Raw genomic sequence first — 72089 nt, 5'->3', positions numbered from 1 at the left:
AGTTGCCCGTGGCTAAAACATGGCGATCTTAGATCAACACCACAAAACTTTAAAGACTGTCCCTGTGATTTATTAATGGTAATTGGAAAAGCTAGCCGGACTGGAAACTGTAATCTTTTAAAGTTGAAGGGAAGATCAGTTGGGATTAGAGGTATCCGTGGAATAAAAATTATTGCACCTTTTCCTTTTCCAGTTAAAATGACTGCCTGGATTATATTTTTCATTAATTTTGTCACACACAATCGTGCCCCATTGCAGAGTTTTGGTGGATCTAAATTACGCAATAAAATGATTGGAGATCCTACTTTAAGTATAAGGTTGTGGCAATCCAGCTGGATCAAGTGAATTTAGGAATTCCGTTGGATAATTGACGGCTTCGTCAGCATCCACGACGGTATCAACCGATTTATATTCAATCACGTCTCCTGGCAGCATGGCTAGTATCTCCTTGTTAATTTCATTAACATCATCGTTCTTAGGAGCAAGAATGGCTCTTTCTCGCAACCATTCTAAATTTTTATAATTTTGATTAACGTTAGGATAGACTGCTTGTATCATATCGCGGACAGTTTTCACCGATAGACATAAATCTGATGACAATTTTATCATACCAGATGCTTCAATAACTAATCTATCTTCTCCAATCTCCAAAAGTTTATTTGCAAAATTTTGAGCATTCCCATCTCTTAAGAGGATTCGCATGTTTTGTTTAAGGCTAATTTCTTGGACATGATTCCATAGAACAGAATGTTTTAAACAGGCATAAATTTCATCGGCTGGAGTCGATTTTGGAATGACAGGCAGAGTTTGACGGAAGTCTCCACACAGGAGTACCAGAGCTCCTCAGATTAAACGGCAGTTTCCTCTAAGATCTTGAAGTGTTGCGTTGAGGGCCTCAAGAGATTTTTTATGAGCCATCGTACACTCATCCCATACATTCTATAAGAACTTGTGCCTGGCCGCTCGTTTTATTTATATGACATGTGGGATTTTCTTGTCGGGAAATATTAAGTGGCAACTTAAGGGCAGAGTGGGCTGTTCTTCCTCCTTCCATTAATGTCGCTGCAATACCTGAAGATGCAACGGCTAGACCAATTTCTCCATGAACCCTGATTTCAGCGAGAACTAAATTAATTAAAAAAGTTTTTCCCGTGCCACCAGCAGCATCAAGAAAAATGATACCTCCCTCTTGTTTATCTACTTGATCCATTATTGTTTTGTACGCGAATTTCTGATCTTCATTAAGAAGTGGCTTTTTATCCGCGATGTATGCTTCTAAGTCTAAGACATTGTAGCTAGTTTCACGTATATAATCTGGATAAAATACACCAAGTTGATCTTGTACAGGTGCAAAAAGACCGAGTTCTACTAAAGTCTTGTTAACCATGGTGATACACTTTTCCTCCAAAATAATCAAAGTTTTATTAAAAATGTCGGAGTTAAACGTAATATCCAATGTAGGATTTTCACTTCAAACTTTAGCCAGTATATCCTCACTCATTGATTCTTTATATTTTTCCCATAATATATTGAAATGTAATGAAATAATTGACTTTGTAATTCCACACACTTTATTTAAAAACACACGACCCAGGTTTCGACGTTGAACGTCATCATCAGGTGGTCCTCGTCTTTTTTTTTGCCAAAACGTTCCCTCTTGACGCTTGGCTTGCAGCTGCCCGATGAATTAATCATTCAGCTGCTGTGTTTGCGGCTTCTTAGCCCGTCGATGAAGGAAGGTCCAATCAACTCCTTTTCCTTTTCAATGGTGGTTGGTCGTCGTCCCGTCCCGTTGCTGCTCTTGGGCGTTTGTGCCTTTCCCAGGAGACAGGTTTTAAGCCGCCGATCGACCGTAAGTGCTCTTCTTTTTTGCCTTCAAGCTCCTCGTAAAAGGCCGTCGCGCGAGTCTTGATGACATCTCCAATGGGCGCAGTTTCAGTTAAGGCGTGGAGAATTTCTGCGGCATAGTTCCAGCCAAGCCCAAGTACACTGTTGAGTGCCCCTCTTTCCGTTACCTCCAAGTGGTGGAAGGCCGTCTGAGTCATTCTGCCACTCCATGCCGGTGAAGCGTACATCAAGATTGGGCGAATTGCCGCCACGTACAGATACGTCTTTGTCTTGATAGAGAGGGACGGTGAACGCAGCAGCGGCGAGAGTTGTAGTCGTCTTCCTCTTGCCTTCCTGGTGGCAGCGAGGGCGTGACTTTTGAATGTCAGTCTTTTATCCAGTATCACGCCTAGATAGGTCACCTCTTCCTTCCATGGCGCCTCCTCGGTGCCCACGAGGATTTCTCCTGGTTCTCGCAGTCCTCCAGGTGAAAAAAGAATCGTCTGTGTCTTTGCGCTGTTGACGCTGATTCGCCACAGGGCGTACCACTCCAGCAGTTTGTCTACTGCTCGCTGTAGGTATGTTGCCGCCATGTGTGCTCTCCGCGAAGTGGTCACTATTGCTGCGTCATCCGCATACAGGGCAACCATGGTATGTCGTCCAAGGTCTACCGGGAGGTCCGCCGTATATAGATTAAAAAGTATCGGTCCGAGCACCGATCCTTGCGGCACGCCTGCGTGGACCTGTTTCGGCTGTGACAGCGCGCGTCCCCAGGCGACACGGAAAGTCCTTCCTGTCAGGTATGATGTTAGCAAGCGGCGCTGCCAATTTGGAAACCGCTGTATTGTAAGTTTTCGCCTGAGACCAGCGTGCCATACCCGGTCGAAGGCTTTCCTGATGTCAAAGAACGCCGCCGTTGAGCAGCATCGCCGATTGAATCCGGCCGTCACCTGTTCCACGAGACGGACGAGCTGGTGTGTGGTGGAGTGTTCCTCTCGAAAACCGTACTGTGATGCCGGCAAGATTGAGTAGGCCGCGATGTGCTTCAGGAGATGTGGCAGCAGTACCCTCTCAAGCAGCTTTCCCAGGGTCGCTAGCAGGGCGATCGGGCGGTAGTTCTCTACGTTCCTAGCGGACTTCGGCGGCTTCGGCAATAGGATGACTTTTGCCGATTTCCAGATGGCCGGAAAATGTCCCATGGAGAAGCAGGCCGTAAAGAGCGTAATCAGGTGAGTTGCGAGCGAGACAGGCATCTGTCTAAGGGCCTCGTTCGGGATGTTGTCCTCTCCTGGTGCTTTCTTGCAGCGTAGTCGTCCAAGGGCTGCTCTCAGGTCGTTTTCGGTAACCTTCGTTACCGTCATGGTGCCCTCCTCCGTTGTTTCATCCTCTTCAGGAAAGTCGCTAGGATCATCCGGTACCAGTGGATCCGGAGTCGACGTGAAAGTGGCCTCCAGCGTAGTTGCTGCAAATTCAGCCTTTTCGTCTTCCGTGATAAGAGGGCCACCAGGTGAGTCGATCGGTGGGTCGATCCGAATGCTGTGGCGAAGAGAAGCTGCCATTCTCCAGATGCTCCCATCTTCGGTTCGGAGGGAAGCAACCTTCCTTTCCCACGTCGTCTGCCTGTGGTCCTGGATGAGCTGCCTCACTTCGGCTCGTTTTCTTCTAAACCGTGCCCCATCCGCGGGACATTTGGTTCTTTGAAATCGTCGTCGAAGCCGATTTCTTTCGCGGATGCGGCGAAGGATGGAATGAGGCAGCGTCAGATGTCCAGAAGGGCGGATCAGTTTTATTGGCACGGTGTTCTGTAATGCTTGGTCCACGCCAGCGGTTATGACAGAAGCATATTCGTCCAGCATAGCTTGTGACGTCAGTGATGGCGGCTGTTCCGGTAAAATGTCGGACAGGATCTGCCTGTACCCTGTCCAGTCTGTTTTATCCAGGCATCGCACCGGCCGTGGGGGAAGGACCGCCGTGCCCCCTCCTCTTGTTTGCCGGTCATCCCGGTAAACTGCATAGCCTGGAACGCCGTATGAAGTTCCAGGACGGAGATGAGTCTCTTGCAGACAGACGATTGAGATTCTTGCCTTCCGTAGAAAGGCAAGCAATTCAGGGGTCTTTCGCTTCAATGCGCCGCCGACATTCCATGTGGCTAGGATGATAGATTTATTTAATTCTCGCCTATGGTCCATTTTGGTTTGGGAAAATAGTGGTAAGGGCGACAGTTAAAGCTTGCAGCTGTTGTTGCAATAGCGCAGCAGAGGACGTCAATGCTTCCAGGATGGAAGAGAGGGATGTAGCCAAAGTTGGAGTCGGCATCTGCGAGTCTGCAGCCCGCCTCTTCTGGAGAAGAGGAATTTTTATTTCTTCTGCTGTCTCCCTGGCGACCGGAGCCGGCGTCGAGAGTGGAGGAAAGTCAAGATGCTTGCACATGGTCAGACGTTGGGTTGCGTTGGTTGGGTCTCCCGGCTTCGACGCGTTGAAGGTACCAAGCGTCTTCTGTTGAGGAGAAGGCAGCTCTGTTTCAGCGGCGGTGTTCTTCGCCCCCTGGGTTGGTGCGCCTTTCCTCCGGAGGCTAGCCATCTTCATCTCCTTCTGTTTGGCGTAGACAGGGCAGGTCCTGAAAAATGCAGGATGGTTTCCTCCGCAGTTACAGCAACAAGTCTTCTTCCTTTCCGTATCCGGACATTCGGACATTGGATGCCTTCATGTGCACCAGCACACTTGTAGCATCGCGGGGCTGCCGTGCAGTTGGAAGATGCGTGTCCGAATCGGGTGCACCGGTAACACATTTGTGGCTCCCTGTGCTGATATTTTGCCACCCTGACACGGGAATTGCCGATGTATCTTATGGCAAGCATTTCTTTTGTTTGCCATTCAGGGTTTTCCTTGACAACGACAAGGAAGAAGGTTCCCTGCCGCACCAGATGCACTCGTTCCACCGGAATCCCCATGGCGTCCATATCTTCTTTCAGTAGCTCAACTGGGTAGGTGCACGGAAGTCCACGAACCGCGTAGAAATTGGCTCGTAGGGATTTCGGGCCCCAGGTCGAGAATTGTGCATTTGACTGCACCAACAGCTGCTTTATGGCCGCATAATCAGCCGCAGTCTTTAGTTGAAGTCTCGTCGAGTCGGTTGTATGGATTGCAGTAAAGGACTTGTCCGTTGCCTTGGATCGGACAAGTTTCAGCAAGGCCGCGTGGTCTACTACATCGTATATGATGAGTGCCGGGGGGCGTGGTTCCTTTTTTCGGCTTGCCGGGGATCCAGATGGTGCAGATGAATTTTCAGCCTCCATCGCCACGGGAGCAGAAGAGTTGTCCGTGTCCGGATCCGTGACGAGCGGTGAGAATTTATTACTCGTACTTACCGGGCGCTTATTAGTTGCTTCTTCAATGGAAAGGAATGGTGCGCTACGCTTCCCGGCTCCTCTGGGATCCTTGACGTGTCGCCAGTCGTCGTTGAATTTCGCGGCAGGGGCAGACGGCCCGTTCTGATGCATGGAAACGTCCATATTTAGAGCGCCGGCAGTATGAACAGGGTTTGAAGAAGTATTTTCCAGCTGCTGGTCGAGAGGAGTCCTTATAGTGTCCGCTGGCAGCGGCACGATGTCCATATTGGGCGCCACCGGCGCCTTGCTTCGCTGTCCCTCGATTATTTAATGATGTCAGCAACCAGGGTTAGAAGTATCCAGTAGAATATTCCAAGGGAGGCGTACGTCGAAATTTCTGTAGGTATATCCAGGTCTGATGGTCTATCCTCCGTCTCCAACGTTCCGAATCCAGGTGATCAGGTCTCCCAATTCTCCCTCCAACCTCCAACAGGTCTCCAACCAGTTCAGGTCAGGTCGGTCAGGTGGTCCTCATAGAAGCACGCTGGCTATATATACCTTCTGATCATAGGAGGGGGGGGTTGGTCAGAGAGGGAGGTCGGAGGGGTAAAAAGGTTACAATGTAGCTGGGAAGAAAAGAGAATTACATTTTTGATTTAGAAGAGTGGTAGGTCTAGGAGTGGGGAGTGGGAGGGATACAAAATTTCGTTGGCAAGATCATCTTTCCAACGGACACATTTCAAAATTTCTAACTGCTCCAAAGCATCGAGCCTTTGACCTTTTTCTTCAAAATGAATAATTTTTGTCACAAAGTCACTTTTGTGATCACTTTCGATGAGGTGTTTTGCAAAGAGGGATGTTATGTTCTTATTTTTTACACATGTTTGGTGTTCTTTAATCCTTTCTTTAAATTTCCGTCCTGTTTGTCCAATATACTTTGTGCTACAATCCGAGCACTTTAACTCATACACTCCACTCCTCTCGTTTTCGGGGACTTTGTCTTTAGTGTGAGAGATCAGGTTCTTAAGGCATGAACGACTGTAAAAGGCACATTTAATTTTTTCTTTAGGTAAACTTTTAATTACTTTTTGAGAAATAGTCCCAAGATATAGTATTCTCCGCCATTTGGCAGTGGGATCTTTTACATGTTCGGGGTTGTTGTGTTGAGGTCATTTGGAAACATGAGTTGTATTTTCGGATATTACTAAGAAAATGTGTTGACTGTAGTGTATCACCAGTTGTATATTTTAAGAGTTCTTGTGGTAATGGGTTTAGTTGGTTAAGTTTTAATTTACCATTATTGCAGCAAAGACCGGGAGGTTCTGATTTAAACTTTTTGGCTTGGCAATTGCGGCAAATTAAATCCATTTTTCCTATGTTGATACTGGCGTGATGTGCGTAATCTATGTGAGGGTCATAGAATAATGCTACACACTGTAAATCGGAGTATTCATCAGTTCGTGAACGTCTCGTTCTATCTCTGATTTGTTGCAGCCTGACCTCTCGTTGTTGTTGTGTTTCAGAGGCTCTGGATGTTGTAGCTCGGTTTCGTTGATCGTTTAGTCTGGCCTCACGTTGTTGTGTTTCAGAGGCTCTGGATGTTGCAGCTCGGTTTCATAGATCATTAAGCCTGGCCTCACGTTGTTGTTGTGTTTCAGAGGCTCTGGTTTTTGCAGCCCTGTTTCTCATTTCTTGGAGTCTGGCTTCACGGTGTTCTGCTGTTTCTGAATTTCTAGATCTTGCAACTCTTTCACGTATCGTTGCTAATCTTTTATCTCTTTCTTCATTACTTTCAATAGCTTTACGTTTTTTTGGAGGCATTATTAAGCAATTATAATCTAAAAAATAAAAATCAAATGTAATCAAAAAACCGTTTTTTTATTAATATTGATTTGATGTTCATTTTTTATTAATATTGATTTGATTTTCAAATTTTTATTAATATTGATTTGATGTTCAATTGTTTTTGTCTATAGTTTTAAATTACCAAGTGTCGGTTAAGTGAGAAATTATTTTTGATGTTCAATTGTTTTTGTTTATAATTCTAAATTATCAAGTGTCGGTTAAGTAAGAAATTTCTTTTTTTTTGTTTCTATGACAGCAAAAAAGTAAACAAATTACCTACATACAAACAAACACTCTCCTTTATATATATATATATATATATATATATATATATATATATATATATATATATATATATATATATATATCTGTAGTGATCATCATTTTTTTCTTGGGAATCATAATTGAGGTGGTTTGCCGTTGCCTCCCTCAATAGTGTTTTTAGCGTGACATAATCACTTACTGGCCGCCCCACTGGGGTCAGACGCCTCACTGAGGAACAGACGCTGCGTGGACGACCTTTCGTCTGGCCCGCCAGCACAGCTCTAGGGGTTATCGGAACGCACAAGCCCTTCCACCACGTCAAGGTTGTAGTCGGGGGAGGGCCGGTATATTACCTAATAAATATATATATATATATATATATATATATATATATATATATATATATATATATATATATATATATATATATATATCATTATAAGGTATTCTACCAGTTAAGGTAGGTTTTTGGATGAATAGAACTACCAAATACATATTTTATGACTCCTAACAAAATAAAACACAATCCAGCTACCTATTCTATATCAGATCCCTCTTCATCTCTGAGTACTTCTTTCCTCCCTTCATCCCGTCCAGTATCCCTATCCTGTTCCAGCCCTCTCCTCGTTTGCCTAATATTCTCCCCTCTATTTCAGTTTTCAGCATCTCATTTCCAGTCAATACACCCTTCATCCATTTTTCCTGCCTCCATAGGATTTCTCCCAATCAACCCCTCTCTTCGCTCACCATACCAAGTACTTCCTCATTTGTTTTCCTTTTGGTCGATTTCACCTTCTCCGTTCTTCTCCACACCAACATTTCAAAAGCCTCCAGTCTACATCTATCCTCCTGCTTCAATAACCACGTTTCAGCGCCGCACAGAACTACGCTCCATATCAAAGTTTTTACGAGTCTTTTCTTAATATCCTTACTCAACGTCCCTGTCATCAATTCCCTCCTCTTTGTGAAAGCCTCTTTGCCTAGCGCAATTCTTCTCCTTACGCCCCTACTACTTTGACCATGTTCGTCCAAAACACTTCCGAGATACGTAAACTGTTCTACATGCTCTAGTTTTTGCCCTCTTATTTTAATGTTTAGCTTGCCTTTTTCTTTCTGGAAAATCGCATAACCTTAGTTTTATTAATATTGATTCTCATGCCATGTCTATCGCACTGAAATCCAATTCTCTCAGCAATTCATGCAACCCCTTGGCTGACTGACAAAATAAAGGTTGATCATCAGTGAACCTAACTGATTTTGCGAATCCTCACTGACTTTCATTCCTACCTCCAGTTCCTCCCATGTCTCTTTAACCATTTCCTCCACATATACGTTGAACAAAAACGGTGATCATGGGCAACTCTGCCTTACACCTTTCCCTAACACTGCCCATCCGGACTCCCCGTTCACCACTCACACATGAGCAGTCTGAGACATGTACAGGTTGCGGATTAACCTCCTTTCCCTCCAATATACAGTATTCCTATTTTCTATTCTATATTCTAAAATTTACTCATTAGTTTTTCCCAATTCACTCTGTCGAACGCTTTTTCGACATCTAGGAAGCAGGCAAATACTTCCTGGTTGTATTCTATATTCCTCTCGATTAATAATATCATTACTGCAATGGCATCACGCGTACTTCTCCCTTTCCTAAACCCAAACTGATCATCCCCTAAGTAATCATTTGCCCTGCTCTCTATCCTTTTGTTTATGATCCTGAGAACAACTTTAGCGGCGTGGGATATCAAACTTATTGTCCTGTACTCCTCACATGATGTAGACTTTACCTTTTTCGGAATAGGAACTAACACTGATATCAAACTTATTGTCCTGTACTCCTCACATGATGTAGACTTTACCTTTTTCGGAATAGGAACTAACACTGATCTTAAAAAGGCTTCCGGCCGGAATCCTTCCTCATAGATACTAAGAATAAGTCCATATAGCCTCTTTCTCCCAAATTTTCCTAAACCTTTTAGTAGCTCCGCAGGAATATTATCCACCCCCACGGCCTTATTTAGTTTAGTCTCCCTAAATGTCCTTTGTATCTCATCGTCGAGTATTCCTGGACCTAAACTATGTACCTCAACGTCATGTTCCTTTTTTATGTCTAAATTTGTTGGTCTAAGTTCTTTAATATTCAGTTCTTCTATATACTCCTTCCATCTCTCTAGGATCTTTGCTGTGTCAACTATTATCTTACCCGACTTATCTCTAACTGTTAGTGTAGATCTTCCCTTCTTACTGCCCGATAGTGATTTAACCTTGCTATATAGCGCACCAATATCCCCCTTCCCCTGCAAACTTTCCATATCCTCGAACTGCGTTTTCCACCATGCTTCTTTTGCTTTATTTGTTGCCCGTCTCAATTTATTATTCAACTCTTTGTACTTCATTTTCCTACCTAGCTCTGTGTTTATATTCTTTCATGTTTTTCTCTCATCTATCTTTGCAATCATCTCATCCATGATCCATGGTTTCCTTGCATTTGCCAACCCACCTCCCGCGCCTTATCTTTTAAAACGGACGCTACATTTCATAACTAAGTTGTGGTCAGAGTCCGCATTCGCTCCCGGGAAGCTGTTAGAATTTATCACACTGTTCCTAAACCTGTGCTTGACCATAATATAATCTAACTGATATCTTTTTGAGTCACCTGGCATTTTCCGTGTACACAGGCGCCTTTTGTGGTGTCTAAACCAAGTATTGGTAATGACTAACCCCTGTCTGCTGCAGAACTCAATTGTTTTCTCCCCGCGGTCGTTCCTCGTTCCTAGCCCGTAGTCCCCCACCTCATCACCGTCACTTCTTTCGCCTAACGCCGCATTCCAGTCCCCCATCCCTTTCAAATGTTTCCCTGAAGGAACGCACGCGATAATGTCCTCTAACTGCTCGTATATCCTATCGACCTATTCTTCCTTATGGTTGCTCGGTGGCATGTATACCTGAAAAATGACCAAGTGCGTCGGTTCTACTTTTATCTCTACTAGTAATATTCTATCCGTTGCCTGTTCTGTGTTGACTACGCTTCTTCCTACCTCTTTATTTAATTTTATGGCGACCCAACGTTCACTCTCGTCCCCACCGCTGTATATTAATCTGTTATTATCACTCCAGTAGTCCCCGCTATCCTTCCATCTCACCTCGCATAGACCTAAAATATTTATATTTCCCCTTTCCATCTCTTGCTTTATATTCTCTAATCTTCTTGTCCTCAACATTGTCCTCCTATATATATATATATATATATATATATATATATATATATATATATATATATATATATATATATATATATATATATATATATATATAGATAAATATATAAAAACACAGATGTAGATTTTTAGAATATAGAGACACAAAGAAAGGACACTCACAATTTGTTATCGACAGCACGGCTGTCGTCTTCAGCCTTCGGTCTGACGTCTTCATTCTGAAGACGACAACCGTGCTGTCGAAACGTAAAATAACAAATTGTGAGTGTCCTTTCTTTGTGTCTCTATATTCTAAAAATCTACATGTGTTTTTATATATTTGTGTGTCGCCGAAGAGCGTTCCATTTCGAAGATATTTTATATATATATATATATATATATATATATATATATATATATATATATATATATATATATATATATACAAATATATAAAAACACAGATGTAGATTTTTAGAATATAGAGACACAAAGAAAGGACACTCACAATTTGTTATTTTACGTTTCGACAGCACGGCTGTCGTCTTCAGAATGGCGTTCTCGGGGAAGAGCGGAGAGGATGTGCGGGGGAGAGGTGGGGGAAGGAGAGGTAAAGGGACCAATAGGAAATGAACAAGGGGGTGGGGGGGATATGTAGGCAGCCAATTGATCCATTCAGTGGGCTTGGTTCAGCCCGGGCGGTTTGAACGATTGGGCCACCCAGATATGCACCATCTCGCGGGTTCTCACCTCTATTATACTCGCAGATTTGGGAAGGATTTCAATCACCGAAACAGAGAAGCAGTCGTCAAAAGATTGGTTGTGGGAAGCGGTGTGAGTAGGGATGGGATAATTAAGAAAGGTGGGAGATTTGGTGGAATATCGGTGGTTATTCATGCGGAGGGAAAGTGCGGTCGTGCATTCGCCCACGTAGAAGGCAGGGCAGAAGTTACAGGAGAGGCGATATATAATATTTTTTGAGGTACAGGTGGCGAGTGGTTGGGAGTTGGTACTGAGTGAGGGGGAGGGTCTTAAAAGATGACAGCATTTGCAGCGTGGGCGGTTGCATGGTGCGGATAGGGGCGGGGAGGTGACGGGGGTGCTTGAAGTTGGATTTGTGGACTTAAAGATGTCTCGCAGGTTCGACGGGCGTTTAAACGAAACAGAGGGACATTGTGGGAATAAAAGTGATGTGGACTGATTGTTATTGATAATTGGGAAGAGGTCACGGATTAGATGTTTAGAGGTGATGTAGAGTGGACACAGACAAAAACACAGAAACACAAAAAAGAGACTCACTATTTTTCGAATTTTCGGTGGTCGTTACCACCTTTATCAAGGAATAGAGGGACAGAACACAGAGACAGAGAGTTCTGTCCCTCTCTTCCTTGATAAAGGTGGTAACGGCCACCGAAAATTCGAAAAATACTGAGTCTCTTTTTTGTGTGTTTCTGTGTCCACTAGTGCTAAGTGTTATACATTATATATATATATATATATATATATATATATATATATATATATATATATATATATATAATTGGAATTGAAATTGGAATGCGAAGATATATACATATATATATATATATATATATATATATATATATATATATATATATATATATATATTGCTGTTCAACCTGTATGCAGAGGAAATGATTAAAGAGGCATGGGAAGAACTCGAGGTAGGAATGAAAGTGGGTGGGGAATTCGTAAAATCAGTTAGGTTTGCTGATGACCAAGCTTTAGTATGTCAGTCAGCCAAGGGGCTGCAAGCATTGCTGAGTGAATTGGAAATTCAGTGCGACAGGTATGGGATGAGAATCAATATTAAGAAAACAAAGGTTATGCGATTTTCTAGAAAGAAAAAGTCCAAGCTTAACATTAAAATAGGAGGGCAAAAACTAGAGCAGGTAGAGCAGTTTACGTATCTCGGTAGTGTTTTGGACCAACACGGTCAAAGTAGTAGGGACGTAAGGAGAAGAATTGCGCTAGGAAAAGAGGCTTTCACAAGGAGGAGGGAGTTGATGACGGGGACTTTGAGTAAGGATGTTAAGAAAAGACTCGTAAAAACTTTGATATGGAGCGTAGCTATGTACGGTGCGGAAACGTGGTCATTGAAGCAGGAGGATATATATATATATATATATATATATATATATATATATCTTCGCATTCCAATTTCAATTCCAATTGAATTTCCTATTCTAACCACTTTGGTCTTCTTCTCCTGCGTGTTGTATCCTGCTGCGCTCGGTTTTCCCGTGCAAGGGTTTCGTGGGATGACGACCTCGGAAGCCTTGCCTCCTCCGCTTCCGGGCACGATACACGGTCGATTGGGCCGAGCCCCGTAGTTGCCAGAACTCACATTCTCTGTAGTGTCCATCATTAAGTCTCGGAAATAGTAATTGAGGTGGTTTCCCGTTGCCTTCCTCAATAGTGTTTTTAACGTGACACCATCACTTACTGGCCGCCCCACTGGGGTCAGATGCCTTTGCAGCCACCTCACTGAGGAACAGACGCTGCGTGGACCTTTCGTCTGGCTCCTAACCTTCGACCTATCTGGCATGGGTGACCCTACCAGGAGTACACTTTGTATTCATCTGGGAATGCATGTCTGTCTATATATACATATATCTGTGAATTATTAATATTACCAGGGCAATTTAACGATTTCTTACCACGAAACGAGTTGTAAAGGTTTCCAGTGCCACTAGTAGATTAATTTTCCTTTTTCCATAGTATACGGTCATAAGAAGAAGACAGGGATTCAATTGTTCAAATTTATTTCAGGTTGATTCAGTTATCAGTGGTAACTTTAAAAAGTATTTTTGCTGGAAACCTTAAATGAGATCCGAAATACAAATTATTTCATCAAATTCATCATAAAGCCTGATTGTGGAGAGTTTCTCGAAATGGAGAAAATAGAATATTTTATAATGAATTATTCACAGCTTATGTATTTTTACCATTTTCTTTAACTTTCATTTTTATAGATTGAGTTACATGATAGCAAGGTTTTCAGCTCTCATTTGTAAGAATTTTCTTTGGATATATTGCGCCTCTGAGGTCGCATTTCACCAGCAAGGAACACACTAAGAAATCAGCGGTGCGCAAAATAAAAGCAACTAAGTATGCGTAAGAAATTTAGCCGGAAGGAGATATGAGCATCCTAAATGTGGGAGCAAACTAAAATGGCGGTTTATGATCCATGGTATGAGCAGTGTATTGGCAAACAAGTTTCTCTTGGGGCATAAAAAATACGTACATTTCACTCCCGACTCATCATTGCGCACTGCCAATGGCGTGAGTAATGGACGATAATTTCCTCTCTCTTCCTCATCGGTTCATTTCATCTTGCCTCATAGCCCCCTTGCTGGAAAGGTGCTTGTTTTCCCCGACCCGAGTAAGACACCTACAGCTGAAAATGAGGTGGTTGCAGTCAGGCTGTCACAAGTCTGGCTGTTTTCCGCGATTCCAAATTAATCTGAATTTAAAATTTAAAACCATGTTCTTCTTCCATTTTCATCTTAGATTAATGAAACATAAATAAAATTGCGGAATATTTTATAGATAATGAGTTAACAACAACAGCAGACAATACATTTTGAAAGGAATACAGGTTTGCATGTTTCGTGCTAAACAACTTGCCTTATTTATAGACTCTATTCAATTATCTCTGATAAGCGTGCCATAAGCTCTGCACAAAATTTATGAGAATAGGAGTTTTAGAATATATAATAGGACGGAATCATTAGCTTTGTTGAGAATTATGCCTATAAAGAAAAAGAGAAAATGACCATGGGTTTTTATCTACTACTACTTATCTACTCGTACTATCACTAACGTGACTCCCACAAGTATGATAATTTCGCAAACTCCTACAATGGTAGTTATAAATGACCCCCATACTCAACTCAAGAAATTTATATCTTTATTTAAGGCCAGTTGATGGAAAATTCTATTTTCATCAGCCAAAAGCGTGGCGTAAGCACTTGTTAATAAGTTATTACTGAGGATATAATGGCATGGAAATTACTATTCTGCAAAAAATACATTTCACAAAGAAGATTAGGTAGAAGTTAGATATGTTATAAAAAAACTTGATCTATTTCCGTCTTAGTACTAGAATATTACATTTTATAATTTTTAATGAAGTTCCAGAGATATCAAAAACATTAATTGGAATGTAGTCCACATTAATTTGATTATTCACACTCGGATATGTTCAGGAAACATAATTGAGCTTTAATGAAGCAAATACATTTCAGCCCAGTTCTGAGAACAGGATATATAATGAGATAGGTTATTGAGTCATTAAACAGGTTGAAATAATAACAGGATGATGAATTAAAACTGAAAATGAACTTTTGAAAAATGTTTTCCTCAAAATATTTAGCAGTATAGTATTTCCCTAGTGTCCGTTTCGCCGTTCTGTAAGATTGAATACTGTTGTATACCTCTCACATATATATTCTATGATTAGTATGTTTTTGTTTCAAGCTATTTTTACATTAATAAAACTCAATTAATCAACGCCTAATTATTATATTGAGATGAATAACTAAATATCCGACCATGTAAATTTTACAACTATTTCTGTATCTCTAGTTATCATTCCTTTTTGTTAAACATGTACTCAATGAGTATTCTATTATTCGGCACTCTCTTTTCACTCGCAGAGTAAGATGAATTAGCAAAGAGACGAGTTATTTAATTCATATTATGATTTGTTCATTTAGTGTATGCTCTGACTTTCAAATTATATTACTATTTTGTGATTATAATTATTCAAAAATAAGTTTCTATTGAAACGTTTGTCAGCTCCACTGTGATTTTACCATTTACTATCATCTACGTATGCTTGTAATATCAAATTATCAAAAATATTTAGATTAAAGAATAAATATTAATGGAAGCGTTTTTGACAACGGAATTACTACAGGAAATTCGGCCGTTACACTTAAAAATTAAAGCATGAACCAATTAAATTTTTGGTGGATTACAATCACCATTTCTCTAAACACTTGTCTGCACATGACACATAACATTCCCTTCTCTGGCCCCTTTTACTCTCCAAAGATAACCTTCCCCCTCCCCTCCTCGGCTTGGTTTGCAATGGGGCTCCCCCGTCCTTTTTACCTTTCACACCATCCTCTCCTCCAGTCCCCTCCCTCCCTTTAACTCCCTTAACTTTCCCTCTTCGTTCCGCTCCTTCTCAAGGTATCCACTTCGCCTCGAACGTCCTGGCACACTCATTCGCACTGCATCCGCCGTTCCTTCCACGCCCTACATCCCTGAACCCTCCGATTCCACCTATTCACCTTCCAGTTGGCTCTGGGATTGTATCGGCAGTTTTCAAAGGGGTGAGTCCAAAATCCTTGATTACATCTTTCTATTCGTGAGGATTTTTTCCGTTGGTGACTTCAACGGCCGACTTACGAATATTACGGAGTTCAGTGGTTTCAACGCCCGATTTTGCCGTCTGTTTACCGCCGGGAAACGGCTATTTCCAACCGGAGAGAGTTCGTTCGCCTGGACATTAAAGAGTTACTACCGCATGAAATACGTGTTTTTCAAAGCACTGTGTAACAGGAATATCAAGTTTTAGGCTGATGGTAAAATTCCTTGGCTGAAAGTGAATGCGTTTCAAAAGTTGTACTTCTGCTAGTTAGTTAGGGACCTGCCCAACATTGTACACATAATTGAAGATATTTGCGGAGTAAGCATGGATAATTTCATCTCACAGAAAACACAATCTGCAGAGTAAAGGTGGTGAGTAGCTGTTAGCATTAGATAGTAGTAAATATTTTACGAATCTTGAGCTTTAGTGAAAAATTATTTTTTTAAGTTGTAATATTTAATAGCGGTTACCGTTGATGTCTTTTTGGCAATATTTTAACTCCAAAAACCTGCATTTGTTTCAAAAGAATGTAACTAGCGGAAATGTACGTACAGTATAAATTCAAATACAGTTAAGTGAGTGTGCTATTGATGAATTATTTCATAACTTTAGAGAAAGCTGCTGGCTGACTTCCCTACATACAGTCATAGAGAGTAAATTTCTCGGTCTGACGCATGATGTCTAAGTCAAATAAAAAAATGTTGTCTGCAATTAAAAATTTTAAAAGAAATTTAGGTTTTACAGAGTAAAAATTTCTAAATATCTATTTTTACAATACATATTGCTCCTTGAAAATGATTTCACCTTTAAAGTGAGTAAATAAGTTCATGGTTGTATCTTATATCCCGAGGGTATTGTATGACTTTAAGCTTATCACTGGGGACTCTATTTTATTTTCGGGCGAAGATTACTTAATAAAGCGGTATACGTAAATTAAAAGCATGTAATGGAAAGATACATGATTAAACTCAGCAAAAACCTTCCTCCAAAACCTAAACCTGATATATGAAATTTGTAAGTCATGGTAAACAATTAATTTTGAATAAAGACAGTATTTTTTCTCCTGGGCGCATTTAGTAAGAACCCAAAAAAAGCAGTTTTATAGCATTCCACCAATCAATCTATTAAAAACCATTCATTGCAACTTTTGATGAAATCTGAGTACCTACTGCATATATTACGAAACCATTATAATTCCAGAAAATACATGTATATTTTCTTTGAACACGATGATTGTTAGGACTAAAAATGATTGCATCATGATGGTATTCCCCGTGGCCAACCAGTAGATCTCCCTCAATTCCGCTGAAAAACCTTAGCGCTGTCGTCTTTTAAAGTGGTATGCAAACTGAGCTAATGGATGAAAGCTCTATTGAGTATGAATTACATCCAGTTTGGCAACGGCCGCTGGGAACGTTTATTTTGACGTCTATTAAGCAAAAATATTTTATAAAAAATTTCCGTTATTAAATTAATGAACTTTGTCTGCCTTGTTTAAAATGCAAAATAAATCAAGGGGTGCGGTATCATATTTGTGTTAAATATACTATTTTCAAAAATATCCCTCGACCATATACAATAGCCTCTATTATAACAAGGGCATGTTAAATTATTAGTTTATCAAATATCAATATTCTCAGTCAAAATATTAGTAACCATAATGTAGAAATCTAAGTATTTTAAAAATAAAAAGAAAAACGAATTACTGCCGTCAAGAATTTAATGTCGATGTAGTAATTAAATTTCCCCAGGGAGTGTGACCGGTTATCATGTCATGTAGATTGCGGTTGAAGTTAACTCTATAAAGTAGTTTTAGATATTCATTCTTAGGCACTCATGCAATTTTGAATAGTGGCCCATTCTATTGATCTTAAGTCATAAAGAACGCAGAAATATCCTTTATTTTGCTAGCTATCATGATTTTGACCTATTATCATAAAAATAAACCATTATAATAAACACATGATCTGGATGATTTTTGATGATTGCTTTGCAAAACATTTGACCAAACGATGAACCATAATACTGAACTTTGATTACTAGGATTTTAAGGGATATTACTAATATTGGATAGACCAGGGAAACGGTGTTTACCATAGCCGATGATAAAAAAGTGAGTAAAAAAAGTCGGAGGAAAAGGGCATATTTTTCTCGAGAAAAAAATGCCCTTTTCTTCCAGCAAGCTACGAAAAGCAATCCCATCCAAAATTCAGATTCTGTTGTTTGACATTTCCCACATTATCTTGTTTTAGAGCCAAATTTTCATCGACCCGGACCAAACAAAATTTTGAGTGTGTGAAATGCGGAAGGTAAATTTGGAGCGAGTTTGGCGTTTTCGAAATCGGGTTAGGAATTCCGTTAATTTACGCAGCATTGCTTGCTATTTAGCATGGCTCTTGGTAACTATAAAACATTCAGTTTCATTAGAATAAAATGAAATAGGAAACAGGCTGATTTTCATACTAGCGATTTTTTGGAACTCAATCAAAAACTGGAATAAAATTTCCTCCATAAATACCTTAAGATACAAAACAGGAAAAAACGGTTCTCTTTCTCTTTTATTCACCCAGTTGCCAGTCGTTATGGGTGATTTTAGTTTCCTATTATGGTCGTCATTAGGTTCTTTTCACTCGTTATAAGGATTTCCTAGGATGGAACCAATAGGTTTAACTTTCAAATATTTCATAGATGGAATATAAATGAAGGCTAAACACTTTGCTTAAATAACTTGAGTTTTGCAGGTGTGTACGTAGCCCACTTGACTAAGATTGCCTAAGGGAGGGTATTCTTGTATTAATCATTTGAAAAAAAAAATAAAGTCAATGATTCCCTATTATATAGTATACACGCATAGAGTCACACGTTATTGTAAATATGATTTAAAATTAGAAACACTTACTGAAAGAATGAGTAACAGAAGTAGAAGTGAACTGATCCTTCAATTTTATTATTCCATAGAATATTCAAAATTTGACCTTGCTGGAAATAATCAGATTTCAATTCATGTTAAGCATTGTTATATTCTTTCATTGCCTGTGATAGTTTTAATGATTGTAAAAACAATTTATTCAATAATATAACCAGTAAAATTTTTTATAAGTAAGTTTAAAGTGGTGATAATATAACTCACTGCCAATTAGCTCTGGCTTTCTCCACGACTAAAACTCATTTAATGAACTCTTAAGTACATGTTTGATTATATCCCAAAAGAGATTTCTTCATCTCGTAAGGGACCATTTCTGTCACTAATTGTTTATGTCTTTGGAGGATATGCAAATTAGAAAACAATAAATGTATAGAAAATTTCAAACTGCAAGGGTTTCGTTACCATTTTATTTATAATTTGGAAACGGAATTTCTCCACACAGAAAGTTAAAATTAAGTAGCCGGGTGTGAGCGATGAAAGAATACTGCTGTGCAAGCTTTAAAGTTTCGACCTAATATTGAATTTTAAGATCTTTTAACCTGACTAAAAATATTTTTTTTGTCCTCTTATAGTCAAATCCTATAAAGAAAAACAGGCTCAGAGATATTAAATTCACAAAAGATTGGACTAACTTCTATCTTTATTCCGCAAGAATTAGTGTTTATTTTATTGGCTTACTGCTCTGCGAAAGTTTTAATGTTTAAAAATATGTTTACGCAAAGTTTTTTGGATCAGTTATATTTTGAACAGCCTTCGATAATCACGATAAGTATAAATTATTTCATCTGAGAAAACTATTTATTAATTTTTTTCCGACGAACTGACTAATTTAGAGTATATATATATATATATATATATATATATATATATATATATATATATATATATAAGAACCACAACCTTGCCTGTAATATATATACTACTCTACTTATAGGTAATAATTGTGACCAAATTCAAGACATTTTCTCCATCAAAATCATACGCCCCTTATCAAGGACTTTGATTCTGCCGTCTCCTTGGAAAAAGCAAGTATAATTAGTATGAGTGATAAACCAAGCCTCGATAGTGTTATAATATGAATAATTAATCAAACCTATATTTTCATATTCTTTAATCTGGATAATATAAGCGCATAGATCCCACAAAAATGAATTTTGATGGTAAATATAGTATTATTTCTACTCATTTTCTCAAAAAAACATTTTCTTGCTTAAGACAATATTAGGTCATACGTTGAGTATGCCTGAAGAGTGTAGAAAAACGTGTATTTAACCTGTTGTAAACGGTGAAAAACTAGCCCAAGGTGTCTCTGAGTAAAGACTTTTACCGGAAGGTTTCCACTTTAGCCCTGGGTAGTGCTTAAAACTTCTCACTCTATCATTGCGGAAGACTTCACAAAGAAAGGAAAGACAAGGCCAAGCACTCAAAAAGACCGAGGAATTTCATTTGCGGAGGAGTTACGCTGTGGTTTTGAGTGCTGTCAAACACCTTATAACCATTAACCTAGAAATTTTACCAAAGTGTTTTCAATAATATAGTACTTTTATAAATGAAATACTTATGTAATTTCCCAAATTCCGAATTCGTGAATTTCTTAGTATCATAGTTTCGTGCTCACCTAAGATTTTTTTCTCTTCCAATTTGTAGCTGATTAAAAAGCACTATCACAGTTAATTTCCTTTGATACCGAATTAGAGGTATGTTATTGCCCTTGAGTTAAATTGAACTTTTAGAGTTTGGCAAACTCTACTTGTTCCCTAATTAAATTATCATTAGTCCGGTTAGTTAAACATAAGTTCTTTGGGTATATAAAGTCATGTTAACTACATCATGGACCGTCATTTAACTATTCAGTAGAGCATACTTCACAAGCTGCATTTAAAACAGGCTTTCGGAGAGAATTCAATTAGAATTAGTTTGTTAAACTAATTTAGTAAGTTGGGGATTTTACAAAGTTATATTATTTTTTAAAGATTTCTAGCTAATTACCCACAATTATTTGGCCATATTCTATATCCGCATGCTTCAATGAGAGTACTTCTTATAAGACACGTCATCAGAGTACACTTTGAAACTAAGCCAAGTGACTCTGGAGGACCCACACTATGGAAAAGAAAAATGTTTTTCCATTTTTGAAAAGATATGTACTGGTAGCCATGATATGTACAGCTCTCGATAGTTGACTGAGTTATAATAGAGTTGATTGGCATTATGCATCTTTATAAAAACGACTCATTACGATTTTTATTTCAATTGACTTATGAGGTGAAAAGAACGTTAGATCGTAGGAAAGTTATGAAAATCCGTGGACATGTATGAGATTCTGGAAGTTTAAATGGCATTGCACAATTTCAAGAGATCTCTAGACCAAATTTCTCCAAGGTTGGGTAAACACAAGAAAAGCACGATCCTTTAGTAACCACCCATGGCCGTATGCTGGATATATGCGTCATACCTTCCGCACGCTCTTCACGCGTCTGTTCACTCAAGCAGGAGGCAGTCGTGTGTATCCCTCTCCTTCCAGCCATTCTCCTCCCTGCCCTTAAAATGGCCTTCTTTCTTAATTCTTATTGCTTTCTCTCGTTCATTGCCTTCATTTTGTCAGCAACACCGAACTTCGTCTTTCATTCAGGATATCAATGATTATTTTCGCATTCCGATCGGTGTACAATTTTCCATGCTTTAGTTGAAAATGTAAGTTCAACAACGAAAACCTTCTTTGTTATTGCATCAACTAATGCTCTATCAGTAACCTTTTTTCGTTCACGATATCCATAAGCAGTATAAAGTAATCACGCCTTTAATAGTATACCTCTGCTTAGAAGAAAACGCCGTTTAAATTATATTCCTCATGATATTCATTATTTGATGCATTGGATGTATTAATATGATCCATGATTAAATTCATTCTCCTTTAGATTTTAAATCAATATATATCTCGAATCTCCTTTTCCTTCTCAGTAAAAACAGAAGTTGCTATTATACCAAAACTCCGGTCCAAATACGTATTCAATGAACACAAGGTGGGAGTTTACAAAGATTAATAGCGGGTATTCATAGAATTTAATAGCAAAAGAGTCAAAACTATATTTAAAACTCTTCATCTTTTAGTTAAGTTAAGAATAACACCTAATCAAATAGTTTCACCCAAAAATTTTCCTTTTTTTCACTCCATCTAAAAGAATTCAGTCCCTATACAGCTTCCTACTTAGGCGCGCGAGGGGAGAGACCCCTCCATGACCATTATATCTTTCGCCATATCCTCCTCCAGTTCACACTCCTTCCCTGGATCCCCTTAACTTTCCCTCTTGTTCCACTCCTCAAGGAATTCACCTCGCCTCGGCCGTCCTGGTACACTCATTCTTAGTGCACCCGTCGTGTCTTCCACGCCCAACGCCTCAGTGCCCTCGGATTCCACCTTTTCAACTTCTATTTGACTTTGGAGTTGACTCGGCAGTTTTCAAAGGGGTGAGTGGGAATGCTTTTCTCCGTTTCTTACTCTCTTCAAATATTTCCAGTTTCTCTCAGCCGGTGACTTCAACGCTCGAGTTTCACGTAATGACGAGTGCAAAGATTCCAACGCGCGACTCATACTACCTGTTTATCGCGCGGAAATTAAGGTTTTAAGCTGGACAGAGTCTCCCGCGCATTGAAAAACTATCTCTGTGCAAAATTACATGTTTTTTATCCCTTTACAAAAGGAATGTTACGTGGGTGATTTGTTTCCGATTCGCAAAGGCCACGGTTGTAGTAGGTGGTCATGAACTATGAAATATTATTAATAGAATCTAATAACGTAATTTTCATTACTTAAATCATCACCCTTTCTGAGGGTGTGGTGAGTGACATCAAAATTAAATTTTAAGTGTACAGGAGGGAAGGTTATCACAAAGCCATTATGAATTCTGTAATGTGGAGCCTCTTCCGTATTGTCAGGTGACGTTTTCCCGCGAATCCAGCTGAAGTATTGAGATGAAAATTACTGTTGATGATTTCACCTGAAGAAGCCTGAACTTTTAAACTGTTTTGTTGCGACTTAACTGACGCGGGAGAGATTTTACAGGATTTCATTCCGCAAAGGATAGTATCCATCAACTGACAGTAACATTTTTCAAAAATGTCTTGTGAAGCAATATTATTCGTAAAATATTGTTATTAATGTATTATGATAATTAATTGGGAGTATTATATTCCAATGGATAGAGTTCCAGGCCACTGGGAATGGCTCGCGTTCGATTCAAGGTGACGTCTTTGGGTAAACGCAGCTTCAATCACAGCGTGTAATTTTTCGAGTACGAGATCTTCCCGGGCAACCACAGACGGCACAGAAAAAAGAAATAGCCCTCCTACCTCTAGCATGTGTACTTCGCATACCGTTGAACTAAGTACTGGGTGAATTCTGCTCTCAACTATCGAATCCATTCTTTGGGTTGATTACCGTGCTGGGTTAATAAATAGGGACAAGGTGCACTAGTCCGCGATATTTGGAAATATGTTTTCAATCTTTTCTACCAAGATTTTAATTGCTAAGAAAAAACTACCTAGGTTTAAATTACTTAGAAAAGCAAAGCATTTAATAGTAGTAGTCTCTATGATTAGTAGAATTCTAATGTTTTTTAAACAGTTATAACCTCTGTGCTAGTCATGGAATAAGTTTCATATTATAAAACCTACATTATTTATTCTACCACCTGTTCTTGAAAATTCATACATTTCGATATTTATATACTATTAAAGAAAATATACCTAAGAAATTTTGATTCATATATTGTCTTTGTAAAAATATTTTAGATCGAATGATCGAATATTAGAGGTCACATAATTTTTCCCAATAAATCATTAAGAAAAATTATTTTAAGTAATATTTGTGATGCAGATACGTAATTAATAAGGAGAGTAATGTATAACCCAAAAAGTGTCTAAATTGTCCTATACTTACAGATGTACAGTCAAATGGTATGTCATATGTTAAAAATCATGATTGATGTATACATTTCATTTTCCAAAAGAAATGTGATGCCATCGAGAAATTTGCAGACTACATACACTCTTCAGTAAAAAAATGTAGCCCTGCTCAACTATCGATTATATTTTTAGCATATGAAGAAAGTATAAATAATATTAGTTAATTTCATATCTTTTAAATTTTACGTTCCGTTTTTGTAGGCAACGAAAAATGAGGGAACTATAAGAAGCCTCAAGGAGGCCCAAAAAACGATGCACAACGTTATAAAAATGTTAGTGCTTCAAGGTGGCCTACGATTAAAAAACTATGAGGATTGACTTGAAAATTGATACTTAAATTCAATTTTATGGTAGTTCAGTTATTTAAATTCGGTATAATATTACTAATAGTAATTCAATCTTGTTACAGAGAAAAAAATTAAACACAGACTATGGAAGAGCAGTCCAATGTTGAAAATACAAAGAAGTAAGAAACCCAGTTATACTTGTATTTACTGAAAGGGCTTAAAACGATGCTTAAAAACTCTTATAACCTAAATAACTGAAAATTTGGGAAAAATGCATTACTAAATGTATCCTGCTCCGGTTTTTTGTGCAACAATTATAAAACGTCCTGTTTATCTTTTATAAAATGAAAATAATTTTGCCATATTTTATGTTAAATTTTCCATATAAGTGGATTTTATTCAATCAAATCGCCCTTATTTCATGATTCCTCTACAAAGTATGGGCAATTAACTAAAATGACGCCACGAAAAAATCACTTTACAATAAAAAGGGGGCGGTATTTTTCTAAAATTGAGATCACAGAGTACGCAATAAAGTACAAGGGAACAGTTTAGATTAAATAAGAACGAAAAATCAATACCTAATGGCATCCTATTTGTAGCTATAGGGTCTCTGTCAATCATGTACGTGTTACATTTTTTTATGCAGCCTAAGGTAAAGAGGAAGGTTTCGGACGCTTCCTAAATATTTTCACAAACCAGTGGGGACCTCTCAAGCATTTAGCTGGATTCGCACCATCGCGACGCAGCGATAGTGACAGGATAACGGGATTTTCCTATTATGGTGCGCAGGAGGAGGAACCATTGGTTTTTAGTGGATGCGTCCAGACGGAGTCGATACTGTCGCGGAGGGATGATTGGGATTACCGCGTAAATGAAGAAGGAATACCTGTGGTTTCATGCTCGATTTTGTCGACAATTTTTTGACGCAGAATTGAGCATGGATGCTAAATCTTTCAAACCTCAATCGTAGCAATTATTTCGACTCTGGTCCCATTACGAGTTGTAATAGCCACACTATTTTTCATTTTCCACAGATTACAGTATTACATCGAACGGCTTTAGTAATCAAAATTATTTGAAACTTGTTGTGAATTCTGTACTTTTGCTTAGTAATAATATTGTAAGTGCTAATTTCCTCATATTTGTGGTTTGCCAAATGGAAATATGAGGAGAGAAATTTTCTATGAAACTTTACGCTAATGCTTAATTATTTTAAATGGTCAATGCAAGAGAGTAAATGCTAATCATTTGATCTCAAAAGTGTCACCTTCAACCCCCATTAAGTCGATAATTTGGAGATATGAACAATGCGAGATTTTGGCGTTTTTAAAATAATTTCCTTCATTTTTTTTTAACTAGCACTTGTAATTAATTATTTTTTTTTCACTCCAGTAACTAGGAAACGTTGATCAGTAAGGAGTAAAATTGTGTAAATTAGGGCATGCGAAAGGACAGCACGAGACGAAATTTTCACCACACCGTGACAACTTTCTTTCAAAATATTTTCTCCCAGAATATTTCTTTATCATCAATACTTTAATTATTTCTTACTATCGCTTTAAAAATTCTATATGCAAGTAACATATTAAACGTATACTTTTTGATTATGTCCATTACTTGCCTAATATAACCATCAGGGAAGTAACATATCTCGCATTCAGATATTAAATGTGGAACTTCGAACAGGTTATGAATGAATTATATTATATATTCATAGATATTGTAATCTCTTCGTTTGCAGCCTTCGTATAACCGGATTATACATCCGTTCAATAAGAATTGTGGGGTACCATGTGCCTGAAGAGTGACCTGGAATGGGAATCTGAAGGTTTTCTCCTTTGGTTTTATATTGAGCCACGTCTCACCCATTGCCAAGTAATATAGTTTGATGAATCGAGTTCAAATCCACAAATACAGAGAGCTATTTCTTTTTTCTACTATTACAATTCCATAAACCATTAAGATATAACCAGGTCTTACTCTAATCTCTTGTCCAGCTAAAACGTTGATTTCTCTCGATACTCTACCTTAGGTGCACAGTTTCCGTTCAAAATAAAAGTACGTATGAACTCGCCAAGCCTACCTTAGTATAAAGAAAGGCGTTAGATGGAAAAATTTACACTTACAGCCGCTTAAAACATTTAAATGTTAAATTAAAAATTTAGCAGTAGTTTTAGGGTAGTCGACCGGCAGCTGAGGTCATATGCGCCATTAGGGATGGATGGGAAAGGAGAGAGGGTGAAGAGAAACCTGGCGCTGGCATTGGCCTACTCTTAACGAAAGACACCAAGGGGTCCGCAGTTTAAGTCCCATCTGACGGACGGAGTACTCACTCAAAGTTCCCTTCACAAATCTCAAGTAGGGATCGGGATACCACTGAAAAATCTCTGCTATATTCAGGGTCCAAACTCAGGCCCTCTCGGTTGAAAACCAGTAAATTGGCCACCGCAACATCCTAATCCCCATTTAAAACTTTTCCGCTATAAACATTCAAGAATTAAATTTCGGTTAACTATTCATGATCATGTTTATTTAGGGAATGAGAGAAATAATCGTGAAGAACAGTGGGGAAGGGGGAGACAGAGTTGACCATTGATACCAGTGCTTCCCAATTTCCCAAATACTGAGGAAACGTGAAAACACGAAGAGGAGGGCTTGCCGTAGTAAAAACCTGAGCGGTTAGTTTATTAGTCATTCCAGATTGTAAAGTAAAAATTAGTGAGGCAAAAAATGGATTTCAATTATTTTTGAGTGGTTTATAGGCCGAATGAGAGATCAAATTCTCAAGAAAAAGGATGGCCAAGTAAATCACAAAAGTATGAGACTTAATGAGATCTCCATCTAAACTTCAGCAGGTGAAATATTAAAATTTGAGCAATATTTTGAAGGAATATGAATTTTGTATAATTAATGCGTTGACAAAATATACGTCATAAGTCATACATAGATGCATGAGTCAGCAAACAATGTTATAGTAATTTAGAGGTCATGCTCCGTTTACCACACTCTAATATTGCTGGCTTTAAAAACACAAAATCTCGATCACCAGGTTGCCTAATTCCGTGCGCTAGTCTGTGCGAGAGTGAGCAATCGACCAAGAGTCGTTTCCTCGTTGTAGGACTAATTTTCAAAATCACCTCCTATCCATACCGCTGCCTCGGGTAGGTGTGTACCTCGATTTTTTGCGCAACAAATATCATATCCTCCGAACCAGCTTGTCCAAAAATTTGTTCCCCCTCTTCCGTCCAGGATGCACATTCTTTTTCTCCTTTTACCCCGCTCACATAACATTCTCCCCTGTGTTGTAGCCGTCACAATAGCAATCACATTCAAAAGGTTTGCCACGCAACTTTTCCATTATGATTGAGTTTTACCTCACTTACTTCCTCTCTTTTCCCGTCTATACCTAAAATTCCTTCCCCTGTGATCCTCTCTATCCATCGCATTTTCTCAGTGCCTCTTCAAATTTACATATCAACAATTAATGGGTAAATTAAAGGGTAAAAGTAAAAATATTTTATGATGTCACATTGATGGAAAAAATACAGTAGCGTTGTGCAAAACTTGCAATTATCAAAAGCTGTTTCGTGTAAACTATTAATATCACATAAATATAAAGTCCTTTGGGATGTCTTGAAAACTGCGTGTTAAACACGTGTAAACATATTCTGCATTTAGTTTATTTTTTAACGTTTTCTGAAATTAAAAGGTTTGGTGATTACGGGCAAGAATGGATCAACTCCCAAAATGAAGGCCATATAAGTGCACTAAGACGCCGTAGGGTAAAGTAGACATGCAAAAAGAGTATTGTTCATTCTACCTATCTGAAGCATTCCCACAGCTAATTTTATAATATCTTCAAGATACTTCTGTTTGAGTCATCACATTCCTCTTAAAATGAATACAGACTCAGGCATGAATGGAGGAAATATATGTGAATGACTTTATCAGCAGACCAAGGGCAGATGGAGTTTTATAATGACGGTCGTAAAAAATTATCTTTCATCCAAGTAGCATGCTATTTGACCTATGCCTTTCCAAACGACCTCTGCCACCACGTAATTTTTATTGCAAGTTTCCAACCTTCCACAAATATTACGTCACCCCTTACCATTTATCTTGTCTACATTTTTTCTTTTAATTTGACGTATATTCAATTTTATAATTGGCTATCGTCCCTCTCCCTATCCAAGCATTAGATTATAAAAGTAGATCATTTCATTGGTCTAATGATATTCGTCGTGCAGCTTGAGGCTTGACGCCTCATGTCTTGCAATTCCCCACTTTACAACTGACACATTTCTTCCGCTTCAAATGTGACGTACTATATGGGCTGTCCCTAGCAAATTAAAGAATATGTATGCTTTGTGTGTGTATATATATTGTGCGATGGTATGCCATGTATACCAGCCGCGAAACCAGAGAAAAGTATATGGAATGAAAATGACGTTGAAATGGAAAAGCAGCCAACAAAGAGAATGGCAGAGGACCTGGTTGCAGGAAAACGACGCAAAGAGAAGAGAAGGTGGAGGGTCAAGGTGGTACTATGCAAGAGAGAGAGATAAACAAAAGACGTCGCACCAAGTCATTGACGTCAACATCATTACGCATTTGTTTCGAAAGAACTCATTTAGTCTTTCCCATCAGCTCCTCGCTTCATCGGCATATTCGCTTAATCATTCCTCATTTCCAGTTTAATCGCAAAAGTTTTCTTTTAGCTACGCATGAATTTTCAAGTCAGCTCAATCGCAATAGACCGCACTCTAGCAATCATCCGAGGCCTTGCAGTTTTCCTAACACCCCACCGGCCACCCTTAGTGGCAGAGAAAGTAGGCTCGTCAAAAAGACAATGAGAGAGGAAATGTTTAGCAAACCCATTCACTACTTTAAAAACAGTTCAGCGAAAGGAATTGGGTCAAAAGAAAGTGATTTCCTTATTAATCGCCGGTATTACGTTATGTACTGCGGGGTTTTTACGACGTCAGTGGAGTACGCAAAATTACCGATTAAGCCTTATGTTTCCATAGCAACCCCTAACCTCAAATGATTCAAATGAGGCTTTCTTCATTTATCTGAGGTGTAAAATGCAAATAAAGATGATTAAATAAATTAACTAATCTTATTCATGCTCGCCCAGTTTCTCGTAAAGACCTCTTGAAATCTATTAATGAATCTTATTGTTTCAAAAGTTGCTCAACTGAACCAAGACGAAGATTTAAGTTGTTGGCACTAAAATAAGTGCTAGGGCAACATAAAAGGAACGCGGTCCGCAACTATTCGAGGTAATAATACCTGAAGAGGAAATGGCTTTCATTATTCAAACGCCACATTGATACCTGCTCAAACATTACTTGCTCAACTCGAAAAAATCAGTATTGCTTGAATAGGTGCCATAAATATGTTGCCTCAGAGTTCATTTGGAAATGTAATAATTATAATGAAGTGAATATGTCAATCATTGATATTAATTCTTTGGAATCTAAGCTGTTGTATTGTGAAGATCGATGGAAGATATTTATTTCACAATCATATCTTCATACAAAAGCATCCTATGTAATGGTGAGGTCCGCTCCCATTGCGTCAATCATTTATACCAACAGTACCAGTGTTTAGTACACTGTTACTAAACAGTACCTCTAACAGCACCAAAATATTTCCTAACCAGTACATGTTTTAAAATCTACTGATTCTAAATATTGAACTTTATTTACTTAGTAGTTGTTACATGATAAATCTAAATACTTAATATTCTCATCATTCTCTTAGCAAGTAGCATTATTGCAGGAACCTGTCATTTGTACAATTTTTAAACAAAATTTTTTAATCACTACCCTGTATTTTTAACTCAAATTACAATTATTAACAATTGACAATTTTACTGTGTTTCATAAGATACCTAATTTCCGTTAATATGAAGTTCTTGTGAAAGTCAACTCTATTTATTGCATAAAATAATTTATTATCGAAAACTTTAGATAGGAAAGTAATTCAGCACTTCTTCGATATCTGTCAATACTATTGATAATATCGTGCTGAATATGATTACGACTTCCTGTAGGCTGTACAATTAGTACTCTCTTATTTTTATGCACCTTAATCAAACCGAAATAAAGAGAAACCATTATGAGAATATGATCTGGAGGCTTTCGATTAAGGGCAGAGTCATCAGGAAGTCAGTGGGTGTCACTCAACTTGTGAAAACAGAAAATTCGATGTTTCTTCTTCTAAGTCTGGTAGTAATTCAAACCCTCCAAGAACATTCTCATAGTGACGGAAGGTGTTGCAATTGGCTTGCCGAGAGAACAACGGCGAGGGGAAAGTAATGATAGAGCACTTTAAAGAGTGATCCCTTGCAGAAACGCAGCGACAGTCGGCTCTCCCCCGGCTACGTAAGAATCCTAAGCCTCCGTGTGTATACCTCATCTCAAGTTAATCATGAGCATGATAATCTTCATCACCACAGCCAATGCACATAAGCGCCGATTCGCTCCTCTATCGTTAAGAGCAGTCTTCAATTGCGACAGATGCAACGATGTCGGCATTTCCCAACGACGTCAGCGGATTTCATTCCCTACCCCTCTCACATCTCAAGAATGTCTCATTTCCACATCGGTAGCCTATAAAAAAAATCACGATTCTGGTTGGACGATTTTTTGAGCATAGAGACGCATTTCATACCTGCCAAACACAGAGTCTGCCGTGGTTTTACCCGCCCCCGAAATCACCACCGCTCCTCGGGATTGGAAAACTTGTTTTGTTTCTTCCCCTTTTTTTATACTTCCCCTTACTCTGCTTTCCCAAAACCAAAGCCACATTCTCTCCCACTTCTCTCATATCTCCATCACGAAACGTGTCTTCATAGCCTCCCCTTCAGCCCTCGCTCCCCTTCCCCTCGCCCTGAAACAAAAAAATGAGTGCCCGGAAAAAAATAAATCAATGGGAGGTAATCCCATTGTCACGTTCGGCACACCGCCCTGTCATTTTGCCCCCTGAGTCAATGAAAGAAATATAAATATTCATAGCCATAGAGGAGGCACTGAGTTGAAAAGTGGATTGTTAAGGTGAATGACCTTTCTCTGTCGCCTTTCGGTTAAGCACTGGTACCGTTGGTATGAATGGTTTACGCAATCGGAACGAGCCTCACGATTACATCGATGGAGTATACGGTGCAACGCATAAAAGATCGCCTCCCTGGGTCTGAAGGCATTCATTGCTTCACTAAGCGCCCGCATTGTTATACAAAATCGGACTCCTTGAGTTCATCTGTCCGTTTTACAGACAGCATCTTTTAAAAGCGTAGCGCACAGAGAGAATAGGAACAGTAGTCAAACTTTCAATTAGCTGATGAAAAAATAGTCACGGATTGACTGAATCTGTTTAACTCTCGCTTCGAGAATGATGCATATTAACGATGGCAGGTGATGTCTCAAGAATACTTCTCATGAATACGAAAATCATGTTCCGAAATCAAGCTATGCCTAGATGCGGAAAGGAACTAAATTTTGATTGGTAATAATTTCAGAATTTGAAGTCTAAATTATTATTTAATCTTTAGGTGATGTTTTACTCGTATGCTCAATTTTTGAAAAGATGGAAAGGTGAGGCGGAAAGTTTCTATCTTCCCATTCCCATTTATTTATATAATTACTAAACCTCAAAACAAAGTATTTAATGTAGAATTACTACTTATTTCGAGTTTTTTTTATCAGGAAGTAGTTCCACGAAGTTATACCAAAAATCACTTCCTATGTCATGTTCAGAAAACTTAACAAAGATTTTAGTACAGATATATTACATTTTATTTTTTCTATTTTAATCTGAACGATGGACAAAATTGATATAGATTTTTGAAATGTAAAAAATATGAAGGATAACATATTAAAATAGAAAGGTTATAGACCAAAAAGAATGAATTAAATAATCCTATTTTTTTAAATGAAATTTCTTTTTGCATAGCATATGTTGGGAATGCAGCAATAATTCATGATTTGAAAATATTCCTAACATTTGAAAGTATACCCACAAAAGGTTTTCAAACTTGATTTTCTCATCTAATGGGTTCCTAATGCACGTGAAAAAATCATCTATGTTTTATAATGCTGAAAAGGTAACTTTTTTAAGTGATCTATGCACAATTATCGATTGGGTGACAGAAAGAATTAGATGACCTGTTTTGGTGCATAAAAGTGATGATGCATCCAAAAACAGCAATCGTTGAAACCATGGTGGTGTCGACTACAAATGCACTACTGATTTGCAATACAATACAATTTAAACACTTGAACTATTTAGCTACCTTTCAAAAAAATAGCTCCTGTAAAATGTTAATAATATATTCATTTCCTTTAGGCATTTAGCTTTTGCCGCCTTGCCTCGCCTAACTTCCGTTGTTGCTACTCTGTGCCTACTCAATGAAATCATTAAGTTTAATTCTTTCCCCTTAATATCTTAAAGAAATATTAATCCCATGATAGGCCCTTAGAGGTAGAGAAGAGAAATCTAATTGTCCATCAAAACACCACATTACTCCGTTGGTGGAAAAGAGAGAGCAATTGTGTATGCTAGGTACTTCCATTAAGTCACGGGTGAGACTTACTGTAGCAGAATTGTTTATTAGTTTGTATTGTGAATGCTGGTAATTAGTAAAAATATTAGTTATATATAGCTTTAAATATAGCTTTTCAAACAAGAAAAAACGACGCACTTGGCAAGGTGAACTTTCGACCACTAATTCAAAATCCACGTCTTATTTCGTTGTTTATTATAGTCATAAAATGTCAGCAAGATCAGGCTATTATCATTTTTTGGTATGAACTAAGTAAAAATGACGATTGTTTGTTAAATTTTTGTGACACAATTGAAAAAAGAGAGCACACAACACAAGAGAAAGGGACAACCGCTATGAAAGAGAAGTCACTCACCAATCCGAAACTTTTATTTCATAACCCTGCCAACAAATCTTTGTTACGGTCTCTCGCAAATAATACAGAAGATAACAATCTATTATTAACGAATCATCCAAAATACTTTTCTTACTGACACATTCAAGTCTTCTCCTTGACTATCCTGCATTCATACCTCTTACCCAAAAATAGATTCGAAGCTAAGAAATCCTATTTCTTGAGATTAATTAATTACTCTAATGGAGACTGATTACAGAAAAAACTGCTACTAGCAGGTTTTTAACAGCAAAATTTCAATTTCTTCGATCATTTATAGACCAGATAAGACAGAATAAAAGATATATAGATTCGGGAAGAGCTCTAAGACAAGAAATTAACGATACAGTAACAACTAATAGGTTTTAATGGAAGATCCATTTCAAAGATATGTAAAAAAGGAATATTTCCGAGGGAATTCCTTCGATTAAGAAATGTAAAAAGACTGGCGAGAAGAGAAGTAAGAAGAAATTTCAGAAGACCCAGGAAGAGTTGGGAGTCCCAAAAATGTCGAATCCGGAACAGGCTGAGAGGCCCAGATTGCACATTATCACCAGTGGGTCATATTTATTTGAAATACCCATGCATATAAAATATTTTCCAAAGATAAACGAAACATTTATTTATGGAAGCATTCCTTCAATGATAGAAGATAATTATGATGATAACACACATGCATATAATAAACACCTATGAGTTGGTTATGTATTTATTTCAACATTTCAGGTTTCTCTGAACTCATTTTCACCTCCAATGACCTTTGTGCACTGCCCTGTGCGGAGTTGCCGAATTTTCTGGGTAAATTCAAAACTCGTTTGCTCCGTGAAAATTCGATTGGTAAAAAGAGAATTTGGGTGCTGGAGAAAGTAAATTTTGAGACACACCTACATACTAGCACTTTTTGTTGCTTCGACCGTCGTGCTCTCATTTTTCTCTTATACAGGGGAAATATAAGGTGAATACTAAATTCAACTTTCACGAATCAAAAAAAGTGAAAGGTCTGACCTGTGGAGCTGACCGGCGCAATGTCTCATAAAGGTATACACGTCATAGTAACGAGAAAAAAAGTGCACCGAATATGGTCTAGTGCCTTTTATGACCTAATTCATAGTTCTCGGTAATTATGTAACAAATTCAAAAAGATGACGACATTGGGTCTGTATTTAACCCACCAAGCAAATTTTTTTTTCTAATACATGTAAAGAATCGATAAGTAATAGTAGTAGTACTTATTTATTTGTCCAAGGGTTCATTCAACCGTCCTCACTAATTTATGATCGGTTTATTTACATAAAAATTATAAAATATTTAAACTTTGGCAGGAACAACTTCGTTATCTTGTAATATCCAACACAAAATAGTAAAGAGGTTAACTACTACATACGAGGGTCATCCGGAAAGTAGTACCCGTTCGTGCCGCATGAAGTGCTGACGACGCGAGTAGCCGCTGGACGAGGTCAGATAGCTTCAGTGGCTTGTCTGCCTTCTCTGAGCCAAGTTGCGTGACGCTAGCATTGCCTGTGTTGTTTCTGTGATTGTTTACAATGTTTAAAAAAATTGAGAACGCCGCCAGTTGTGAAGTGAGGGCAGTGATTAAATTCCTCAATGCAAGAAACGTTCGCCCATGTGATATTCATCGCCAATTAAAGGAGGTGTATGGAGACAATGTAATGGACGAGTCGTCTGTTCGGCGGTGGTGTCGCAACTTCAACATGGGGAGGGGGAACACACACGACGATGAGCGTTCGGGGAGACCGTCTGTCATTACAGACCAACTGGTGAGCTCAGTTGACGAATTCGTGAGGAACGATCGGCGCGTCACAATTGATGACATCTGTGAGCATTTTCCCAATGTTTCTCGAACAATTGTTCATGAAATTGTTAAACACCATCTGCATTATGCAAAAATTTGTGCAAGATGGGTCCCTCGCGTATCTCAATGAGCTGGCGGCGAAGGACTATGCAGCAGGAATACAGAAACTTGTCACACGTTATGACAAATGCCTTAATTTGCTTGGAGATTATGTTGAGAAGTAGTTTAAAGTATCCTCTTTCAAATAAAATTTTTTATGTTTGTTAATATTTACTTTTGTGTCTTTATTTCACGAACGGGTACTACTTTCCGGATGACCCTCGTATATGTGTGTGTGTACTAGTGAAACTCTTTAATACTGTTTTATATACTAGATATTACAACGTTTAAAAATGAATATTTAATTATCCGTATGTGTATACAATGAACCCGTCCGTTTTAGGTGTTTTCTGTCTTTACCTCGTGTTTTTTGCATTTATTTTGATGAATATGTATACAACGCTTACAACTAACGTTTTCCTATTTTCCATGCATAGTTGAGTAGTAATTACCATAAATTCAAAAATAAAAATACAGAATTATTCCTCTTACATATTTTCAAGATTTTTGACACTGTCAAGTTTTGGTTTTAACGCCTTTTCTTTAAATGTAACATTTCGAAAGGATTTCTACTATGATAAAACAAGATGAGGAATATTATATTAAATTTAAATTCAGCCCTTAAAAAATTTTGCTTCTGGAACCGCTGAACTGCCTTGATACATCTAAGACTCATTTTCAAGTGTCGTGGCACTGCTCTAAAAAGACTTCGACGAGTTTCTTAATGCAGCTAACGATAAAACGCTAGTGACCTTGTTGGGAATTATAAGGTGAATGCTCACTTCAAATTAAAATTACTATTTCCAATGCCAGTTAGCTTTAAAGAAGAGTTCCTTTCGCATATTAAAATTAGGCTATCATTCACGCTAGGAGAACTCACGTCATAAGGCCGTGGTTACCCATGGGTAGCCAGCCACGGCGGTACTCTCTACCCTAATGCGGATACCACAAGCATATGCGGGCTGACCTTATTAACTGCATAGAGAATTATCTAACTACACGTAAGGGTTTATCAAATAAAAATAGTTTCAAGTTAAATTACAGCGCATTTGAATTGGAAAATTAAATACACCACATGTAACAGCACATAAAATAAGTTAATTTCACACGTAAATTTGTATCATTATTTTTTACTCTGCCTACATAAAAACAAAATGAAAAAATTGCTTTAAATTTAATTCAATTATGGATCCTCACTGATATCGAGGATCATTCTAGGACATTTCTTCCAAGCAAAATTAAAAAGAAACGAAGTATTTTTGAAATTTTGAGCTTATTGGCAAACACCTGTTTTCAGCTTATTGTTTCATAACTGACTGGCACTATGCTACAAAAGATTCGAAATTTTTCAGTGGAAGGTAAAGCATTTAGATATCCCAATTTGAGGTTATTACGATTTGAACACTTCATACTCTCCCCTCATGAAATCATGATAATAGAGATACACCACTAATTTCGAACGTTTCCCAAGTAGTATGTAACACAAGAGTGATTTCTGTTACTTTAAAGACATTATATATAGATAAACGTCTTTATTGGGACGAAATTGAGACCCTTCTTCCATGTAACCCTTCGTCAAATACATTACAACAAAAATAATAATAAGAGGAAATAATAATCGATATAAAAAAGAAAAAAATGGTAAAGTCATGTTTGTATATATCGTATATAATAAAATAAATAAGCAGAAGAAGTAATTTTGCAGGAAAAACCTTAAAAAGATATATACCCTGGATATTCCGACGCACTTCGTGATTTCTGCCTATAGGGTATTATACAAATATTACATTCGGAATTTTCGCTGGCATGTTTCTCCCCGCCCACAACGCATCGAAAGCCGGTCATCTGGAGCAATGTGGCACGGGCGGTTGTAACAACCGCGGCGGTGGAATGCAAACTCTAGAAAATCACGAACGTCCTTGTAACCGACTTCCGTATAGTCGATGCTAATACTTCTGCCGATTAGCGGCTCCTATTCTTGCCTTCGTCGAGGGACTAAGGCGACGGGGGAGGGTGGGGAAGGAGGAAGTCCTGCTCTCTGTGGGGGAAACCGGTTTGAGTGGAGTGGCTTAGCGTAGTCCTCGCAAAAGCGAAGTGCATCTCCATGCACCAGTGAAACGCGGCCATTTCATTCTACGTCGCGTTGCGATTCATCGCCGTAATAATGGTCGCCTGTTGATTGCTTGTCATACCAGATAAGGAGGAAGATGCGAGGCTAGGGCTTGACTGGAGAAGGAGACGGTACTTCCGAGGGCATCGGAATGCGGTCAATAGAACTACCGCGCGTCGTGTAGCATATCGCAGGACAGCATTATGTCTTTAACCTAAACCGCGAACATGTGACCGCAGTGTCTTCTTACGGAATGCTGGCGAGGAAAATCCACGAGAATTCGGTGGGCAAGGCATTCATCGGTGTTGTTGCGGGAACAAAGTTATCGGATACTGTATTTGTAAAAGTTTTGAGAGGTAGAATTTAGGGGGTGACATTTTCGAAGCGTTGACTCATAGGAATTCAGTTTTATTATGTATGCAAGAGTACGAGAATCATATGTAATACCTTCAAATTATTTATTTGATGAATTATATACGATACGTAATTAATAATCAAAATTAGGAATTTATTGACATAAATTATGTAGCATGGTAAGATATCTTTGCACGTTTACTATGCCAAAAGCTGCGTTTCATTCCTTTTAGCATATGGAGTCCTTTGAGTTCAAGTCATAACGCCCTTCTATTTCAGCATGTGCTCTTGGTTAATACCGACTGGCTAAAGGTACAATGCCAATGACTTTAATAATATTATGAATAGGAATAAAGCTCTCAATACCCTGCAATAAAATTAAAATTAGCCTATGTCTAAGATCATTGGGCACAGGGTTTGAATAAAGGGATACGGAAGTTGCTTATTGTGAAATAATATGTTTACAGTTATTCAGAAGAAGGATTTAACTGATGAAGTATTTTTTAAAAGTATGTAGATGTCCAAGACGAATAAACGGATTCAATTCAGGTTGTCTTCCTTATCGAGTATCAGCACTTAAGTATAGCTTAAAAAATTGATAATAAACATAATAAGATCCTTTTCATGAGTAATTTTAATTGATTTTTATCATGCCGTGAACCATATAGCAATAAGTTCCCTAAGTCCGCAAATTAAGAACAAATTAAGGCGTTAACTTGCTATAGTAAAATAGCTCCACAATTCAAAAGAACCAATTAAAAAATCGGAGTAGTGAATATGATATCGAACAAGATTTTGCATTCGAACTTCAATAATTAAGTCTACAGTTTTTCTTCTTCGATTGTCCTTACCTAGAGTATCTTCTGTCCACTCCTCTCGCCTTATAATTCAAACCCTGGATGCCGCAAAACGTAACTGAAGTCTTGTCTCTCTCTTTTCCTCAACAGGTACACCAGACAGGGAGGTGGTTGCTGTTAGCCTGCGGTCCCCACTCCCCTACACAAAGATTCAGCAGTCTCAGTAGTGTAACTCAACCAGGGAAACCGTCCCCGTTCGATTCGCCGCAATGCCACCGGTGGGAGAGTTGCCGGGGACGATGCCGAAGGCGGACAGGGCCACGGGCACGACAAACCGGGTGGAGGAGATGTTCGTGGGGCGCACTGTTTTTGTGACCGGAGGCACTGGGTTCATGGGTAAGGTGCTCGTGGAGAAGATCCTTCGGATGTGTCCGGGGGTGCACCGAATACTGCTCCTCGTGAGGCCCAAGAAAGGGAAGCAACCGCAGACAAGGATGAGCGAGATATTCGCGTCACCGGTGAGTCGTGCCCGACATAGCAGATAGCGGAAGTAGGGAATGAAAGGTATAATCAAGGGAAGCCCGCTGATTAGGCTGAATTTCGACGGTGGCTAAAAACTATTTGGCTCACATAATCACGGAGTTGCAAGCATTGCCTCTCAGGGGACACTTAATTGCCTTTCAGACGGAAAATGGATTAAGAAGTGGATCATGTTATTTGGTGACTATTCTACTGTCTTATCATCCCAAGGGCCAGGGTTTGAATCCCGGATTTAGCACGCTGTATGTTGTACGCCGTACATCGGGTGAGGCGTTAGTGTTTGGACCCTCTGGCGAATTCCACTATGGGAAAGCTAATGCTGACGACGAGTTTATCTCTACCCTTCCCCTTATTGCCGGCCCCGGTTGCGGCGAGGTAACGTCCACACCTCCCAACCCAGAGGTCACGGGTTCCATGCCCGCCCAGGTTAAATTTCCTCCGCCCAGGGCATGGATGTTTGTAATAGGTGTATACGAGGTGTTAGGTGGAAGAAGGGACTAATAAATCTCAAACTCGCCCCAGTAAAAACGTTAAATGAAAAAAATAAAATAAAAAATTCCCAGGAAAATCCTACCTCTACCAAATTATCCACCAAAACTAAAATTACTTCAGTTTTCGATCGCTCTCCAATCATTTTTACTAGCATGAAGACTGAATTATGATATTATACATGTTACCCAACTTGATTAACCAGTCTAAGTTAGCTGTACGAGCATCGCATCAGATAATACTCTAAACAGATAAACTAAACTATTGAGAACTCATTTTTTTATAAAATTAAACTAAGCAGACCACTAGAATATTTCACCTATCGATAACACTAAGTGAGATGCAGATATACCATATCACTTCATTACAAAATAGCATTAAATATGGCAAGTAATGAAGAAAAGAAATAAAGATTCGTTATAAATATCTTGCCCTTATGAATCTCATTTATAGATTTGACTTTTTGGAGGAAAGCCTATACGAGGAATATACAATCCACTCTACAAAATCTACGCTTGAAACCCACTCATATTTATGCTCTTGTCTTAGCTAATCTCTACCCATTACCTCTAACGCCTCTTATCGCTTTTATGGAAAGCAGAACTCTACTGTGATGAATATATTAACGACAGCAATAACACCTAAATGGAGTTGATATTTTTCGTCTTATTATTTTCTATTACCTAATCTATATGTGAAGGAAAAGCGTTTTTGTTACCATATCACACTTACCCACTTTAAAGGAAAAGCGCGATGTGTCAATGATGAAAGAGAAATGATATTCAAGCGTGATGACAGTCTCTACGTCCAATGATAGATCCGAGGGCAAAATATTTGTAATTTCGAGAGTGGATATTCCATTGTAGGAATAAATAAGAGAACAATGGAGAAGAAGAGTCTAGTGTGCCATCTCTCTCCATATCGAGCGTACGGGGCACGTTCAATCGGGGGTACTTTCTGGTACTTCACATGTAAAAAATATATATAGCCTTATATATTTTAATATAATATAAATATAGCCTTATATATTTTTTATTCAAATAATTACAGCAAAAAAATTGGCCACGCTATTTAACATTTTATGTTTTTTTTTGGAAAAAAATGATATTTTTTATTGGACGTAAATTAGTACTAAACTTTCATGGGTTCATTTCACGAGGTTTGTGCTTTTATCGGCAAGTTAATCGTTCCGTATTATTTTCAAACCAAAGAGAAATAGTAAATAATGCCAATAGTATTTTAAGGATAATTTTTACTTGAAATTTATTTCACTAAAAGAGACAGAAAGGGATTTGCCGAAGAGGGATTAACACGCTCAACATTCATAGAGTAGGAGGGGTAGATATTTATTTACTTGTGTGATTTACTTTATTACACAGCTTTTCTAGTAATGTCAATAATAGCTTGCGGCATAATAAATTTATTTTTCTCTGCATTTTAGATGCAAATTCTTCAACAGCAAACGACCCTTGTATCCGTTTCTTTTTATTTGCAACACAACGGCGACCTTTCAGAAATTCATATTCATAGCTGTTTCGTAAAAATCTGATTTCAAGAAATATATTATTATCATTATTCAATTATACATGGTGACTAAAACGCTGTGTACATGCTCAAACATCATTGGTATCCATCTAAATTTAACATATATATCTTGCAGAAAAATACACATATAATATGAAATTTTCCATGCATTCGATTCCAATTTTCCAGTTTTTATGCATGAAATATAGAAACATTGTGACCTAAAATTACCTTTGTTCGAATTCAGGGGTTGAAAAATAGAATATTGAAATGGAATATCCATGCAAGGTTCACATTAAAACAGAAGTTGAAGTTCAAGCTGAATTGCTGGTAGATAAATAAAAACCTAATCATTGCAATTAATGCATTTTAAATTTAAATGACAACTTCATACTGAAATGTGTCTAGGATCAAATTATCACATGATAATTAATTTCAAGTTCAGAGGCTAGTAAGAAAACTACGTACGTACTCTAAGGTCTTGTAGTTCGCAAGTTGAATAAAATTACTTTTATTGTTCATTCCAAATAATAAATATGAGTTATTTTTGTTTAATTTATTGCTTTATGTCAAATATCCAATTGGACTAATTCATATTTAATTTTCCTAAAATTAAGCAAGTAGCATTAATAGCTAGAAAAAGAATGCTATTGAAAATATCGCTCCTATTATAAAAATATATATAAAAATAAAATACAAAAAACTTACCTAGTAAAATTCGACGGTGTTTCATAAAACTAAAGAAAATTGTTTTATATATTAGATATTCCATACAATAAAAAATATCTTAAATTATCTATGTACATAAACAAAGATTGTATTATTATGAAATTTACTTAACCCTGTAGCAGCAAATTACAGTACGCAAATCACAAAATATTTTCTGTTAGAGGTTGAAAATCATCAAAATAACTTGCCTAAGAACTATTATTCAATAACTTTTGTTCTGAATAAATGATATCATTGATGTCATTTATGATTTATCAATTGAGTGAGCCCTTACAAGATTTCAACTCACTATTACAAGACAAATAGCATTACTGTTATCTGTTACTAAAATTCATAACAACAAATGTTGCTTTATAATACATGCCTAGGGAAGTTTAAAATTCGATTAAATGATTGAAGACATGATTTTAAAGGTTATTCATAAATATGTTCTAAAATTTAGCTCATCAACTTAAAATATTAACCATGAATTAATTAAGTCACTTATTTTTTCTGATCATTAATTTTCGAAGGTTCATTTCCGGCAGTGAAATATAATATAAACTTGAAATGTAGGTCATTTTCCTGGGATGGCTTAAATATCAAGCATTTTCACGAAGCGTGCCCCTATGGATTTTAAGCCGGCCAAACCGGTTTATCAGCCTTAACCGGCTTCCGCGGTTCATTTCCCTCTTAAATGTTTGTTTCGTCATTTCTTCCAGCTGTTCGACCGCTTGAAGAGCGAGCACCCCGAAGCCCTACGCCGAGTGGAGGCGGTGATGGGGGACGTACAAGCGGAGGATTTGGGACTTTCCGCGGAAGACAGATCACGTGTGACATCTGAGACGTCCATCGTGTACCATTGCGCCGCAACCATCCGTTTTGATGCTGCACTAAAGCAGGCGGTGTTGTTGAACACCAGAGGAACCAGGTGTATGCTGCAGCTTGCAATGGAGATGCCCAAGTTAGAGGTTTGGAAATTAATGAAACAGGGTTGAACGTGAACTATCATCGATGGACTATTCCAAAATCACGCAGAAAGGAGAACATGTGGGAAGATAACGTTTATCGGGTTACTGACATGCGGTAATATCATATAAAAAGCATATCTTACATCTCAAAGTAACGCAGCGGAAATGGTAAAAGGTAAAAAATAGTGCTGGGAAGAGTTGGGGACTGGAATGAAAATAGGTGGAGAATTCATAAAATCATTTTTATTTGCGGATGATTAAGCTTCAGTTAGCTAGCCAGCTAAAAGAGTGCAACCCATTAGAGGAGCATTAGAATATCAGTATGATAAATATTGGATGGGAATGAGTGGGACCAACGAAGGTAAGAGAGAGAAATTTAGAGAAATAGGAAGGCCAAATTAAGCGTTACTATTAGAGGGAAATGAACTTGTGGAATATTTTATATGGAGTATGGTTTCGTGTGGTACGGAAACTTGGTCCATGAAGGAAGATGATAGGCGTGGATTGGAATTTATCGGATGTGGGTGTGGGGAAGTAAAATGGACGAAAAGAAAAGCATACTACGAGCTGCTAGGGATTGTGGGGAAGAAGAGAGGGTTTTGGGATAAATCCAAATAATTTAGGAAAGATTGATGAAGATTGGTGCATTTTGATTGGTGATGGATTTTGATTGGCGATGGACTGCTGAAGACTTTGTGTGATGGGAGGACGTTGGGATAGCTAGCCTTAAGAATAAAATAGGCATGTTGAGCGGGATGAAGAGAGCTAAAAGATATGAGGAACCAAAGATGGGTTCATGATAGTGTGTGGTTGTTCCGTGTTAGGTGAGGATTATATATATATATATATATATATATATATATATATATATATATATATATATATATATATATGGTTAGCGTGCGGACATCGAAAACCTATCAAAAACACTAAACGATAATTTTAATCTTGGAATAACTTGGATGGATGTTAACGAAAAATGTTAGTATAGATTAATTAATTAAAATGTTTGCAAATGTCAATAAAAATGTTGTCTGGAACGCGTAGAGCAGTAGCAAACCTAGAAAACTTCTTAAAGTTTGGGAGACTCTTTCATGCATGAACGAAATATTTTTAAATCTTTTTCCCACAAAGAAAATGAATATCATGTTCCATTTTAAAATAAATGCACTGATTTAGAGAGCGCAACTTATCCTACGATAATTATTTTATCTTGGGACAATAGGTATTTAAAATTAGTGTCGGGCAACGAGTAATATGTATTTTGAATTCTAAGCAACAATATTTCCCAATACACGGGGTCTCCCTTTGACTTTGAACCTGATATGGAGTAAATTAAACAATTAATTTTTTATTTAGACAGCATAAATGACAGCAGAGTAAATTATTGTGCTCCTCCCCACATAATTTCATAGAAGGGAATCTTGGTTCTGGCAGGATAAGTATAAATGTGGAAAAGATTTAGTAAACACGAGGTGCCCGATCATGAGTTTGTGCAGTTAAATGGGAGAGGTAGGGTGAGGAATTTGTGGACTACGTATGAAATAATGAAGACTGATTACACCAGCAATAGATAAGTATAAAAGAAATGTACTTCGATGATTCACTCATGTTAGCATCATGGATTATTTCGGGTGAATACACCAAATATACACAAGAGAAAAGGTAATGGAGGACAGGAAAGGGGAGATTAAGAGCCATAGTTTGATGTGATTGAAAAGGCTCTCAATACGAGTAACATTGGAAGTAACAGGAATAAAAAATCAAATATAAGTGAGTTTGAATGTGACAGAAGTGAAAAAAGTATGCAAGGGTATTTAAGCCATGGAAGAAATTATTATAAGAGTAATTTTCCTGGCGTTACCTAAAGAGAAACCTTTTCTCGGAAGCTTCTATCCCGTAAGGGAATGACTTATTAATGAAATTATAACTTAATTGAAAGACCACACAGTCAACTTAAATGATGCAAATTTTGATAACGTGAACAAGGAAAAAGTCTCCAAAATATTTTCATGCCGATGTAGAATAGATACGTTTTTGTATAAATTTCCTCCTTAAGTAATGAATTTCAAACATTCCAGTTGAAAAAGGTTCATAGAGACTCCTTATTTTATCAACTTTAAAATATCAATCAATACATAAAGAAAGTGATAAATAATTAAATTAAAAACCAATCAGTCTGTGGTCAGCGTATCTGCGCTATTATTCTTTTGAACATGCAAAAACTAAAATGTAATAATTATCTGTTGATTTCGTGACACATTTTACTACTGTCTCATCAACATTTCATAATACTTCATAGACCCACATAGCCAGAAATAGTTGGCATTATATTCTGCTGACTTAACTGCCTCCGAAACCCTTAACAGTTTCTTCATTTCAAATAATGGATGGTCTGGATAAATAGAAAAGTATCCGCGTTTCCATTTTCTCTTATAATTATTGAGTATGCTGCCTTTCACTTTCTCAAAGAAAATCGATCTTCAAGTGAAAGGAAACTCCCGATGACTAAATGTAATGATCATTTTTTTTCAAATATATTGCAATGATCATGTACGTGTTTTGTTTCAAAACAAGTAAATGAGCAATAAAGGTTTAATGTTTTCGGATCTCGATTCGCAGTCGGGGCACGCGCGCATGCGCGTTCAGGATGTAACATTGTCCCCGTTGTTCCAGCTGGCCTCTTAAGGTTCGTTATAAGCTCTGACTATTTGCCGACGACTTTTTCCTGAAAATTACATCATTGGGGAAATCCTTTTCGCCGAAGCCTGTTTTGTGAATTCGCCTTGTAGGTGGCGCAATTCTTACAAATGTGAGTCTGAGCGAATTGAAATAACCCGTGAAATTTTAGGTTTGGTTCAAACTGACCAAGTAAATTTCAAAGATAACTTAATTTTTTACAAAACAGGTATCTTAATGTATCTCTCAATTTCACGCTGCCGGTAATTTTTATTGATTTATGGATAAAAAGTAGAATGAAAATCTATGCTTACTGAACGATTAATTTTCCAATTTATTCAAAAAAGAGGAACGATTTGTAGCTTCTACATGTCTAGGATTTGGATTCGAGCCCCGGTGGTGGCTGAATTTAGAGTGGTATTTCTATCCCTGTTTGGATGCCAGGTGGAGAGCATTTCAATTGAAGTTCGCTGTCCGTCGGATGGGACGATTGACTGTGGACCCCTCGGCGCCTTTTGTAAAGAGTAGGCTAATAGCGTAGCCGAATTTCTCTCCACCCTTTCCTCCTCCCAAACTAATGCCGACTCCAGGTTTCTCTCCATCATTCCCTGAAAATTCTACCTCCACTAAGGTATCACCTATTCAAAGAGGTGCAAAAATTCGTAGCCGTTGGCCCCCTATAACAACTACTAACGTTCAACTTACTCACATGGTATGATAATGAGAAAATTTTCACATCGAGGAAACCTATATCCACATAACACATATTTTCTTTCAAATAATTTTAAGAATATGCCTAGACACTGGAGAAGTCTGTAACTGTTAGAATAGGTATCGGTATGAGATGAGGACAGGGAATTGAGAAAGCATGAAGCAAAAGATTAATGGAGGAAATATAGATGCATTCGGTAGGGAAGCTTCAGGTGAAATGGGAATACTCATAGTAGAGAATAATGGTGCTATAATTAAGAGCAATATAAAAGTTTGGGGGGTTTATCCAGTGCGTAAGAGCAGTAGAATTAAACATTAAGGTAGGAAGTAAAGTTTTAAACACTAATCAGGACAGCAAAGATTATTATCAGTAGAAATTTAAGTAAAACCAAAGAAATTAATACTTATTCAGTTTTACATGCTGAAAAAGAATGATGCGGTGGAATTACTAGGTGGTGCATACGATTTAAAAAAATAAATTTTAAAGTTTGAGGATGGAGAAAATTATGCTATAGGAGTGAGTAAATGATGGTACCATGCATACGTACTTAAAAACGGTTTATTATGATTGTAAGATGTTTGATTACTTAGTTTCGTGTCAGAAAGAAAAGTAGAAGTACCCTGGGCCTGTCAAAACTTTCCTTAATCACTAGGATACTTTTTATTAATGTTAAATGCCTTCTAAATTTTGTCACGTTCTTACCCCGGTATCAAGCTTGGATAAAAATTCTGCGCTCGTGTGGGTCAAATCCGCTCAAAATATTACTTATAATGATGACGTGAAATTATTTCAGGCATTCGTCCACGTGTCCACAGCTTATTGTCATTTGGATCAGGAGATTCTTTTAGAGAAACCTTATCCACCTCCAGCTGATCCTCACAAGATAATTAAGTGTATGGAGCTGCTCGAAGACAATATTGCAGAATCTATGACGAAAACGTGAGTGTTTGACATTGAAAATCAGTGATCACCTTTTCAAATGCTGCGTGAAGAATGTACTAGCAGGTGTTTCATGCTTTTTATTCGCCTCAATGGGCACATAACTCTTTTATGCTGGAGTAAAAAAAGTGTGATTTTTCGCATGAAATGTGAATGGATAAGGATCGGTCGAAAATATAGTAGTGTGGATTTCACATTGACTGTTGTTTATATTTATTACCTGTGAATGGAAAAACTAACCTTGATCCGCTTTCTGCTGACATTAACACAAAACTTGTCTTCGGGCAAAAGTTTTCATTTTAACGAGCATTAATACCTAAATATATTGGATAATCCTGTATCAAGAAGCTAAATGTTTCAATCTTCAAACATTTTTCAAAGCTACAATTAATCATTCAAATCAAAATGACACAATGTTTATGGGCCGCTAATTTTATTCCAAAAGTCATATTTCTAAATTATACATACAGGTATTCAAACTACGCATACGTTCTAGACGGCATGCATAATTTTTCTCCGTGTGTTTTTTTTCTTGAGAATCCTTGGAAAACTCCCGAACACCTATGCCTTCACCAAAGCGCTGTCCGAAGGTCTTGTCGTCGAATATATGGACAAACTTCCAGTTATTATACTCAGGCCTTCAATAGGTAAGTTTAGGTAAACTGTAGAGAACTTTATTTTAGTGGTTGACTTCTTCAAAATCAATAATAAGCTACTTTATCTCTCTTACCTAAGAGTAAGTAACGAGAATGATCAAGAAATGTATTTTTGATGAATCACTGTTAAAATATGAGGTAACTTTACTGTTGTGTTTTCACTTTTTTTAAATTAGATTTTTCAATTTTTAAATTAAAATGTATGACAAAAACGATCAATTGAGCATTAAACAACGTCACAAATGATTATAAAAGGATAATATCTTTGTTTATATTTACCCGGTCGCCACTCAGGAACATTTCCTCCCAATTATTCTATCACATTCATCAATCTGTCTAAAGTTCTCCTTGAAGGATGTGTATTTTAATGGACAAAATATAGGTTTATTTTCTATTTACGTTTAATGCGTTTTATTGTGGTCATACCCATAGTAATACCCATTTGGAAGGAGCCTATACCAGGATGGACCGACAACCTCAATGGGCCGATGGGACTTCTAATAGGGGCCGGTAAAGGCGTCATAAGGACCATGTACTGCGATTCCAGAGGTCATGCGGACTTTATACCTGTAGACGTTGTAGTCAACGCCACATTGATGTTGACGTGGGATTTCGTAACAAAAAAGTAAGTACTAATACGTCGATTTAGTATGGAACTTACAATGTATATAATAAAAATGAAATAAATTATCCCTGAAAGACTAGGTAAGCAAAACTTAGGGTCAAGTGTAATGCCCTTACCTGCATCAAACGGTGAACTAATACCATTGACGTTCGCCATAGGATCATAAATCTTCTATGAAGGCGATCTTCAGGATGACCATAATTTCAGTGTTCTTACACCATGTTGGTATCAATAAAAGTCACGCTGATAAACTGCTGAGGTAATAGTTTCCATTTTTGCTCTCAATTTGGTCATTATGTGCCTTTATTACGTCTTCTTTGCATTCTTATTTCCTTTACCAATTGATTATTATTATTTGACAGAAATTTTCTTTTGAACTTCACTAAAACAGGGAATCATTCCTTTTCTATAGTCCTAGATTTAATTTGACGCAGTTTTCCACGTGACTCTCCGGTGTGTTAACCCTGTCACGCCTCTGCGCCTATTCGGCGATTGGAGTTTGGCATTTTATCCTTTGTTTCTCTGCTCCAGATGTAAATAGGCCACGCTGATATCACGGGCTCTACTACGTGAAAATTATTATTTTGTAATAGCATCCACGATTACCTCCATCGCTCCGGTTCTCAGCGTAGCATTTATGTGTTTCCCCACCTTTTTTGAACTTGTCTGCTCTGTGCATAGGAGCCAAACAAATTCTGGAAAAGTATAATTAAATTTTTAAGGTACAAGCAAAAGATAGATTAAATTGCTTTTGAATTGACTTTCTTCACCCAATGATCACTTTACCTGCAATGTTTATTTTATTACTAAATGGGCCAAGAGGCAATAAAGGCAATATAACATATAATGGCCCTCAAAGTATTCTAATATCTTCCTCGAGGGGCGTACGCCCAATGTTGGGAACCACCGTTTCATATCTGCCACGGGTATCTAAGTTGAAACGACTTCAAAGTCACTCAGGGTTTCTTTTGCTGCATTGCCGGCCCTATCCTTTTCGGAAGGATTTAATTTCCTGACCAAGAGACCATGAAGAATAAGGGCAGAAGATGGTTTGTACTCCGCTCATGGAATCTGAGGAGAAAGGAAAATCTTTACTCCGTTTAATATTTCTTATTACCATATTTATGGAAAAAAGAGTAAACTCAGTTCACCATGGATTCAGCTTTATTTTCAAGACTCCATGATATGACTATACGATGGCAAACGCACAAGCTGAATTCGCCATATTAATGGATAAATGCACCCACTCGCGCGAGGTGATCAATGGTCGATCTATCTCATCGAAAGACTCATTTGATTCTTGATAGTGTTTCGCCACTCCAAATGTCAAACGAACTGGCCTTTAATTTTTTCTCTGCAATCAAACAAAACAGGCAGCTGGTGGGGGAGATAGAGTGGTAATCACACGGGTTCGACATGCCTCCGTCATGTTTGATTTTGGGAAGAGCTGCAGATTTCCTTTCGATCTGAGGGATGCCACATATGGTCCATGTTTGGTTAATGGACGTAATGTAAAGACTATTCTTCTGGAGTATTCCAATGAAAGTCGTTGTGGGTGCCGCCTAATACGGTGTACGTATTTCGGAAGTGTGCTATGATAGATTTGAACTTCAACAAATAAAAAGCTTCGTTGTATGCGCACTTTGTGGGTCCATCATTCAAGACTAAAGGCAAGTCTTATCAACAATCATTTACGCCCGAAATGAAGTCGGTGTATTTTGAACTACCACATGACTCTTCCAGGGCAGATCGAAGGGCTTTCCAATTTTCTTGGGGGATATCAACATCGTCCCAGTAAACTTTAAAATGATGTCTTTCCAGGGAGGGGATCTTGAGATTCCATCGCCATGTTCCACACCCGTGAGTGGGGGGGGGATTGATCCAGTGATTCATTCTTGAAACAAAATCGTTCCAGGAAGCTGTTTCACCTCGATGTTTTTTCAAGCTCGCGCTCTCAGCCGACGGAAAGCGGCTGAGCTCGTCGCATTGGGTAATACGTCCAAAATCCGCAAGACTCGCTTTCCCAGGAAACAAGCCCCCGAGCACTACTGGTTCCACCACTTGGGAGACGAAACCGGACGACCTCGATACATTGTAATGTCTAGATTGATGGAAAATTGTAAAAACCTCATTATTTTATATTACGTAGTAGCTATTGTTATTGGTAGGTGTAATTGAGCTTCTTACAGCCTTTTCATGAATAACTATCTGAAATAATTTTCCTTCAGCCGTAAAAGGTTTAAGCTGTCGTTATGCAAAAATTACAATTCATCTCAGAAAACTCTGCCAATTGACTGCGGAAAATCTAATGGTCTTCACGGATAAGGTGTACGAAACATCGAAACCGCTTTCTTTGGCAAGAAAAATGGGAAAGTAGTCACTCTCACGCAGATCGCCGTGCTCCAGCAGTCTAGCTTTCGTTGCCAGACTGCTCTATCAATGGAGGAATAATCGACACCGACTCTATTGCGTAGTTTTTCCCAATTTTGATTAAAATAAGTAGAAAATCTTCAATGAAAGTAGATAAAATTCATCCTCCATGTGTGATTCGGGCCCTTTACGTAAATATGCTTTCGGACACCGCCTACGTTTGAAATGGGCTGTTGAAATGAACTTGATAGGGGAAAAGGGTTTCCTGATTGGCAGCAGCTCTTCCACTTTGGACTCAATGTTTACAGGTATCGTCGAGCATCTAAATTTTAGAACCATTTATAATCCCCCAGTCAACTATCAAATGAGTTTCTTGCGAGCAAATACACCAAGGATTCAAAACTTTTGATATAATTATATATTTTTGATAGAACGTCCAAATAAAAGAGCCATAAAAAATATATGTGCAACACAAGTCTGAATATTTTACATATTGAATTAATCACTATACCGTAAAAAAAGATCTCCAAATAGTGGAATAACAATCGATGTTATATTTCAAATGATTTTATGAATGCATCTTTGTCTTGAATTAATGGTTACTTTATTTATGTATTCTTACATCTAGTAGTTTAATAGTAGCTTTATGGGAGGCGACCAGCAGCTAAGGTTCTTTTCACCATGAGCGATGGAAGGGAAAAGAGGAAGGATGGAGAGAAACCCGGCGTCGGCATTAGACTACTCTTAACGAAAGGCACCAAGGGGTCCGCAGTTTAACGTACCATCCAGACGGACGGCGCACTCACTTAAAGTGCTCTCCACAAAGCACCTCAAGTAGGGATCAGAATCCTACTGAAAAAATCTGTCAAAAATATAGGGTTCAAACCCGGGTCTCTTGGTGAAAAGCCTTTACTTCAATCAACGCACCATCTTTACCCCCACCAAAAAAAGTCCATCAATTATTATCGATTAACAGAAACTACAAGGGATTATGTTTCACCACTTTATTTAAACTATTGCTCAAACAGTTGATCCTCGCCAACCATTTAGGCTATGGCTATTCAATTGTCTTCTTTTTATTTATAAATCATCATTGATATACCATGTTGCTAATTTTGCTCTCAAATGCAAACCTCGATCATAGGCCGAAGGATCCAGAGAAGCGGGTGTACAACTTGACCTCGAGTTCCGAACATAAAATTTCCTGGGAGGAGATATTGGACATCGGAAAAGCAGTATCCAAGTATATTCCCTTGAATGGAATCGTATGGTATCCGGGAGGAAGCATGAAGCGGTCCAAAACTGTCCATCTTATTTGCGTGTTTCTATTCCACACCATCCCAGCCTACGTCCTTGACGCCCTCATCATGCTGTCAGGACACAAACCAGTGTAAGTAGCACACAAACGTTCTTCAAGATGTTTCCAAAGTTCCTTAGAATAAAAGATTGTCACAGCCATATTATTGGATGAAAACAGGAGTTCTACAATTTTTATATCGTGAGATTCCAGACTCAATTCCTACCATGGTGTAATATAAAGTCATGAGTTTAAGGATTCTGAAGACTTAGTTTAATATAGCCAACCCATCTTCCATATCAATGCTATTTTTTCTTGCGATCCTATGATCCTCCTTTGTGACGTGTCCCTTTGAATGAACTAAGAATTCGTCTTCAAGACAATATTTTTATTAAAGTAGTTCTCCCGAACTAAAGCGAAATATTAGTATACAGCCCAATTTTTATATTTCAACAGATTTATAAGATTGGAGTAATCCAATCTAAATTCTTGTTGAATTTCATCAACAAAACTATAGGTGAAACTTAAAAAGAAGGAAATTCAATGCATGCGAAGAATATGTCAGCAGTCAAATTATTTTATCATGAAATATGTTTCAGGCATGAACAATATTAAACAAAATCAATCAAATATTTCAAATTGTATTCAGACAATAGTAAACTTAAGTGTCTGCTTGGCATTGATCATAATGAATCTATAATGAAAATATAAATAGTAAATATAACAGTAACGATATTTAAACAGTAACTTTGAAACGCTAATATTCAAATTGTACTTTAAATTGCTCTTCACAGCCTTTAAAATTGCTGCTTTTCATGGCAAAAACGCGTGGAAGTCTTCACATTAATTGTATGTGATTTTGAGTATACTCACTTGAATTTTGGGCTAATATTGATCTACCCCTGATTTCTTTTTTTTAAACCACACTTAATAAGCCATACTGAAAATTTGTTCGCCAGCTACATTGTACACCAACATTGACAATAATTGAATGTCAACATTATTCTGCAGAACTTGAATCAGTCGACCTCTGATAGAAGGGCATTGTTTAATTGGGGCCTCTATGAAAGTTCGCAATACTTAGCTTTGTAACTTGTTTATAAAAAAGGCATTGCACTTCGTGAAATATTTTATGATTTTCTAATTCCACCTATTTCCGTATCTCCAATCAATACTAAGAGAAAAATAATTACAATTAGCTCACTCATCTAGAAAGAGGTCTTAAACTGCAGGTGTCTCTCTCAAAAACGGTACTCTCCCAAATTCTTATACTTTTTTTTCACCACATGCTACATGTTTTCCAATGTTAGGATCACTAAACAAAAGGAAGAAACTTGTGACTTCATTATGGACTATTGTAAATTGTAAATCTGGTATTTTTCAACTCCATCATCAACCAATATCAGCTCACTCGCAATAACTAAGCTTTCTCACTCCGGATTTTTTATTTGAAGAAAGCTGAATACTTTCTGAAGTTCCTCATTTCGTTTTATAGCTTCAATATATATATCACAATTTCTGAATTAATTTTTTACTTTTTTTCTAACATGTTTAACGCATCTTCACAGGTTCTTAGCATATATTTAGCATTGAAGGATTCCCCACACGGTAAACTTAGACCTAATCTTAAACTTAAAAGTGGAAAACCGCAGATATTTTTAATTGTTAATTTGAGTAAAAATGTTTTAGTATTAAAAAATATTGTCAAAAACGTGTCATCAAAAAATTCAATTTAAAAAGGTTAAAATATTGACCTGAGAATAAAATTGTTATTGCTAGATCCAATCGCTTTGGATTATATATATACCGCCTTAAATAGATTTACAATTTTAAATGCAACATCCTTGACCTACAAACCGCGTGATTTTCAAATTCTCACAGAGAAGGAAGCGCCAAATAAGCCAAATTCCGGGGGGGTGTCAAACATAACTCTAGTGGACCAAACTGAAACTGATTCAGGCAAATATAGTGTTTAATTCTATTCTAAAGTTTAAAAAAATAACTCTTATAACGATGGACAGAAATTTAAATCTGATAGCTGGTATCCTTTTTGTGAGCGACAGTTTGCAAACAAAATGCGCGATGAAATCTACTGCTCCAAAATATTCCAGCCGTAAGCTCCTTAACAGCTGTTTTTCCTCCCACCCATACAGGCTTCGGCGGGTCCAGGCACGGATCACCAAAGGGTTCGAAGTGTTCGAGTATTACGCCAACAGAGTGTGGGAGTTTAGGAACGACCACCTGGTGGAGATGAGGGAAGTGCAGAACGAAAAGGAATACGAGGATCTCGTGATCGATGGCAAGAACATGGATATGTACGACTACTTCGAGAAGTGCACGTTGGCGGCGCGGCTGTACCTGCTCGGAGAAACCCTGGACACTCTCCCAGCCGCCCGCAGGCACCTCAAAGTGTGAGTAAGCAGCATACCGTCCCGAATCGGTGAACGCGCAATCCTTCGCGTTAAAGTGGTATGGTCTGTTTTTCCGCCCGCAGACGCCGCGCCAACCCGACCGTGTCGGAGCAACTAGTCCAGGCTTTGGCGTCGTCAGCAGACCTCGGCCGCTCGATTGCGTCTCCTCAACACTTATTTCTCCCACCCTCCCATAACTGTGTTCCTCTTTCCCCCTTTGAAAGTATGGACAATCTCATTTCGGAAATGAATCCTGTAAGGATATACCTCTACATTAGGCATACCCGATTGCTTACTTTGAATTGAACATACTTGACATACGTTACATTGATCATACTTTCTCCCGAGCGAATAGTGAAAAAGCAGTCTTGCGTCACCGATAATTTATCGAAAATCTTAAAATAGGGAGTCTAAAAATGTTGAAATTTCAATTCTTTGATCCCCTTATCGATATCGCCTCGTTTTTGCATTCCATTGTATGCCTATTTTACGATACTACCCGCTATTTAGCATTATATAGTATTTCTCCAAGATTCAATAGAATTTAAATTGTATTTTTACCATATTTTATATTTTGGACTTATAGAAGATTGAGAAACAATCGATCTATAATCAATCAATCTGCTAAAGATGATTCCCACACTCCGAAACGGTTCCAATCAGCGTTCAGTCAATAACAAGGGACAAGAATAATGAATGCAATATGCTTGCCGCAGCTAAAAAAGTGATATGATCGACTTTATCATCGGCCTTCTTATTTCAAAATGCATGGTGCGTCAACATAACTTTCTTTAATGAAAGTGTTTTACGTTTAAAAAAAGGAAGCTATGTTGCATTGTAAAAGAAGGAAGGTAGCAGTTATTTTAATTTGGCTAGTATAGTCGGAGCGTTAAAGATACCAATTTCTGTCATAAGCGAAGTAAAAAATACCCAAAAAGGTTTTGTAAATTTTCACTGAGTTTGATTCCTCTAAACTTAGCATCCAACTTAGCGTCACAGATCAATATTTTTTTTCAACTAAAAAAAATACTCCTTTGATTCCTATGATCCACTCATTTTTTCATTATTGAAAAGTTAGACTCTCTAGGTGTAATAGACGTGAAAAAAATGACTAAATGGGTTTCAGGCGCAGTAAATGTGCTATCAAATTTAAGAAGCAAATAATGTGTTAATTTAGTTCAAAATTTGTTTCAATTTCGTTTGCAGAATTTAACCATTAGGTTATATTACTAGTTCTAAAGTTTGCCGTGCAAATCACTACGAAGATTTGAAGTTGTATCAAAGAACGGAAGTCAAAACTTTACATGGAAACCGAAAAGAAAGAGCCTAAGAAGTCCAATTTTTTTGTAAAATTTTAAATGCTTTACGGGTGCCAAACTTTACTGATTTTGTGTAAGCGCTAATATATGAAACTTAAACCCTTGTAATTTTGTGTTTTATTATTAGTCTCTTGGGTGAATTTCATTTCAAATATTATTATTCAATTCTTATCACTAAAATAATTCCTTGTTTGTATAATTGCCTATTCGTCTAAATTAAAATTTCAGGAATCATATAAACATTTTAATGCTAATGAAGTTGCCAGGAAAAATACTTAGAATTTCTGCACTTAAATTATCACTTATAGATTATTTGGAGGAAATATACATATTTATTGTTAATATTTATTTTTTGTAGGATGTACTGGGTGGACAGGATAACAAAGGCCGTGCTGATGGGGCTTCTGGTCTGGTTTTTCTTCTCCATGGCTCCGCCTACGGCCCAAACCATCCGGGAGATAACTGAAGAAATGAGTCAAATGTTTTTTTCAATGTTCAGAAGAACAGTAATACCTCTGCCTGGCGCCACACCGGTGCCTGCTTCAAGCTCGCCTTAGCTTAGGAGGGCTGAAGCGCATTTATTCAATGGCTACAGAAGACGACAATGAACCTCAACTTTATTATTTTTTTAAGTTTTTCTTGACAAATTTCACAGAAAAAATGTATGCATCCTCTCTAAAAAGAATTTTGGTATCTTCAACCTTGCCCGGATACCTTTGGGTAACCTTATGGATGATCAAGATGGTTAAAATGAACATTATCAGCCACTACTTGGTGGAATCACTACATGTTAAGAAAAAATAGTAAAAAGAACACTTCATTAATATTCCTGCAGAAATGTGAGCGGGATGCAACAAGGTTTTATTTTCACTACATTTTCAAGAATAAGATGGTAACCTCACATTCCTGTCTAGAGGAAGTTCCCATCTCATTAAATGTTTTCACATCACTGTATAAAATCTTCATCGGTATGAAAAGGCATGCCTCCAGGCTGTCATATATCATAGATTTAATCATCATTCGGCCTATATCTATTGGAGGCTACAATAAAAGTAAGTTACCTATTGGATTATCATTGTACCTAAAGGTTACATTGAATGGTCTAACATAGAGAGTGATTAAATCTCAATCGCACCGTAGCTGAGTCCATAACACTATAAACTCAGCAATAATGAAAGCATCACAATTTTTATTCACATTTGCCTTGTGAAATCTGATGCAACATATTTTGTTTCGTATGATACTAGTTTTGTACGATCATTACGACCGTATATTTTGCATTTTAGCGAATTAATGTGATATGTTATATCGATATATTTACATGGATTAGAGTATAAGTGAATTTTGTTACTAAACATTAAAAATATAAAATATATATCTTTTTCTTTGAGTTATTCAAATATTAACGACAGTCTACATAATGTATGATGAATTTCACTTCTCCCGAACTATTTATTAAATGAATAGATTTTTATGCAGAAGTTGTCATTGTGGATCGCGGCAGACTGCAAATTGGCTCACCATTTACTGCTAGTAAATAGGTAAGGAAACTCTGGAAATGAGAAAAAAGGGAGGAGTAATGAGATGCGGCGTCATAAAAATACCTACATACCTATGTTCAAACCCTTTCGATGGTAAAGTCAAAAAGATTTTACATTATTTCAGAAAAATAATTCTCTCTTAATGATTTCTCATATGCCTGTCCTTGAACAGGTAGATCTTTCCTCTAACTCAGATTCATACGATGTTTCACATCAGCTATTCTATTCCTGAAACTTTTCGTTTTATTTTCCTTAAGAGTCGTTTCAACCAGTTGAGTGAGCCATCTGGATTCATCCATCGCTTTCTTAGTCTGCCCCTCACCCTAAAATTATTTACTCTTAATTCCCGTATTGTTTTGGTCAATATTAAATAAATAATAAACAGAAATAATCAACCCGAAGGTCGGTTTGATAGGTGATAGTAGAGTTCAAGTACTAAGCCCGACGGCGTGTGAAATTCAAACATAAGGGTAGGGGGCCAGTTCCTTTCCCTGTGCCGGTTATGGTTTCCCAGGAAGATCTGGTACCCAAGAAATCACATAACCAGGGTGGAGCTGAGGGTGCCCAGAGGTTTGCCTGGGAATCGAACCTGTTCCCTCCGGTCAGAAGTCTAACGCTTTACTTCTGGATTTCCGCGACCCAGATATTTTATATTAACCAGCATTATTTATTAGTCCATCATTATTTATGCTCTCAAAATGGTCAAATCAGATCACCACATTTTTTATGCCTATCGGTTACTCGTACATTTAGTCAACATTCTTTCATGGACCTCCAATTCCTCAAACCAACCTCACCCTTTTTAACACAATCACCCAATATCTTTTTAGTCCATATTTATGCTTATTTGGCATTATTTTTACTGTTATGATGTATTTGATATTAGATATCATTAAAAGAAGCCTCAGTTTAATGAAGTAATATTGGGAGAAACAAAGGCGACGTATACTTACTTTTGTATAAATTGAACGGAGGTAATAGTTCATTTTTACTCATTAAAATCACTACTGTCATCATCAATAATGTGGCTAGGACAGTTATGATAAAGTATGCCAATACATTTCTGTTGGAAAAATTTGACACGCACATGTAAATGTGACAACCAAGCCACTTCATTAGAAAAGCATTCGGATAACGTTTCGTCTAGGAAAATATTTGCAAATAAATCTCTAGATGCAATGTCGTTCATCTCGTTAAAGAGTAACAGACTTAGGTGCACTTAAGAAGACGAGTGAAAAGGACACATAGCTAATAACCGGAAAATTTTGAATTAAAATTAGACTAGATGCTAGCTTAACAATTTTACATAATTCTATGATCACTAATAGTAATTGACCGGTGGTCATGAGACGTCTTATAATTATTCTAATGATACAGTATAAATAAATGAAAGGACTAACTTTGTAGTTCCACACGAAAACCAAGAAAGCATGGCTCAAGAGAGAAAAGTTTTCGTGTGGAACTACAAAGTTAGTCCTTTCATTTATTTATAATGAATCGGTTCCATAAAGTTACGCCAGAAACCATTAACTAATGATACAGATGAAACCTTTTATTTCAGAACACAGTGCGGGTTTGGCGTATACTACATTGTGTGTCGTAATAGTATCAACAAATTTCTAGTTGAATTACATCAATTAAAGCACCGAAATAAATGTTTGATTTTATTTTATTCAAATGAATTAATTTTGTACACATACTTCAATCGATCAATCTTCAATTTCTACCACTCAATTTTTACAAGAATTAGAACATCATTACAATAATAAGGTAAAGACATGAGGTAAAAAATTTCAAATAAATAACAACACAACAAATCATAGAAAGTAACTATAAATATGAACTATAAATAAGAGAAAATGATAAAAGCACAACAGCTCAATATTTATGGCTTCGCAAATAATATTTAATGTTTTTTGGCTTATATTTTGGCATTAATAATAGAATTTCCCATTTATATTTTTGCACATTTTTATGACATATCAATGCTACAATCATATGATAGTCTAATAGCATTATTCTGCCAGCCGTTTTCTTTGTTCTTTTGATTTTTCAAAATCCCTCCTACCCCAGACTTTTCATCGCATTCGTTTTTTTTTATTCCTTCCAATCTTTTGGCAGGTTAACTTGCTCTGTCTGCTTATTGCAATAATATATTAACCGCAGAATTCTTAGTAAAAAATTATAAAGTGATTACATATGATATTCATCATCATCATCTTCCAAAGGCGTAGCCTCGTCGTTGCAGCCATTGTTCTCTTTCCATTGCCGTTCTTTTCTGTTCATTTTTAGGTTGTTACCCTCAAAGTACTTTTTATATCATCTATAAATTTCCTTGTAGCCATTCATTTTCCTTTTTTTTCAAATTATTTTCCACGAAGATGTTATGTCTGAGAGCATGTCCAAAAAATGTAATTTTCTTTTCTTCCATCTCTTTTATCAAATTCCATTCCTCTTAAATCTCCCTTTATATTTCTATATTGCTTTTCTTGTCCGTCCATCTTGTTCCTGTTATTCTTCTCCAAATCCACATTTCCATTGCTTCCATTTGAGCCCTTTCCCTCTTTCCTAATGTCTAAGTTTAGCATCCATGTAATAATGTACTCCAAATAAAAGTTTTTGCAAAGAATTTTCTAATTCCAAAATGCATGTCTTTTTTTCCTAAAAGATTCTCTTTATTTTCATATGCTTTCTTTACCAAGGCTACCCTTCTTTTCACTGCAGAAGTGCATTTATTGTATCATGTAATTACACTCCCAAGCTTGCAGAACTCTTCTACTTGGCTTATCATTGATTTCCCTATCATTTAATTTACAGGGGGTTCTGTTTCTATAAACTATCATGGTTATGATTTTCTTCGTATTTATTTTCAGTTTCAATTTTTTCAAAGCTGTGGGCAGGGGTTTGAGCATTCTATTCATATCTTTGGCTGATTTTACCATGGTCAGAATCTTTCATCATCTGCAAACCTAATGTAATGTATCTTTCTTTCATTTACCTTTCTACCATTTATTTTATCCTTCATTGTCTCTATAACCTCTTCAATATATAAGTTAAATAGATATGGTGAAAGTGGACATCCCTGTCTTTCTACTTTTCTAATCTTTGCCACTTTCTCACACCCCTTTACTTCTATGAACGTGCGTCGGTTCTAGTAGAGCTGAAATACTACCTTGATCAAAAAGTTCCCGGAATAACCACCGTGTGGCGCTCCCATCGTTCCGATTTGAGTTCTGTTTTTTTTGTTAAATTGGTACATCTGTTGTTGATATTCCCTTTAAATCTTAGTGTCATAACTTGACATTTGCAAAAGTTACGTAGCCAAGAGTACATCTATCTCTGTGTGTGTTGGCGATTTTTTACAATTTCAGAAATGGATTTAAATTTGCAACAACGAACTTGTATTAAATTTTGCGTAAAAAACGGATTTAGTGGCGCACGGACGTTGGAAATGTTGGAAAAGTGTTTCGGCAACGATTCTCTAAAAAAAACGGTCGTTTACCAGTGGCACGAGCGGTTCAGAAGTGGTCGTGAGTCAATCGAAGATGATGAACGCAGTGGCAGACCATCGACATCGAAAGTCGGTGAAAAAATTGATAAAGTAAAAGAAATGTTGGTCAATAACCGCAAATTAACCATCAGAGAAATAGCGGAGGACTTGAACATTGCCTATGGATCCGCCCAAGACATTGTGGTTAATGATTTGGGTTTCCGTCGTGTAGCAGCAAAAGACCTCAATTTCATGCAAAAAAGAGACCGTGTTGACGTCGCAAAAGACATGATTTGCGAGGCTGAATCCGATCCCACATTCATCAAAAGGATCATTACTGGAGACGAGACGTGGGTTTATGAGTACGACACGCAATCCAGACATCAGGCAAGTGAATGGCGTTCACCAAATGAGCCGAGACCAAAAAAACCACGTCGTTTTCAGTCAAAAAAGAAGGCAATGCTGACGGTTTTCATGGATTACAACGGTGTAGTGCATCATGAATTTTTGCCAGAAGGCCAGACAGTAAACAAAGAGTATTATTTGGGCGTTATGAGACGTTTGCGTGAAGCAATTCGCCGAAAGAGACCAGAAATGTGGGCAGAAAACTCGTGGATTTTGCACCATGATAACGCACCGTCGCACAGTGCTATCATTATTCGTAATTTTTTGACGAAAAATGCAACAAATACCATCCAACAGCCACCGAATTCACCTGATTTGGCTCCCTGTGACTTCTTTCTGTTCAATCGAGTTAAAAAACCATTACGGGGAACGCGTTTTAGCAGCCGAGAGGAAGTAATGGAAAAATCGCAGGAAGCACTGATGGACATACCGAAAACCGAATATAAAAAATGTTTCGAGGATTGGATCAAGCGCTGGCATAAGTGTGTTGCAGTCGATGGGGATTACTTTGAAGGGGACAATATAGATTTAGATGAATAAACTTGTATTTTTAATTTTCTGAATAAATTCCGGGAAATTTTTGATCAAGGTAGTATAAGCTTCCTATCCTTGTAGTCTCTTTCTTTTCTCCTCATGGTTTCAAACATAATTTTCCAATCTACAGTATTGAACGATTTTTTCCAAATCAATAAAGGTAAGGAAAACTTCCTTGTCCATTTCTATCCTTCTCTCTAGGATCAAGCGCAGTGCCAGTAACCATTAGTAAAAACATTTGTCATTCCTTTACCTTCCCGGAAGTCAAATGAACTTCTCAAGACTTTCTTCACTTTCTTTTTGATTCTGTTCCCTATTGTATGTAAAAGATCCTCGGGAGCATATGACAGAAAAGCATATGTTCTGCAGTTCATGCATATAATTACTTTCTCTGCTTTTGGCATCATATTAGTTTTGCTTTTAACAAAGTCTTCAGGTAACTCCCCATTTTTATAATTTTTTAGAGTATTTTTGTCCCCGGCAAACCACCGCTAGGGTGTGTAGCAGGAGGTGAATGCACACAAGAATGTTTACCCGAAAATTACCTTAGCGCGGTCGGACAATGCTATTATGATCCCCTATCGTTCGTGAAAAAATTGCTACTTAAATCGATCTATTCTACACTAAATCTCCCTAATTTTACTAGAATGATTTCTCCTACCGTAGTAGGATGGGGGTAATAATATATTGTAAACATCATCACTAAAGAGACGCCCTTCCAATTTATGCAAGAGCTTCAATCTGTAATTTAACCTTTGCTTAGTTAGTGATTACCTGCCTAGCCGCTCTAATATGTTGGACATGGTCCTAAGTCTATCAAAACAAAATTTACAAATCTAGTTCCTCTACGCTGCACGCGATCCAATTCGGCAATCCCATATCGTAGAAGCATATTCAAAATGAGGCCTAACCAGCGACAGATAACATTTCTCTTTGATCATTTCATCACATTTACCCAGTACTCTTCTAATGAATCCTATTTTTTGTTAGTTTTTCCACATATTCCCCGTGTGTGTTTCGCCCAGGAGGGATATTGAGTGAGGGTAACGCCTAGGTTGAATTAATTGAATCTACGCATTCCATTTCGGTGTTCTCTCTGCAGTAGGCGTTCGTAAGGGAATTGCTTTATTTTCTAAGAGTGTATTACGACGCACTTTTTAAAGCTTAATTCTAATTTCCAAGTTTTCTACTAGCGTTTTTTAGCATTAAGATCATCTGACAAACCTGCTGTTTCATTAGGATCAAGAATATCATGGTAAACCTCTGCATCATCGGTAAATAAACGTATCTTACCAGTGACTATGGAGTGAATGTCGTCAACGTAAAGTAGGAATAAAAGAGATCCGATAATACTCCCCTGGGGCACACCTGAAGTAACTTCCACTTCATTTTAGTTAACTCCATCTATGACTACTATTTCTACCCGGCCACTCAAAAATTCCTTAATCTAACCCCGGATATTTTTATCAATGCCATATTCTTCTAGCTTTGCGAGTAGTTTACTATGAGGTACTTTGTCGAAGACTTTCTTAAAATCTAGAAAAAACGCTTCCACTGGAACATTACTCTCTCTTAAAGTAAAAATATCATGAAAAAAGCCTGAATTGTGTCTCAGAGGATCTACCTTTTCGGAAACTGTACTGATTTTTCATTAATAACTCCTACCTATCGAGGTGTCACACGATCGACCTAGTAACTATATGTTCCATAACCTAGCACGAAATGAATGTGAGGGAAATAGTTGTGTGATTGCTCGGTTTTTCCTTGTCTCCGTGTATTAATAATGGTGCTACGTAAGCCGTTTTCTTATCACTGGGAACCTGGGAAGGACACAGGAAAGAATTGAGGGTGAAGAAATTGATAGATAACAGGGCTGCTCAGAGAGCTTATTCAAACCAATCCTGAAACTGATAACTTGAGTAGATGTACCCATGAAATATTTGCAAGCACATTGATTAATTTTTAAAAGAAATTATGCGCACAATATGGGAAAAAATGAAACCAGAATTACCTATATATGGTCTGCATTAGAAAACCATAGTCTACATTTTCGTCGCTGTGTTTTAAGATGGCAGCTAAGAACATTAGAGTAATTCATATTTTTAATAACAATGATAGGAAAAACAAAGAATACAACCCTTATTTCTCCTGACGGTGCTCTCAGAACTTGTCATTTTTATATCCTTAGGTTAGTAAAACCATCATTGTGGGTGTGTGTTAAATTTTGAACTTTAAGTAAAATTTTGTTCATACCGTTCAATTTTTTCTCTAGTACTCTCTACGGCAGGACATTGTACTTTAATAACTTTTTTAAATCCTAAATACTAACTGAAAATTAGTATAGATACATATGTAAATATTTCCATAAATTCTCGTCTCTTTTTTATAATAGAATATAATAAAAATTGATATGCGCATGCAAAATAAAACTAGTTAGCTGAGAAACTTATTGCAATTTATTGTAGAATAAGAAAAGGCAGGAGGCTCCCATTTCACCAGAAACTTCATCCGAAAGGTGATTTTCTTCCATTTAAGAGAATGATAATATATTTTGTAAACTGTATCAATCAAAAGTCCATACATCCAGATCTGTGTTCAAGAAAACCATCACAATTACCATCAATCTTTAGCATCATCTTCCATACTTAAAGGATTTCGAAATTGAGGCCTTTCACGTTAAACAAATTTAGCATTCAATATCCAACGGGGTCATCTCAAATTTGTGCATTGCTCCATTTGGATTCTTGTTCTCAGACATCTTCGCCTTAGTCTGCAAAACTTCAGGTCTGGTTGCCAAGCATCGTCAAAATGCTCTGATAAATCCATTGAAATGGTGCAGTCAAATAATACAGGGAAACGTAGGGAAGAAGTATGCCAACCAGCCCCAATGAACACCCAAGAACCTTAAGTCTGGATTATTGGAGAGAACAATAAAGGATTGTTAGCATATCGAAGCAAGAACTTATACCACCAACATAGCTGAACTATTTTAATGGAATATGTAGCAGACGTGTATATATCAGAACTAAAAATAACAGTTTCAGGTTTAACTGTGTGGAATTCCTTCATTATGAGGGAAAAAAAGAAACTTAATTTTAAAGATTTAATATTTCATGACCATGGTTTCAATGCTGCGCATCATCATCAGGTGATCTTTATTGTGGCAGTGCAGAGTTTCCTTTGCTTTGCACTTTTCCATAATATTTTTAAAATCTTGAAATTTATAAATTATGGCTAGTAGCTAAACTTAATGAAGGAAATATTTTCAAATGATAGGGAAATCCAGGTGAAAAATTCGTTTTTTTCACAGCAAAATTATCAAAGGCTAAGTACCTTGTCATTTTTTTAGGATTCACTTTGTGAAATTTTTGTGTGGCCATAGAAAAATAAAAGTATTACTAATTTAGCATGGTGTGGTGATCTTCCATTGTCATATGGTTGAACTGCGAAGTGTGTCGTGCCATTTCATTTACAGTGAAGGGGCACATTTCTCTTTTTCAATGGATAACTATACACCTTGAGTTAACTTTGATTCTTAAGTTGATGTAAACATACATAATTATGAATTATATCAACTAAAATGCATAATTATCATTTTTGCTCATGATTTAAAATCGTTTCGGCTGCTTCAAAAGTATGTAAGAGAAGATAAATAATGACCATAACTCCAACTCTTAAACGCAACTTGGATTACAGTACCATGCCGACTTCCGTCGACAGCAACTTTCACCAGCACCAGTTCAACTTTCATTCCTTCTCGGCATAATGCGATTTCCCTTTATTTTGTACTGTGTTTAGGGTCAATTTCTCAATAGCAGGACTCTTTCTTTATTTTTCAAAGGCTATTTTTGATCCAGTATCAATTATTAACAAATTTATCCCTTAAAAATATTATAATTAGTTAATATCAGTTTCATAAAGTTAAAGAACTCTTTATTCGAACTGAATAAATAAACTTAGTATTTTTTCTCATTAAAACTTAATAATACTACCGGTTTCGACGCATATGCGACGTCATCAGGCATAAAATCATACAAGGCCAGGGAATTTATATATTCTCGTTAGAAGGGCAGGTGGGCTATGGAAGGAAATTTGCGGAGGGAGGGTGGGGAGGGGGAAGTATCGATTATGACGGGGCCGCGCGGGTGAGGCGGGAGAGGGGCATGGGTTGTTATAATTAGGTGAATGACGGGAGAGTGGAAGGCACAATGTGTAGGAAAATTTTCACGAAGTAGGGCCTCCAACCGTCAAATTCAACTCTTACTTCCCTTTGGATTTAGATTAAGAACATATTATTGACGGATTTCATATGATTTGTCATATTCATTTTCTTAATTATTTCTTCGGCACATTTTTACAATTAGATAAAATAATGATAAAACATGGAAATTCATTACCTATATTACAAATTTTGATGCATGGTAAGGTGGATTTAGTCAAATTTCCCCTATCTCTCCAAAGTTTTACTTATATTTTAGCCACCTGTCAAGAATTTTCCCCTAAAACTCCATCTCTTTCAGAACTCTATTGAGAAAATCTTCGTTTACTTCCATCATCCACAGAGTTTTACTCTCTTCCTCCAAACTCACATTACAAAATCACTTGTATTATACTCACTCCCTGATCTCGAAGCCAAGTATCTGAAGAATTCATCACATATAAGCTACTGAAAACTATTATTAGAACTCGATAGAGGGTAAAATGCAATAAGTTTTATCAACCACAGCAAATGGTCTTCTCTGCACTTTGCACGTTTTTGTGATTCTGAAATATAGGGATATTTGATAAGGGTAGTCCACATGCTTGGTCAAATCTTGAAGCAAAGCAAGTAAATACATCACGTAACAACAACTCCTTTCGCTTCACCATAATCATGATTCAATAATCCATAATTTATATGATATTTTTCTCCTGTCGCATCTGATTCAGCTAGTTAGGTAAATACATATTTATTTTGAAAATCGGTGGCATATACGATTACTTAAGTACGCTGGTGCAAACTTATCTCCTCCGTAATTTGGAAAGGTGAAAGCAGTTTACTCATATAAAAGATAGACTTCAGGATTTCAAAGAAATGGATGCATATCCTCGAAATAGGTTTCCGCTTTATTCCTGAAAATACCAGAGCATATGTGTGCGATAGGAATTTAGCAAGGATAATAACCGAAAAAATGCTCGTTCAAGGAACTATATTCTATATTTAAAAGATTGTTTTAAAAATTAAGAAAAAATTTATACACGTTATATTTACGGATACGACCAAAAGGAAGTGATGCCTTGGGTTATGTTACTACTTTATTAGTTTTTATCTAATAAAAACCGCTAATCTGAAATTGAGCGAGTTAAATTAGCATTTTCATATTTTTTTCCTTTTCATTTTAGTTCATTCTTCATGGAATCTCAGAATAGTTCCCTAAAACCAAACATTTGGAAAAATTCATGTACCATTCGATGTTAACAATGGATGTGAATTGCGGTAAGATTAATAATTATGGTGTTACTAGAGAACTTGCATAGATACTATCATATATCGGTGCGGTATAGGAAGACGGAAAAGAGCAAACGAAGAGGATTAAGGATTTTGGATATGCAATAAGTAGGGGAGGAACATTTGGAACATTTGCAATCACGTTGAAAGAAATGCATAAATCGGTATTTGATGGTTACGAAAAAACCCCCAAAACCCGAAACACCCCCAAAAATACGAAAAGGCATTTTTTAAACACAACAAGAATTATATAACAGAACGTTTAGACATATATTGAAGGAAGGAGAAGGAATTCATGGATAAAATATCCACCAAAGCCAATCCGCATATTCCCGTCAAGTATGATACTAATTTAAAAAATGAAATATTTGAATTCTTGCTTATTTGATATTAACGATAAAGAATACTTTTAAATCTTCAAATGTATGCGCATTTCACTTTTCAAAGAAATCTTAGTAGGTGATCATTGCAAATTTCTAATTATGCAGTCTATTCATCAAAATATGCCCTGCTGATTTCGAATAAACGTACACGTGTTTTCATTAAAAACAGTTCTATAACTATAAACAATGCTATAGGTGACATGCATTGATACCAGAAAAATACTCTTCAAATAAAGCAAGAATATTGAGATGATGATAAAACATGTTATTCCAGTTCGTCAAAAAGTGTTAACGAAATGGCAAATATCCTTAAATAAGATTTGAACCTTTTGTGAAATCCCTTTAATATTCGAAGTCTGTTCAAAAAGTATCGCGAATTTTGAATTTTTGCAGTTAACGTATACTTGCTTTTCGATTTTTTTGTGGCGTTATGTATGGTACTTATGTCCCTCCCTTATGGCGAAAAGTTCAGTAATTTTGAAAGTTCCGTTATTTTTGACAGATGTTTTACTGGGACGTGTTTTGGCTTGTCTTCGATTTTTGCCTGTTCCAAAAAATGGATTGTGTGAAAAACGAAATTAAGTGCGCGGACGCATTCTGAATGTTGACTGTGGCATAGGAAAAAGGAGCCTACCTTGGACCGGAGCCATAGTATTGGCCAATCGTCAAATCACCGTTAGAGAAGTCGCTGAGAACCTAAATATATGGATTGGCTCGTGCCAAACCAATGATTTGGGCATGACACGTGTCGCCGTGAAATTCGTACCAAAATTGCTCAATTTCGACCAAAAGCAACAACGCATTAATATTGCTAATGAGGTGTTGGACACCGTCCGCGACGACGCAAATTTGCTCCAGAGGATCATAACTGGTGATGAATCATAGGTTTATTTTTATGACGTGGAAACTAAAGCTCAATCATCCCAATGGAAGCTGCAGTACGAGCCAAAACCGAAAAAAGCGCGCCAAGTTCGGTCGAATGTGAAAGTTTTGCTTACAGGTTTCTTCGATTGCAGGGACCTGGTGCATCATGAGTTCTTGCCACAGGGTATAACGGTAAATAAGGAATATTACCTGCAAGTTATGTTCCATTTGCGCGAAGCAATCCGCCATAAACGCCCGGATTTGTGGAAAAACAAATATTGGCTTTTGCACTATTACAACGCCCCTGCACACACATCGTTACTTGTGCGCGAATTTTTGGCCAAAAACAACACAACAATGATGCCGCAGCCACCGTATTCCCCAGATCTGGCCCCCCTGTGACTTTTTCTTGTTCCCGAAACTGAAGAGGCCAATGAAAGGACGACGCTACGCTACGATTGACGAGATGAAGACTGCATCGAAGGAGGAGCTGAACAATATCACAAAAATAATTTTTTTAAAGTTCTTTGAGGATTAGAAAAAACTTTGGCACTAGCGTATAATATCCAATGGGAATTACTTTGAAGGGGACAAAATAGATATTGATGAATAAATAAATAATTTTTGAAATAACACAAAAGTCGTGATACTTTTTGAACTGACCTCGTATTACAATGTTAAATAACGTATGATTTTTGAGTTTGATTGTCACGTCAAAGCTTTTATTAAGACACTTCCTAATACTTTTATTGAAACAAATTGATAAAGCATTTAAATGCAGAAGTAACATAAAATTAGCCTTAAAGTTTGTTCCAAGGTGTAATTAATTTTTTTTTAAATCAATTATTTATATTTCCTCGTAGTTTTCGGTTACTAATTCCACATAAGGATTTTAGGTATAAACAGCACAAAACTTGTCCCTTTCTTACCAAAAGCAAATATTTCCAATTTGGTATTCAAACCGATTTGAGACTACATGCCTCTGTGTTTATAGAAAATTGTCTATTTTCATCAAAATAAGAGGCAGCATGACCACTGTTTATTTAGTGCAAGGAGCATAATGTCATCTCAAAATTACCTGTGACACGAAACCACCAGTGTTCAAACCGATTCCCGTTAAAATTGTGATTTTGTAGCGATGTCAAAACCACAATGATTAGTGAAGTCTTCTACTTACTTTTGAATACTTTTTTGATAAACTCCTGGTAAATCTCCTTGGTATTTCGCCAACTCTCGTCTTAAGTGAGTTATGTAATGCTTTGAAAGTGCATTCCAATCCACAGTAGTGATATCAAATTTGAATTCAGTCGAATCATAGCCGCTTTCGTCTGTACCAGCTTCCTTGGCATACCTTTCTCTAAGATTTATGAGCCCTTCATCGGCGAATTTGAACTGATTATTCATAAAATACGCAACGGTCTCTATTCCACTCTTCGCCTTCATCTGCAGACGAGCAAAACTGAAATGGAATATGAAAATCCATGTCAGCTCAAATCAGGAGATATTAGAAGGCTTCACCATGGGTGGAAAATAGTTACTGATAATTTTAGTGACATAATATGTATAAATAAATAATAAATTTGGATAATTCAAAACAGTGATTGTATATCAATGGGCATATATTGCGGAATATTGTTTAAATGCATTACCTAAAGTATCAGCAATATTTTAATTATGTTTGATACACTTTACTGCGCACTGTTTTTGAATTACCCAATTAATGATTATGCAAGAGCGTTCTTTGCCAGAAATAGTTTCCATTCACATGTAAGCAATAATAGAAATATTGTAAGGTAGTAAGAACCATTCCAAAAGCTCATATCTTGGCCATAACTATTGATTGGAACGAGTTCAGTTTTTCAACCGATTGTGAACTCTCGTGTAGATAACAAGAAACACTCGAGTGTTTTATAATTTTTATTTATATAATCATACCTAAACGTGTAACGGAAAACCTTGAAGCCAGGTAAAAGTCGCTCTGCAAGGAAAACAAAAATTAGTTTCGAGATGTCCAAAAAGAATGCACATGTGATAGGATTACTATTCCCATTCAAATACCATCCTCTCTTAAGCGATAGGCCTTCAATCTAAAAAATCAATCGCAAAGAATTCAGTTCATCGAAGTATTGATAAACGCTTGTGAAACAATATTCCAGCATTGTAGATGGCCTGTTAAAATTCTGAATCGACCTTCATTTTTTATGAATGGTGCTAGATAATTACGAGATGAATGATGAAAATGAATGTGGGCGCGACCTTTTCTTCCACCTATCTTTCCACGTTAAGTTGCGGTTGAAATATAATCCCTTCTCCACTATCAAGCCAAATAAATAAAACCCCACTCACAAAACACACGGAGAGCATGTTGTGTTATACTATATTATTTGCTGTTCGTAAAAAGTTAAGTTTTTGAAAATATTTATTTCGCATTGAAATAATTCGTTAACGGATATGTATTGCAGTCTGAAAAACGTGAATGGCTTCATGAGCAGTGGTTGTACCGTTGGAAAACACTTGCATTCATGTATTGAATAATTGATGGTTTTGCGTGATGTAAAGGTCACTGTCAATAGTATCAGGTATACAAATCCATACACTATTTTTTGGGGGCAGGGTCAGTCGGATTTTCAATAATCTATTGTTAGGCGGCCTGCTGATAGAGGATGATTAGTAGCAAATTTCGTCTACCGATACATTTGAGATGAAACAGACAAATACACAAATGACAAACAAGACTACGAAATTCCAAGTAGCTGCAGGAGATGCCGCGACAGTAACTTTTAACGGAGTCATCCGCTAAATGTAAATTACAGTGCAACAATTTCAAAGTGTAAAAATGGAATTTGTCAAAGGTAAAACACTGTTTTTAAATTTACCTTTGACCTCCTGGACCTTGGTGCATCGCGCTCGACTTCGAATGCCAGTGACATTTAATGTACGGTATTTCGTCACATCTTGTTCCTTTAAAAGCCCCCAAAATTTCGAGATGTAATAGCCGGAGATAGAGGGATCTGGGTTCGAATCCCGGTCAAAGTGAATGATTTTTAGACTCTAAAATAGTTACATTGGAGAACTACGAAAAATTTCACATTTCGTAACATAGGCAACAGTATGTTATACTCACTCTGATTTTTCTCCGAACAGGTTATTCACTATGTCCAGCAGCTTGAAGAAGCATAAGGTCATGTACGAACTGAATTCGTAAGCCATGTAACTCGAGGAAAATTTTAATAAGTTCAATCGTTCGGTTTTCTTGTCTTCTTGAATGGCTTTGTTTAGATATTGGCTGAATTCTCCCCAAGAAAATCCCATATGGTTGCTGCTCACGTGGTTGAAGATGGGGATTCTCTTTTTCATACCATTCACTGGTTTGTTTGAGCGATCAATGGTTTTTGCCCAGACAATTGTCAGCATAGCGTTTACAACGTGATCCACGGGAGCAAGTTCTGGTTTTACTCTACGATCACAATACACTCGTTTGAGGAAGCCATAGGCACACCCAGAGATGACAATCCCAATTCCTTGGAGACCTGTGGTCCATCCGGGCGCAGGGCTGGCATGGCAGGCGATAACTGTTCGAATAAGGAATGGTTAAGAGCGTGTCACCGAATTCCACGATATCATCCAGGAAGTTGAATGAAATTAACTGAGAATCATTATATTTAAAGAGTAAAGTTTTGCTCCACCTGCAAATGACATCATCGTTTAATAGCTTTTGAGGTATCGAAAGAGTTTTTATAAAAATTCAAACTCATCAAATACATTTTTCATGTCATTTACGTAAGATTTTAGAACTTTGATGCAAATGCCCCATTTCTGGTGGTCGAAAAAATGTGGTCTATATGAAGCTTTAAGTACTCATTCCACCATTAAATTTTCAAGCACTTGCGTCCACTATTTTAATGTCATGCAAGAAATAATTTCGCTAAAAATTTATTTTCTCACCTTAATAATGTATATGAAAGTAATTATTTCTAATACT

At 37.3% G+C, this 72089-nt stretch overlaps 2 protein-coding genes across 5 annotated transcripts in view; one reads left to right on the top strand and one right to left on the bottom strand.

Moving 5' to 3' along the window:
- Window positions 1–15704: 15704 nt before the first annotated feature.
- LOC139687680 (putative fatty acyl-CoA reductase CG5065) lies at window positions 15705–56764 on the top strand. 4 transcript variants are annotated; one of them, XM_071584926.1, is made up of 9 exons: window positions 15705–15831; window positions 38313–38680; window positions 42146–42394; window positions 46579–46724; window positions 47262–47371; window positions 47813–48005; window positions 51520–51765; window positions 53826–54083; window positions 55761–56764. In XM_071584926.1, the coding sequence occupies exons 2-9, from the start codon at window positions 38432–38434 to the stop codon at window positions 55957–55959; spliced, it is 1650 nt and encodes a 549-aa protein (XP_071441027.1). In that variant the 5' UTR covers window positions 15705–15831; window positions 38313–38431; the 3' UTR covers window positions 55960–56764. The 4 variants fall into 4 exon arrangements, with proteins under 4 accessions (XP_071441027.1, XP_071441030.1, XP_071441028.1 ...); XM_071584929.1 differs by lacking the exon at window positions 15705–15831 and adding an exon at window positions 15886–16240; XM_071584927.1 differs by lacking the exon at window positions 15705–15831 and adding an exon at window positions 22163–22263.
- A 7092-nt stretch (window positions 56765–63856) lies between these two features.
- LOC139687824 (fatty acyl-CoA reductase 1-like) overlaps window positions 63857–72089 on the bottom strand; it is a 15565-nt gene continuing 7332 nt past the window's right edge. Inside the window, exons 5-7 of the mRNA XM_071585137.1 lie at window positions 71232–71679; window positions 69285–69566; window positions 63857–64282 (exon numbers count right to left, since the gene is read on the bottom strand). Coding sequence (XP_071441238.1) covers window positions 64153–64282; window positions 69285–69566; window positions 71232–71679 — 860 coding nt within the window. The 3' untranslated portion in view covers window positions 63857–64152. The remainder of the gene's footprint in view (window positions 64283–69284; window positions 69567–71231; window positions 71680–72089) is intronic.

This window comes from Hetaerina americana, unplaced genomic scaffold (genome assembly GCF_022747635.1).
Source record: "Hetaerina americana unplaced genomic scaffold, ioHetAmer1.1.p SCAF_2, whole genome shotgun sequence".
Lineage (NCBI taxonomy): Eukaryota > Metazoa > Arthropoda > Insecta > Odonata > Calopterygidae > Hetaerina > Hetaerina americana.
Note: the sequence above shows the minus strand (reverse complement) of the source record. Positions and strands in the feature narration are given on the sequence as shown.

Coding starts and splice junctions, on each gene's coding strand:
- LOC139687680 (XM_071584926.1), top strand. CDS start 38,432: ATGCCACCGGTGGGAGAGTTGCCGGGGACGATGCCGAAGGCGGACAGG. Junction 38,681..42,145: donor GCGAGATATTCGCGTCACCG/GTGAGTCGTGCC, acceptor CATTTCTTCCAG/CTGTTCGACCGCTTGAAGAG. Junction 46,725..47,261: donor GCAGAATCTATGACGAAAAC/GTGAGTGTTTGA, acceptor TTTTTTCTTGAG/AATCCTTGGAAAACTCCCGA.